The sequence below is a fragment of the Zosterops lateralis genome, assembly GCF_965231275.1.
Source record: "Zosterops lateralis genome assembly, chromosome: 11".
Classification (NCBI taxonomy): Eukaryota; Metazoa; Chordata; class Aves; order Passeriformes; family Zosteropidae; genus Zosterops; species Zosterops lateralis.
The window spans coordinates 2,870,852-2,931,799 of record NC_139771.1 but is presented as its reverse complement, the minus strand read 5'-3'; the positions used below and the strand labels follow the sequence as shown (position 1 = coordinate 2,931,799).

The 60,948-nt window shown below is 44.1% G+C and overlaps 3 protein-coding genes across 5 annotated transcripts; 1 reads left to right on the top strand and 2 right to left on the bottom strand.

The window, feature by feature from the left end:
- Positions 1–843: 843 nt before the first annotated feature.
- Positions 844–29,883, bottom strand: NISCH (nischarin). Of its 3 annotated transcripts, XM_083869557.1 has the most exons (21): positions 29,782–29,883; positions 24,199–24,282; positions 23,283–23,465; positions 19,948–19,996; positions 18,158–18,321; positions 16,698–16,793; positions 14,975–15,070; positions 14,503–14,661; positions 13,181–13,249; positions 12,532–12,717; positions 12,206–12,334; positions 11,669–11,782; positions 10,712–10,820; positions 8,013–8,134; positions 7,121–7,176; positions 5,314–6,630; positions 4,738–4,912; positions 3,368–3,521; positions 2,716–2,844; positions 2,184–2,345; positions 844–1,709 (listed from the first exon to the last, which is right to left on the bottom strand). In XM_083869557.1, the coding sequence occupies exons 1-21, from the start codon at positions 29,866–29,868 to the stop codon at positions 1,081–1,083; spliced, it is 4,269 nt and encodes a 1,422-aa protein (XP_083725683.1). In that variant the 5' UTR covers positions 29,869–29,883; the 3' UTR covers positions 844–1,080. The 3 variants fall into 3 exon arrangements, 2 of the variants coding, with proteins under 2 accessions (XP_083725683.1, XP_083725684.1); XR_014590910.1 differs by lacking the exons at positions 844–1,709; positions 2,184–2,345; positions 2,716–2,844; positions 3,368–3,521; positions 4,738–4,912 and adding an exon at positions 7,294–7,391 and having other exon boundaries at positions 6,560–6,630; XM_083869558.1 differs by lacking the exons at positions 844–1,709; positions 2,184–2,345; positions 2,716–2,844; ... (2 more) ...; positions 5,314–6,630; positions 7,121–7,176 and having other exon boundaries at positions 8,019–8,134; positions 10,704–10,820.
- A 4,814-nt stretch (positions 29,884–34,697) lies between these two features.
- Positions 34,698–41,023, top strand: TNNC1 (troponin C1, slow skeletal and cardiac type). Its single transcript, XM_083869451.1, has 6 exons — positions 34,698–34,770; positions 38,203–38,233; positions 38,552–38,698; positions 39,881–39,995; positions 40,103–40,239; positions 40,849–41,023. The coding sequence occupies exons 1-6, from the start codon at positions 34,747–34,749 to the stop codon at positions 40,878–40,880; spliced, it is 486 nt and encodes a 161-aa protein (XP_083725577.1). The 5' UTR covers positions 34,698–34,746; the 3' UTR covers positions 40,881–41,023.
- Positions 41,024–46,798: 5,775 nt separating this feature from the next.
- On the bottom strand, positions 46,799–49,656 carry RPL29 (ribosomal protein L29). Its single transcript, XM_083869136.1, has 4 exons — positions 49,581–49,656; positions 49,288–49,332; positions 47,960–48,024; positions 46,799–46,959 (listed from the first exon to the last, which is right to left on the bottom strand). The coding sequence occupies exons 2-4, from the start codon at positions 49,322–49,324 to the stop codon at positions 46,834–46,836; spliced, it is 228 nt and encodes a 75-aa protein (XP_083725262.1). The 5' UTR covers positions 49,325–49,332; positions 49,581–49,656; the 3' UTR covers positions 46,799–46,833.
- Between the last annotated feature and the right edge of the window lie 11,292 nt (positions 49,657–60,948).

Here is a 60,948-nt window from a genome sequence, read left to right as displayed (position 1 = left end):
TAACTATCAGGTCAAGCATGACATCTTAGAAAGAAAATCCCTAATATCTAATAGATATGCAAAAGTACTTGAAATAAATCCTCAAGTTGTGTTTAGAGGCTGAAGATCCTCACTTTCCATGACTCAGCTGTATTTCTGGACTAACAATCTTGTTATAGTAGAATGAACTATTTTCTTCATTTATTTTGCTGCACATTTTATACTTTACAATGCACTCTGGGAACAAAATGTGTGCTGCTGAACTGCCATATGGTATTCTGGAAACACAAGATATAAACTTGAATAAAGACAAGGCCAAAAGAAAACTGTCAAATTACACTTTATTTGTATTGACAAGATAGGCAAAAGAAAGACTTTGTGTTCAGAGATACAAATCCATTATTTGCTGACAAAATGCTGATATACCCACATTGGGTATTTGCAGTTTCAAGACAATACTGAGAGGATCTTTACCAAGCAATTCTTTTATCCTTGGATAAGGAAAATTAATGCCTGTGAAAATAGTCTCATATGAAAATTTGTTACCTGCTTGTGCCTCAAACTTTACTGTTAAGTTCATGATTGGCAGCAAATAATTACACTTGGCCTCAAAGAAAAACTTATGTAAAACTGTAAGATCATTAAATAATAAGCATTAGCAGCATACCCAAAATACTTCTTGTACAAAGAACATTGCATTTGAACATACACAAGCATTTACCCTTATTTACACACTAGAATTTGTATAGAACAGCAAGACTGATATATACAGAAAAATAGTGGAAACCTTAACAGCCCCAGACGACAGAATATCTAGTGTTGACTCCTTCAATTTTCCATACAGTTTCCCAGGATGTCTCATGGTTTATTTTTTTTTTTTTTTCACTATATACTATTGCATAAAAATAGACTGTACAAGAAGGTCAGTCCCCAGTTAACATTTCAGAACATTTCTATGTACTATTACATGTTCACTGCACCAGGGAGCAAGAGAGTCCAGGTCAGCTCCTCATGAAAACAAGGAGAACTTGGCAGGTCCTATCTACTTAAACACTGTGGTTTACCTTGTAATACAACTGAAATCACTTGGCTGTGCAGTAACTACCCAGTGAGTTCCAAAGGCAATTCCCTACCACACAGGATCTCCCACTGTCTTGCAAGCAATGAAATTAATTTCTCCCTGCTTTCTGCACTCGGGATAAAAATGTACCACTGGATCTCTCTGCTCCTGCTGCCCTCTTGTTTGGAATTCCCCTTTGGGACACTATCAGCTTCTCCAAAGTGATCCAGTGTTAAATTCTGCATCAGGTCCTGATTTTGAACATCATCAAACACAAATGTAAGGGCCTGTGGATATGTCTGATACCCCATGAGTACTCTGTCTAAATCCCGGATTCGTCTTCCATCTGCAAGCTGATACTTGTCTCTCTTTGGTGGCTCCTTAGCAAATTCAGGTAGTGGGTAACTGATATAATCTTCATCAAAGAGGAACAAATCAGAGCTGGTCAATATCATTGTTTTAGGTTGAAGTGAACTAGTGTTCTGAGCAGATCCTTCAAAGTGATTTACTTGAAATGCCAACACATACAGAAGGATGTTGAGGGATGGAAGATTGGTCAAACCATCCATCTTCTCTGCCACTAGAAAAGCAAGGTCCCCAATTTCCTCTTCATTTGGATAAATAAATTTTACTCTGCTAGAGTGAATCAGTTCATAATTCTCCATTTTTCCTGAAAGAAACATACATTATTATATCTCTATTTAGTGCCATACAATACTTTCTTAATGTACTAAAATAAACAACAACCCTTGACAGTTGGCTGCAGCTGGAAGAATTTAAGTTTTGTATCCATTGATACATGCTTTTGCTTATAAACAATACAGTAATAATTTTGTTCAGACTGTAGGTCTCTGTTGGAGTCTTTCTTGCATTACCAACACACTTTTCTGCAAATTTCTAACCATGTAAGTCCAGGGTGAGTGCTAGAAGCCATCACTAACTTCGCTTGTGCAAGACTCTTATGTACATTTAACAATTTTACTCACAGAAGGCACATCTAAGATAATTAAAGTCAGGGAGTTTAGTTAAAGTATCAAATAGGAAATGACTGATGCATAAATGTCTCTCAAAAGAGAGTACAGTTTAGGTGAAGCCTTAAGTATGATGTCTAAATATGTTATGACATGTAGAAAAGACCACTCACCTGTGTTTTTACTCCCAAACTCAGAGTAGAAGTCCTTATCTACTGGTTCAGGGGAAGGAGTGCGTGCCAGCAGTGACAGGACTGCCATAAGCTGCTGTATGAAGGTGTGAGTGTTGTAACTGTCTCTGGTCAGGCAGGTGACAATGTGATCTGCAGAATGTCCTGAGGAGAACATAGAAAATAATTCATTCACTGATCTGTATGTGGCATTACCATTTCTTGAACCAAGCTGCAACTGTCATCAGAAAAGATTGTTTAAAGGATTATTTTCCTTGAAAACATCCATCATTATTAAGAAATCTTTCAAATTCTTGTAAACAGCAATGGAATCCTTACAAATACCTCAAAAGTACATAATTTCTCTTCATTTAAAATACAATGTATACTTATTATTCAAATATGCTCTAGGGATTCAAGGAAAAGAAGCAACAGAGAACCTCTCTTCCATCTCCCTAATAAAGACAGGGACCCATCTAAAAAAGACTAGAAGAAAATATAACAGGAAAAACTTAAAAGCACAAGATGTACTCACCAGTAATTCGGAAGTATTGGTCAAACAGGCCAACATTTACTGACTGCAGGTCATTAAGTTTCAGCACAAAGCAGCAAGAGAGGTGGAAAGAACTGTTTTCACAGTCTGAGTTTTCTTTGTTCCAAAAATCTGTTGAAGGATATATGATAAAAAAGGTCAAAAGAAAAAAGACTGTTGTGTCCATAAGCATTATTTCTATATTACAATCTAATACTTACCTAACACTTGAAGAAAGAAATTAAGAAAAAACTGGGTATAGTGGCTAAAAATGTCTCGAGCAAAATCCAAGCAAATTTTATTAGCAGCATTTTTTAAACATTCATCACACACCAGATTTAAATCAGCCCATGCATTAATAACACACTTTAACCAAATGTCCACCGTGAGGTTCACTACCCTTCACTTTCCATTTTCATTATGAAAGGGACTAGAAAATGACATCAGAGAAAAGCATGGATGCAATGGCAGCTAAAAGGGTCTGAGACATTACTCAACACCCCGTTTTTTGAACATAAAAGCCTTATGCAAATACTGACCCCTTCAACTAGGAGCTCTAACTAAGAGCACTGACCAAAATTGGTACTTAGACTGAGGACAAACAAACAGAGATTAAGTTGGTAATGTGATTAAAAGATCAAAGTAACTATTTTACCTGACTGGTGCTCATCTGCATGAATGAAAGAATCATCCAACAGAAAGTAAATAGCTTTTGTTGAGAGAAGCACACAAGCCATCACTTCCACGTTAGGAGTCTTGTAAAACAGAACTGAAGACCACATCAGGTGTCTCAACTCTTCATTTTCCACCTAAGATGTAAATTTTATTTCATTAACACATAAACTTTGATATTTGAGATAGTTTTTCATCACCTTAGAGGCAACTTTAAAGCCCCAGAGAAACAACTTCAAAATCTTAAGCATCTGAACATGCTCTGGACAAAGAGAGGTAGTTCACTTCAAAGCTGCTAAACGAGGCCACAGGGCAGCCACTGAAAATATCTTGTGCTGATATAAGAAAATTATTTTTCTCTTATAAACAAACTATTCCTTGTTTTCTGACCAAAATTAGAAAAAGCCATAAAAACATCTCATTTAGAAGAAAGACTTTTTAGGGCAGATACTGCAGACAAAACTTTAATCACCAGCTGAGCAGAGCAACCTCCCAAGCTTCAAGTCTACTGAGCCTTCAGGTGCTCCTGAGGGTTGGATTCAAAGACCCTGGAGAGAGGACAGGAGCACAGCCTGTCACTGCAGCTGCTGTTCCAACTCAGCATCTTCCCAGCTTCTAACTTGATGGGCTTATTGTGAACCCAAAATGAGTCACCCCCTTTTCTTATCAGTTTCTTCTTATATAAAAAGAGAACCACACCTTGTAACTGTGCTTACTTAAAACATTTGGAAGAGAGGTAAAGGAATACGAAAAATTTATCTATTTTCATTTCAGCTTTTCAACTGACATTTGTACTCAGATCACAGTGATTTATCACTCAAAAAGCCCCATCGTAAATGTTGGGTAATATTAGTACTTTTTGATTTGATGTTCCCCAGACAGACTTCAATGTTTTTCAGGAACCAAGTTTATCTGTTGATGTTTCTGGAGTACCTGCAGACAGGCACACATGTTGTAGTCAGGTACAGTACTACAAAATTGAGTCAGAACACTTATTTATTGATTTAGCTAAGAGCCATCCCAAAATAATTTCATTCTTGTTATTTTCTTTTCTTTTGCCGCTTTAAAGAAAAAAGAAGAACATTCTTGGAGGAATCACATCTTCAAGACATACACCAGTGTACTCTCCTGCTCAGCACCTCAGATCCTGAAGGCAAAATATGCCTTGCAGGATCCCAATTGCTGTAGCAGGGAACACAAAATGGAATAACACAAATTCTTGATCAAAATGCTTCCAGGTTTCCCAGAGCCTAATTCTTGTGGTTAAATTTGATCAGGAAAAAATTTATAGATATTGTGTAGTACAGAAAGGTCACACAGCATTTTTTTGTACACTTGGTATAGACATGATACCTCTGCAATGTTGCTATGGAAAAATTCAACCAGTGCTCTTCCCTTCAGCCCAGCTACATACTGCAGAGACACAGAAACGTGAAGGTGAACAGGAATCTGGTTGTCTTCTGTTATCTTCTGCATGAGAAACTCAGATGGGTATAAGGATGACAGTGTCAGATGAGGCTTGCATAAACTAGAAAAGACCCAGAACATAAATTACCAAAATGTTAAGACCTACACAGCTTTCCCCCTACAAGAATATTTGTATTTCATTCAAAAATTATAATGAAGTAACTTCCATTTTTAATAATTTAAATCATTTATCTGGAGCACAGCTGTCAATCTGCCATGACCTCAGCCGGCAGGCACATGAAATAGGAAGTTTCCTTCCATCAGAAATTACATTTTACATTGCAGCAACAAAACAGGGAAAAAAAGGTAGACTGCTACAAGGTAAGCATTCACACTTACTCCAGACCAGCACAATACAGAAGTACTTCATCAATCCTACAGTCCAATCACAATGACAGCAGCAAACACAGGGGTCAGGCCACATCAAGCACTGTGCACGAGACCTTTCACAGAAATCATTACCTGGCTGCCTGACTGTGTCTGTTTGCCTCCACTACATGATTTCTTACAGCATCCGACTTGCTTGAAGCTTTGAAAATAATAATAGTCTTAACATCCTGCAGGAGTGTCCTTAGAAGGCTGTAGATTCTTAGGAAGTGGAATTTCTCATGAGGTAGAACAAACACTGCTGTAACAAATCTGTATCCAACAAGCAACTCCAGCACGTGTCCATCCGAAAACGAACCCTTCTGCTGGCTGGCACAATGAGTTGGATGCAGCACAAGTGATGCTAGCGGAATTCTATTCAGCTTAAATACACTTCCCAACTCTTCTGTGCCTACCCATTTATCTGACAGTAAACTGAAATCCACCTTTACTATGTACAAATGCTGGGGTGTTAGAAATATCCAACACGGATGGACCACACAGGGACTCTGGTCAGAAGATTTATATACTGAAGAATAAAGTGCAGAACACAAAGCATTCTTTGACCATTCCCTGTTATTGCCAGCTGACTCTGGTTGATTCAAGACTTTCTGAACATTGGTTTTATTCCCATAAACAAGATATGTTGGGAAACAACCTTTTATTTCAACATCTTCTGCTGAAATGCAATTCAATTCTATAAGCTGACAGAGAAATTCTTGGAGCTTTGCTTTTCTACAGTACCATGTGGAGCTTGGTAACATTGATGTGTAGTGTTGAGAGTAACATGTTTGTAAACAGGAATAAAAGTCTTGAAGATTCTGAGAGTCTGAAACAATAAACAAGCAGTGGTCATTGTTTTTCAGCTTCAGAGTTAAACAGATTTCTGGCAGGAGAAAGCCAAATTCTATTAGATCAGTGTAGGGAAAACACAGCGTTAATTTCAAGGCAGAAGGGATGTGCTGGCAATTTCCTCTCAATTCCTGATGAGGAATCTCAAACACAGCTAGCATCTCATCAGTCAAAACCAAACAGGAAGCAAACTGTCTGAGTCCTTTATGAATGTGAACTGAAAAGCTCCAGAGAATTTTGACTATGTCAACATTCTCCACTGCTACGTTGTCAGATGATTGAGTATCCGAAGTAGTCCTGAACTCAAAAGTCTGATCTCCTTCATGAAGTCCCATTTCAAAATACCCATCTTCTTTGTCTGTGGCTGTGGGATCACCCACAGGGCTTCCTTTATTCTCTGTGAGGGAGGGGGCAGATTTCTGCACAGCCTGCACTATCAAGGCAGAAAGGTGCTGGATAAAGTCTTGGTTGGTGGCAGTGTAGGACATACAATTAAAAGGCAAGATGATGGTGTTATCGGGGTCAGGCACTGCACAGTGTTCCTCCTCCGAACTCTCCAAACTTCAAAAGATAGAAGAAGCCACAGTAAGTACAAAACAGTTACGGCTACCTACAATTCATGGTGCTGCTTCTCAGAACTTTGATATGTGCTCTTGTTAATACAGTTAAATCAGTGTAATTTTGCAGAACATCTTTGTACTGTGCAGCCATTGATTTTAAAGGCTGGTAGTGTGTAATTCTACAATTAGAAATTATAATAAGAAAATAAAATCTAAAACATTTAACTCCTCTTTCCTTTCCCATCCCCAGTAAGCACAATCTCATGAGCTAAAGGACTAGACAATAGAACTATTGCTGGTTTTGAAACCACCAACTGCATTCCAGGGGTCAAAGGTTAAAAACACTATACACCATATTTTGATTCAAAAAACCAGAGGCAGAATACAATAGAAGAGACTGTTTTGCCTTAAAGGCTGGGTTTAAGAAAACAGTATCCACTGTTATTACCCAAAAGCTAACAAGGATTCAAACCAGAATTTATGTAGCTTACCACACACGATGACCACCACTATACTCTTTGCATGAAGCCGATAAAGAGGCAGGTGCCTAAGGAGAAGAAAGTAACATCAGGAAGCTGTAAACTACCTGAGTTCAGCACACATGAGAAGCAAAGTTAATGCTGGCTCATGCTTTTTAAAGCTGGCCAAGTCCTGCTGTACTCACAGGCAGCTTAACAGCCATCCTTTGAGGCCCCACAAATACTGTTTTCTTTAGGGTGGGCATTCAACTAAGGCAGAAGAAGAATGAACTCTGCTGCTGACCTGAGAACAGATCCAACCTGTGATTCAGACATTTCAACACTCTACAAACTTTTACTGAATTAGTGTAATGTGAAGCAAAACAGTAAAGGATCCTGACAAAGACCAGCTACAGTGGTAGCAAAGGAAGATACACCCTCAAGTCTTGCTGTCTTATTCCTGAAGCCATGCATATATGAAGTGTGCTTCCAACACCACAAATGAAATCACAAACCAGAAGTTATGAGACAGGAAGAGATTGAAGAAGATAAATTAGGCCATTGCCTATTGACAGGGAGAAGGTTCTTCCACTCTAGCAGCAAGAGAATTGCCCTTCAAAAACTGATACTGTAATATGATAAGACACACTTCTTACACTCAGCACTTAAATGGCTATTAAATGATGCTGTACTAGTACTGGGTAAACATCTCAAAGCCATAGTGGCAACAGTTCTCTGCAACTCTGGTAAATCTGGATCAAACCTCCTTGAATCAAACTTGGGGCTGCCTCCTTTTCCATTAAAATAGCTCTGAGAACAAAAAAAACCCCTTGCTATGGATTACTATGATAATCTAAGTTTAGCATCAGAACCTTTGCAAAAGCTTTTAAAAATACTATAATAAAAACAGAAGTGTGGCAATTACCTGAATTTTATCTCTGGAGTCTGGTATTTCAAAGCATCTCTGGGGAACTGTATGGTCTGTAGGAGTCGAACCACTGGATTGCAAAAAACTGCTGGCTAGGACTGTTTCTTCACAAATTATTTCTAGAACAAATACAAGCAGCTCTTTAAATCACTCAAGCAAAACAAAAATAAAAGTCTAATAGCATCTGCCAATCAAGTGGAATTAAAACTGTATAATCAAGATCTAATCATAAATCATTAAAGCTAAAGGATATCTTCACACAAGAGCCAAGACAAAAAAGCAACCAGAATTTTAGTTTAATTAAAGTAGCAACTGAAATTCACATTAAAGACTGCTACAGCTTCTTTCTCAAATTAACAATCAATTTGAATCTCAAATTCTGGTGTAAGAAATCTTCAGACAATTCAGTTTTAACAGAACTAGACAGTTGCTAGGCTGGCAGAGCATTCTTCATGAACTTTGTAGCATACTCCCAAATTTCTGCAAGCTTCAAGTGAACAATATCTGTAATATATCTGTAATATCTGTATACAAACTTCAACCAGACTGAGAAGCTCTGGTTTCTCAAATGCCATTTAAGATATTATCTCACCTTATTTGGAACCTTTTTGGTTCAAAGCTGAATCATCAGTAAGAACTTAACATGAGTGAATACAAGGCAAAATTCTCAAGGACATTTGACTTTTTGCCAGTTTGATATTCACAGCATAGAACTGACACAACAGAGCAAATCAATTTTCAGTATTGCCACTGAGCCAGCCAGACCAAGTATTTAAATATGCAAATAATCAACAAAATTACAGTGTGGATATGTTTCTGGCTTGAGCACAAAAACTCCTGTATGTATCTTTCTAGATTGATGGTAAAGTTCAGCAGATTGCACCAAGACATCTCATGGTCAGAGGAAACACAAGAGGTATTTATTACTTGAACAAAATACTGTGTTAGCAAGAAGGAAACTCAAATTGACAGGAAAACCAGAACATGACAGCATTATTTTTGATTTTCTGTTTCCTATATAAATATTTAATCTTTTTCCATAAGCCATTTCCCAATGACATTTAGTATGAATAATATGTCACGGAAACAGATGGTGTCTAGAAAATGCAGAGAAAACAATTCATAGAAATAGCATATCAGGAAATTAATTCCATTATTCATGACTTAAGGTCTAACAGTGAAACTTATTGCTTAGCATATTTCCATTTTTTAAAAATAGATTTCTCAAAACTGGTATTTTGAAAACAACCCTTAATAGTTAGATATATAGTAAATAAGCAATTTTTAATGTTGAGGCTGAGAAACAGCCTGAACAGTCCTCATTTTCCATTATTTATAAAAGCCTTCCCCAAAATTCTACTGAAGGAATCTTATGGAAAAGGACTACAGTAAATAAACCTTGAATCTTATACCACTCTATAGAACTCCTAAATCCGTTAGAAAGATTTCTTTTCTCCCAAGATTCTTTTGCTCCTAAACATTTACTGTAGTAGAAAAAAATGCATTGATAACTAATTTAAACAGTCCCAGGGGTTGCTGACATGCATTTTTACAGCAAGTCCTGCATAAAACTGCAGGTTGTTATATACTTACAGGACTGAGACAAGTTTGTCAAGTGCTTAATATCTTAAAGCAAGCATTGACTTGATTTTGGGAAAACTGGCATTTTTTTCTGCAGATGAAAAACTATCTAGAAGGGCTACAAAGGCAAAGTACATAAACAGCAACTACATCTGTATCAAGGTATCTGGCCCTTAACCAAATGCTGTCAGAATAGTTTCATTTTTCTGGAGTGAACTAAGAAACCTCTGCTGAATCTGCAGAAGTCACAGCAATGAACTTTTTCCAAAGATCAAGCTCCTCAAGGATGTTTCTCTCTCTTATCCACACCAATCCACCGATTAATGGTAAGAGGAAGCTGTGCCACTCCAAGAAATTGAGAAGATAATTCCTGCTCCTTTAAATGGGTACGAAGCCTTTTCTCACTATGCATTTTCTACTGCACCTTTCAATCAGACAAAAGCCAAAACCAGAAAGTATTTTTATCTTTCTCAGCCATAAGTGAATATTCACGTAAGTCAGTCCTTTGAGCTAAAGAGGAAAGTTAAGTCATTCTTCCAAGTTCCTAATGCAACAGGCACATTCATTTGAAACATACAGTAAAAAAAAACTTGAGGTGAGATCAGCAGGTACTGTAGAGCACAAGATGTGCTGAAATCACCAACTCAGCCAGAACACTAATCCCACAGGTGTCTTTTTCTCATCTCCTTTCTCCATCTTCCCCCTGGCGTGACAGAAATGCAGCTCTTGCAAAAAGCACTAATGGAACATATGCTTCTTGAGCTCACATTTTGCAGACCAAGAAGGGGTAGAGAAGCAATTTTAAAATATATCTCTGTATGCCACAGTTTTCATTAAGGCATGACTCTAAACCTGGAAACAGCATCTAGTCCTCTGCAGGATGATGCAGTAAAAAAAGTCCTGTATCCAAACTCTCACTCCAGGTATGGGAACTACAGGTCAGTTTTGCTGAGTCACGTTCCATACAACTTTCACTTTCAAAGCCAATTCTACCAGGTCTTTGTGTTTGTCTTTAAAGCCCTAAATCCATGCACATAATATTCATGTATATCAATGCAGCTTCAAAAAGCAGAACCAAGAGGCTCAGCCCAGCAGCACGATACATACATGATTACCTTGGCTGGAGCTGACAGGACGAGGCAGAGAGGGAGAGGAAGGACGAACAGTAAGAGAAGAACAGTTTGATTTGGAGCTGGCAGCAGTGAGCCTGGAGTCCTCACTGATCTAATAAAGAAAGTATGCAGCAATTAAAGAAAAAACCTAAATACACAGGACACATGAGATGCCGAATTAAAATAACTCTACACAAGCTTTTTCAATTTTAGTAAAAGGAAAGTTAGTGCCAGCTTTTTTCCTTTTTTAAATTTTTTTTTGGTGGCGGGGTGGTGGGGGTGGTCTCTATTCTGGCTCTCTAAGTCTCAATTTTCACACTAGGTGGAATTCCACTAAGAATTCTTTTAGAGAAGTCATTCTGATCACTGACTCATCATTGTACTGACAAAATTGGCAGTTTCACAAGTCAAAAGAATGAAAAGAGGATTTATACATTGTAAGGACAGAACCTCTTCTGTCCCTAAGTTGATTTCCAAACCAAGACTAACCAACTACACAGCACACAGCCAGGTATGAGGGAAGGTGAGGAGAACTCAGATTTCTGATTCTCCCACTGCTGATTACCCACAGGAAGAAAGTTTAGGGAAGTAATTTCAATACTCGGCAATGCAAGAAATAAAATCACAGCTCTGCAATACTTGTATAAGATACAAAATATGGCTGTTAAGGTTGACTGTGAATTCACTGTGTACACCATTAAGTAATTTTATCTTTTCCTCCCACTTCCTCTCTCCCAAGCCAGCCCAAAAAAGAAAGGTCAGGTAACTACCAATACTGCATTGAAAAATAAATAGGAAAAAGAGGCAACATTAAAAGTACGTACCACATTAAAATACAAAGCATAAAAATTTTAATGCTATGGAAAATCTAGTGCATTTTGTTTACACCTAACTTGTAGAAGTAATTTTGCAAGCTTTTGCATGCTGCACATGCTGCTTCTCTCAAAGGATCAGACTCACCTTTTTATCAGAGTTGCTGAGTTTGTATTTGACCTCCTTTGCTTTTTGGATAGCTTTTAACACTTCCACTGTGTCTAGTTCCTTTTCAGTGGTAACAATGTTATCCAAACAAACCTAAAAAAAAAAGTTAAACATCTAAAAGTATTGAAAACAAAGCATTCTGCAATTTTTATTAATGGAATAATCAAAAATTACCATAGCTCAATGCAAACCATGTGCATCTTTGTAACCATTTCACAGAAAAAATTACCACATTATACCTGGAGCTAACTCAATTTAAGGCAAACTCAGGGCGGTTTGGCCAGTTTAACACCTTTCCAGCACAACAGTGTTTCAATATTAACAGACTGTTACCCAACAAAGGCAGGGTCAAATGTCATTTAGATGCAGGAGCACACCTGGATAACATTAACAAGGTTTCATTCTCCAAACACCTTCTCCAATGCACTCTAAAAACTCATCAGGTTTTCAGAACATTTGCACCACTCTCCTCAGCAGGCTGAAAAGAGGATTAAAAGAGCAGCACTGGGGGCTCACCTCTGAGGCTCTGTCTCCAAACTGAGCGAGTACTTTGGTCCTGTAGTCAGGGATGATGCTCAGTGGGTTGCTGGACAACATCACCTTTTCCAAGCACGGGAGGTTGCCTATATTTTTTACTTCATCAATCTGAAAGTATTTGAATAAAAGCATGAATACAGGCTGGCAAAATGAAAATGAGCATGCAGACTGAGCATTTCTTGCATAGATTTCATACATACAACAACCAGGAAAAACCACTACAAGCGACTTTTATGCAGTTTCATCCACTAAAAGAAATGGCTCATGATCTAACACACATTTTGACACCAAAAGTCAGCAATTACCTGTTCTATTTTGTTGTTGCTCAGATCCAAGTTGACTAATGAGTACAGTTTGTTAAGACCACACAGCTTTTCCAGTTGATTTCCTGCTAAATTCAGAGTCTTGATGTTTCCCAGTTTTGTATGAACACCTTCTAGTGATGTAAGTTTGTTGTAGGATAAGTCCAGGTGAACAAGGTTGTACAGATGCTACAACAGCACAGAAAATTCATGTCATACACCAAGTAAAACTGAACAAAGATGCTATATTATGGCTGGCTCATTTTATTGTATAACAGTGTTTTTCATGCTGGACACTACATAGCATGAAACTGTTCATTGCAAAGGTTAAAAATTGTAGAAATGGAATTTCCCACACTAAATTTTTACCAACCCACACACATAGCTAGCAGAGAATGAATTTAGTTAAGAACTAAATGTTGTATGTCAATATTGGCAAAGAAATTAAAATATCCAGGAGCAACTAAGAAATACACCATTAAAAGAGTACATTGAGTACAAGAGTACTGATGTTACAGGAGTATTGGTGTTACAAAGAAGAAGCTATTTGGGCTAAACTATTTTCCATAACAAAATTCTGAAGCATGAAAATCTGTGTTCTAAGGTCTTGAGCAATTGGGTAAAAAATATCACCTTCAAATGCATCACTCACCTGTAGATTTTCTACCAGAGACACCCCATTGTGACTTAAATCCAGGAACTCAATCTTTGGAATTAATTTCTAGAAGGGAAAAAAACCCACATGTCTTAAATGCACTTTAGTTTTAAGTCAGGTCACGCTTCCTTCAGTATCTGATGACCAACAAAAGCAATGGAAAGGTGTCATCCAAAGCAGTCTCTCCTCCCAGCTTTTGGCATTAGAAAAACATTCTGTGTGACTTGGTGCAAGAAAGATCTGACTCCTGCTCTTAAGAAAACCAGGTTACTCTGAGAGGCACCATTAAGTTTTAACCTGAAATCTGGTTTCTTACTGAAGACAAATAATTTATCCTAGTTTGTCCCCACTAACTATAGATCAAACTCACTAATGCTGCTTTGGTCTTACCAAACAGATAAACCAGGGGATTTATGCTACACACAAACCTGGATAGAGGCAGCAGTACCAAAACCCAGAGTAAGTTGATTACTGATTATACCAGCCAAGAACTACAAGGCCACACAAACTTGTAGAAAATGTATTTCAACTCAGAAATCCTTTTATTTTTTGAGGTTTCGAAGCCTGAACTTGATGCTAAAATCTGACGTAAGTGTTTTGCATCTGCTTTATTTTGGTTGTAATTTCAGCATTGACTTTCCTTATAGTTAAGACCTGGACACAGATCTGAAGCATCTTAAATCTACATCACAAAAAATCATGAACAAGATAATTATGCTCCAAGGCCATAATGTCTGGTTGAGCTACATGGGTAACGATTTCCTGCTTCACAAGAGTAGTTCAAGCAAAAAACTATGTTCATATTTTACCATGTTCTTGTGATGAATGTGATTTTTTTTCTTAATATCTGATTTACAAAACAAAATTCTAAAGTATTGGCAAAACATTCCAAGTTTTCATGCTCTTCATATTATTTTGATGTCAAGAAAGCTGCCAGCAAGTCACAGGTTTTTAAAAATGCAGGATGCTTCAGCCTTGATAGCAACTCCAAAGTTGAGTCATGAGGTGTTTTTTCTTTAAAAAAAAATTTCTAATTGGCCCCTATGGCCAAGGCAAAAAGTAAAAGCATGTTTCAAAAAGAGAGAACTCATGGAAATGTTGCCTAAAGAACACAAAATGACAAAACTATTCTTCTTTAGCAAAGGAAATAAAGTTCTTATAGAACAAATCTCCTAAGCATTAACTTGGGTAGATAACCAACATGAAGTGCAACTGAAAATTCTCCAGGAAAAGCAGTAGAGCAGATCCAAAATCCTTGCTGTGTATAATGTGTCACAGATAAGTCATACCTTTTTGCACAAATTAAAAATATTTCTTACCACTGAATCATCAATTTCAGAGATGCTATTGTGACTCATATCCAAAGTTGTTAAAGTTCTCCAGGTTGGGATAATTGCTGTCACTGGACAATTTGAATTGTCCAGTGCATCCTCTGGCTCCCACTGATCAAACTCAGAGGCCTCAGGTACCAGGATTTCCTATTTACGAGAAGGACATCAATATTTAGCTTACATCTTCAGGGAAAGCCAATGGTTTTGGAAACTATCCCAACAATCTCCTGTAAGCAAACATCAAAAATGTCCCTGTGAAGGGACACAGCCAAACACTTCCTTCACTGAAACTTCAGATTCTGTAATGTTAGGAAACTCTTGGAGTTCCATGGTTCTAAAAACAGAACCTGCAATAGGCAGTACAGAAAACTCCATGGACTCCAAATGGATATTTCCCCATTATGCATGTTGGTTTTGCACATGCTTTAAACACTCACCAGTAGTAGGAACTTGCCCTTACCTTCATTGATGTTGCTGAAAATCGAACACTCAGGGTGGCCAGAGCATGTTTTGATGAAGTCAACCCTTTGATAAGCTTTCCCCCACAATGACTGATCTATTTAAAAAAAAAAAAATCACATTACAAAGTCATAAATGTTAGATCAGACAAATGAGTCACAAAAGAGGCAGCTAAAAGCTTCAACAGCAGATTCTACAGCAATCTGCAAAGTAGTTACAGCACTCCTTTAAAATCTCCTGAGATTATCAGGTCAGAAACACTGACACTTGGCAAAGCTAAAGCAAGAAATTAGAGACATAACTACAGAAAAGTGAAGTTCAAACATATATTTAAACAAAGCTTCTCCACTGACTTTCTACCGGCCCCACATATTCAAGGTGAAACTACCCAGCTGATTTAACAGGTCACAGCATTTTATTGTAACCAAAAGGAGAGGTATCTCAAGCTACGACTCTACCTGCAGATACATTCATCTGGGTGCCAGATTATCCTTTTTATCATAAGAAAAAAGAAATGCCTAGAAAGTGAGGATACTAATCTAACAATTTAACGCTACAGTCAGAGGATTACACAGACTGAGTTTAAGATTAAAAAGTCTCTTTTTCTGTAGCTCAATTTGAAACAACATTACTGAAAATCTGCTACAGTATCTGCTCACATCCTTCTCTGTATACAGTCACACACGTTGTGCAACCACAAGAGCTGGCACCTTTGCCGGTGTAGCAGGGAAACCACACTGAATTGACAGAGCTCCTCCCATTCTTGAAAAAATTCTTCCCAGATTACCACTGATGATTTTTGGACAGTGTTTACTTTGGAATTAAAGTGTTTATCTAGTGCCAGTCAATACAAAACTTTTTATGAACACACCATTTCAAAAGTCTTCAAGATCTAAAATCTTTTTCCCCCCACATTCATGCTCACAGAAAAGGGGAAATTTGACACAATTCTGCAATATCCTCTCTGCTGTGTTAGACTCTCTCACTCTACAGCCCATTGTAGTTTCTTTTCCACATGAGAATGACCATAAATCATTGACTTCAGAAATACATTTCAGCTCTCAACCAACAACTGTCTCATCTCAATGAGACAATAGCATCCATGTACTAGAAAAAGTACAGCAACCACCAAAAGTGCACAGAGTGCAGACTGTGCGACAACATTGAATATTCTCTCTCTCTGGAAAGACTTGAAGTGGTCAAGAGGGTATTTCAAAAAATACCCATTGAAAACTGCTAGAAACTCTGGTATCTACATTGCAAGCAGAGCATTGAAAAAAATCTGCAAATTTTCAAGCAAGCAGCACTACACCCAAAAGTGCACTTTCACAAACAAATTTAATGTCAGGACATTTTCACAAATACTTTAAATACTCTTTTTTTTTCCTGAAATAAAAAGCACATTGTAATAAGACATCCTACTAACCACTTGTTAGTTCTTTAAGGCAGTGGAAAAGTACTCAAGTATAGGTTTTGTGTGAAAACTGGAAATGTTTTTTTTTTTTTTGAAACACAGTGCAAGCTTCTTTTAATTTAAACATTGTGTCCTTATTTCCAAAACTTGTGAAAAAATATTATTTCACAAATGAAACAGTCCTCCTAAACTCTGCATTCCCCAGTTCCAACAGCAAATCAAAGCAGAGAATCACCAATTCTGAGACATATGCAGCAGGCCTGGTATTTGCAGAGCACTTATGAATTTATGAGCAGTGTCTCAGCCTTACCTCTATTTGATGAAGTGATTTGAAAATTGACAGATCAAAAGGCAAGTGATGCTCCTGAATGTTACTGGTTCCAAAAAGTCCCCCTGTTCCAGTGACCTGGCATTTAAGACATTAAAGAACTGAGTTAGTGCACACAATCCAACTTGTTCACGTTCCAGTCTTACACAGGCAATGGCCCAAGGGCAGTGGCTTGGAAAGACATACAAAGTTCCAACCAATTTTTCAAATATGGAATGATTCATGACGTTTGCAGGTTAACTCTTCAGGAAAACCAAATACTAGTTGCTCCAGCTAAGTGCACTGAACTACAAGTGCCACCTTGTGCTTGCATTCTGTAGCACATGGGGCATGCAAAGAGCAGTACCATAAGCAAGCCTGACCAAGGCTACATTCTCAGCTGAAAATCCGAGTTATATTCACTGAAAACTTCCTTGAAACCTGTGAACCCTCCAAGTCAGCAGTGTCTTTAATTCCACCACAAGGGATGAAGCTCAAGGCATTGACAAGTTGGGTTTGAAGAAAACAAGGATTACACTGATACACATCAATAAAAATGCATCTGGTATTTCCATATGGCCATAGGATTTGGGCCTCAGAGCATGTCAGCAGCATAAAAAGCAGGTGTTTTCATTTATGTTTGCTATGAATAGAATTTTGAGAGAAAATTCTAAGGCTTTTCTTTGGTTTTATGTATCTTACAAGCTCTGAATGTGCCCACTCACAAGCATTCAGAAGGGCTAGAAATTCTTCAGATGGCAATTTTTTCTAAACAATAAACTCTTCTCCAGCCAGAAAATCCTCCCCTCAGAGGATTCTATACAGACAAAGGATGACAAAGGCAACTGAGGAGCCCCAGGAACATTGGCACAGCTGTGGTTTTGCTTTCCCTGATCCACCATTTGCTTTCAGCTTTGAACATATAATACAGTTAAAAGGCAGCTCCTCAAAATAGCAATAAAGGGGCTAAAATGAGTTTTTGAGTCATAGCAAGCAGTGTTTAAAAAACTGCTCAGGTAAAGTCTAATTCACTTATTTGGTAGAAAAAAACCTCAAATTGTCTCCTGACAAAAACTATCTGTTCTGATACCATTCTACATTTATTCGTAATGGCATTTTTTAAGCTAGAAATTCAGGGCCATCTATGAAACTGAGGTGCTTTTTAGGGTTTTAACTTCCAGATGCAGTCAGACAGTGAGAAAGGGGGCAAGATTTACATAGATGCACATATGCACCTGTACTCATAAACACTGGCTCACTCACAGTGCCTGCAAAGGAAACAAGGTTGAAGAGGTCATTATTTATTTATTTACTCATCCCTACTGGCAGCCAGCAAGATTCTGTGGCTGCACCTATACAGAGGGCACTGCTGAAAAGACCACATCACACAGCAAACACCTTGGCTAGAGGACAATGTGGATTGCAGGTTGGCAGCATAAACACCCATTTAACACTGAGCTCACCTTTAAATACTTGAGTCTACAAGTGAAATCCAGAATATGCCCTAGATCTGTTTTGGCATCTCCATTAGCACAGGTAGGTTTGCCCTGCAGCAGCTGCTGAGTGACAGCATACAACTGCAAGGGCCTGATGGTGAAGACTTCTCCAGCCATTAAGAGCTGCTCTCCTGAAAAACAGAGTAGCTGAGGATGAAACACAACTGCAAGGGTTACACAGGATAAATGGTACATGGAAAATGAAATGATACATGTTTGTCATTTTTACTCTAAAATTAAAATTGAGGTAGTAAAATATATATATTTTTAAAGCCAAAATAATTCAAGTGGGCATTCATCATACAGACCCAAAGTTCCTAATGCAACTAATGGCAAATTTCCCTCAGTCTTAACCGGACAATTCCTTTACATAATGTAAGAGTTATGAAACTTTTTCTGAGATATCTCTAAGTTTATAGCAGCTGAGTTTTTTTCTGTTCAGAAAACACAGCATCTGCTATCTAAAATACAGGCCCCAGATATTTTGCTGTGCTGCCTAAATGCAGATGCAATGCACTAAATGTGTTTTTTGGAAAATATAGGGATTTTCTGCACATTAGTACCAAAGCAAATGCCCAGAACAGAAAACGTCTTATCTAATTATAATTTTACAATCCAATTTAGCAGCAGGAACAGCAGGAAGCCGCATACAAAAGCCTCTCTGAAGGCACCATAAGCTTTATGTAGGCTACAGCAGCTGGAACACACATGGAACAAATATCTTTCCTTTCTTCCCTTTAGGGACACCACCTTGACTTCATGAACAAGAAAGCATCAGCTTCTGTGATAAGCAGAGTTCTCAGAAATGCTCTGAGGAGTAAAATTCCCTTCAGCTTCAGTGGGAGCAAGTCCAAGAGTCCAGCTGCACATACATTACTGGAAAGTTACACTAATACAGAGCAGTCAGTGACACATCAACAATTCTCATATCAGAGAGACTGGAGGCACTAGAAAGCCAGCAAAGATTTCTTCAAAAGCTTCCTTAAGATATTCCAAAATCGGCTGAATGGACTCTCCGAGGTGGCTTCACCTAAAGGTAACTTTCTGCCAGAAGAATCTGAAATGGCATTGCTGAAACATGCTTCACCTATCATGCCTACCATGCTTCAGCCAACTAGGATTATACAGTAGCATCTTGCATGTCCTTCAAAACAAAAATAGCAGGGATTAATCCTTTCACATGCCTCCTGCTGTTAATGGAGCAGCTGGAGCTGTTGTAGGTACAGTAAGAGCTTTTAATTTTCATCTGCCAGCCTCAGAAAAGCACAACCTTAAATTAACTGACCAGAAGGTCTCCCATTTCCTGAATTCTGGAAGAATAATATTTAGATATGTAAAGTGACCTCTTGCATTTAATACCCTATCAGGACTCACTAGAGACTACACAGACTGTCAGGACTCACTGACACAAACCAAGCTTCCTTACAGATTACACTGAAAACACACTGAAACAAAAGCTCCTGATCACCACTGCCACATCCCTTAAGGATACAGACTAGGAGGCCCTTTACAAAATATAAATCCTCCAATTTCTTGTTTCCAACAGTGGCTGCAAGACTGTTGCAGCTCCTCACAAAATGCAGCTTGAATTAAAGCACAAGCAGCAAGAAAAAGACGAAAAGAAAGAAGGGGGAGAAAAAGTATCAGTCGGATATGGAAGATCAGACCTCTCGTTGCCTGGAGGTAAAACATGAAAGGAATGTGAAGGTATGAACATAGAGAAAAACATTCCTGGATAAATACTGCAAGTCCCTTACCTTTGTGAAAGAGCTCTTCAGCCAATGCAGCAGTGATCCCATTGATCTCCTGCAAACAACAAACCATTGCAATCAAGTATTATTTACACACTTATAGTTCCAATTTTTAAAATCTTAACCTTTAGTGAAGCATCCTTTTTTTGCTGTGGTAGAGGACTGATTTTTTAAAAAAAACCCTGAAATCAGAGTGATTGTTTTACAGATTTCTCTGTAACTTGAAAATGCTTTATAAAAAATTACTTGAAAATGTTTTATTTCATATGATTTTCACTTCCAAGATGAAAGACAGCGAACTACTTTTAAATAATCCCACTCTGCACACATTAGAAAGGGGCAGCAGCAACTAGAGCAAGTTACTATTAGCCATCATTAGCCCAACTTGGAAGACAGCTTTTTTGAAGAAAATATTACAAGTGTAGTGTTCTTCAAATTTTTATATTAAGACTATTCTAATGCATCAAGCACTCAACATTTCCTCAGAATATCACTAACACAGAAAAAGCTTTAGATTAACAGGTCTATAGAAAAAAAGAGATATGAAAAGTAAGTAGTCTTATGGACTTCAACTCTACTACGTTTGCTGCAAAGTAATGCAAACCCCTCCTTTCCTCATCATTCCACTTCCTCCTCCTGGACCCACCCAGGTGCTCAACCTCCATTCCTGGCACTGACAGATCCAGCATAAAAGGCTGAAAACTCTCAGTGCAGGGATTTGTACTTTCTAAATCTGCAGGTGCACAAAGATCAGTGCAAGTATTTCCCACCTGGGCACACCTCTCTCCACAAAAAGCAAATGCTCTGTGCAAGTCCAGAAATAATTCTGAGCACTTCCAACAGCTCCCTTTCAAACGCCCACAAAAAGAACAAAATAAAACTCTTTGTGAGGGCGAAGCCTCCCCTAGACAAACATCTCATTTTAAGGTAGCTGCAAAGTATAAACAGATATTATGGATCATCACCACATGAATATTTCATGAGCTTACTTTGCTGACAAATACCTCATGATTCATAACAAGGGAATACATCCACAGGACATCTGCAGCAGACAGCTTAGCTCATTTGATGAAGCAAGGATTTTAGAACATCACATTCCTAGTGCAACTGAAACCCCATTCACTGAGGATGAACAAAGCCTCCATGCCATAGTTTTGAGAACAACAAGCTCAAAGCTGTATTCCAAACAAAAATAAACAATTCTGATTCGCATTTGAATAAGCCAATTACACTCATCTGGCAAGCACAGACTTAATTGAAAACTCTGCTCTGTATCTCTTTTGTCATCTGGGAAACAGCCAAAATTTTTTTTTACATTTATAATTGGAACAAGATTATGACTTAGACTGTTCAGTGACTAGCAGGCAAAAAAAAAAAAAAAAGAACTCTATTCCTCTGTCAGATCTACAAGAGACCTCTGTCTTAGCTGTAATTACTGAAATGCATCACACCCACAGAAGTCCATTGTTTGCAGGTGTCTGACAGCAGTTTGTGGGTACTCAATGCTTTTCCTGTGAAACCTTCTATATGTAACTTAAACAAACTCAATCTTTTAAGATGACAAAGACCATGCAACAAAATAAGCATCCCCACTGCAGAAATCACTGCAGAAATGCTTTTCAATGTCCAAGCAACCATGAAGTTCTACATTGCTGTCACATGCAACTGTTTCTCTTTGTTAGGCTGTACCTGTGAACAACTAAAGGCCTCAAAGAGAGTTTAATGTATCTATGGCTGGTATTTCTACTCCATTTAGTTCAATAAAATTAAATAATTCTTACTGGAAATACTACAAAAAAGAATAGACAAAAATATTGGAGCCTTTCTACATACATTAATGATGCAATATCAGGGATTATAATGGTACAGTATGTACATGGGTTGTCTGGTAATGAAGATATTTTAAAAGACCAAAGTTCTGCAGAAAGGTAATTTTTTCCAGTAGAATTACCGTAGTAAATATTTAGCTTTTCTACTGAATAATTAACACCTTTTTGTAAATATTTAAAAGTATTCTAAAGTTCCAAGCAAAAGCCAAATGAGTTTACAGTTAAGTCAGATCCCCCCAAAGCAAAGAAATGCAGATTAAGCAAAAACTTTGCTCTTAATATCCCAGAGCAGCTCAGAAACAGGGAAGTATTCATATCCAAATACTGCTAGCTCTTTGGAAAAGCAGAAAAAGATTACATTACAAGAGGAAAAAAAAATAGTCTTTCTGAGAAATAAGTCAGGGGCTAGGAAGAACTTCTGCCTGCACAAAAACCATGTGGAAGTTACAACACTGAAACTTTAATGAAACAGACATCATTTACAAAACAGAACAGGCAGAAAACAAAAATTATGCAATTTGCTGGTGATTGCAGGAATTTTGGTCTATTTGAACAGAATTATCCCTACATTGTCAGACATTTTTAATAAGTTTATAACCTCAAATCCATTTTAGAGGGCTTGATAGCTACAGATCTGTGCTTCTTTCTCAAGCCTGCAAGGCAATAGCAACACTGTGGAATAAACCTTCTACTGTTTTTATCTAAGAGACTCTAAAGTCTCACCAGGATAATTATGTTCATGCAATAAATATAACCTTTATTGCTAAAACTTAATTAACACCTAATGGATCACTTGTGACTAATTTCTGAAGCTTTTCTATGAAACCATGAAGAGGCTTCTCAAAACATCCCACCCCAAAGCAGTTACTGCTCCTTCTTTCCATTCAGTTCTCCAGTGCTTTTTCCTCTTTATGAAATTCATTACAACATGATGCCATATTGCAAAAACAAGCCTAATTATACACAGGAGATGAACAAATTGCAATGTGAACATGAAATCAAATAATTGCTTCTTGCTTCAAGTATCCTTTACAGTAACATTCTGTCTGCTGGAGCTATTTCCCCAAAGGCCACTCCATCATTGTGCTTCCACAGAGAAGCATCATTTTTCTTCATCTGGGCTACTGGAAACTGTTTCATTGTGAACCTCGGCTCCAACCATTAGCCATGAAGTAGAGGGGTGTGGATCCATTATGCAATGTTCATTTGAGAGCCAGCACTTTTGACTTCAGCCTAACCAATTCAGACTCACATTTATTTACAGCTTCCAACTCCCCTGCCAGCATTTATTTTCTCTTCTCAGAGTCCCTGCCCACACTACTTCCCAGCACAGTGTCTACTGCAATAAAAACTGATGTCAAAAATCTTAAAAATAAGCTTTGTTATATTGTGCAAAATGTTGAAAAAGAATAATTTCAGCAAATTCATGAAGATTTCACAGAATTCTCTCCAAGTCAGAGAACTAGAGGAACACACTCAGGCCTCTATTCAGATACTAAAAATATAACTTACGTATAAATGGAAGTGTAGGAAGTGTGACAAAACTTTCGGTGCAGTAACAGGGAACTTGAGCAGCAGAGTTTGCAGGTAGATCTCCAGTTCCTTTTGTCTTTTCTCCACGAGGCTTTTGGAATTTTTTCCAATCATCTTCTTTGGAGGTAACAGATTTTTATCTATTTTCTTCTCTGAAACAAGCTGAAAGACAAAGATCAGAGTTAATACCTGACATGCCATCTGAACTTGCACAAAAGATGCAATGGAACACATTAAGTGCATGTTGCCTGATCCTGAGAAGATCCAAAAATAAACTTACTTCAGTAAATTTAGCTACTGCCTTCAAAGTATTAGGTATTTTTCGAAAGAACTTTTTGTCGTGGAATGATCAGAGTTTAATAACAGTGTCTGCTTAAAGAATCAATCACAGTACCAGGACAGAATGTAACAAATGTGATAAAACAACAAAATAACCAGTGCATTTCTGAGAAAGCAGAACACTTGAATAAAGTAGACTTTTCCTCATTTTTATTTGTTTTTCAGAAGCACTGGTTTGTAACTATCCCATGCTACTTTAAGGACATTTTTATCATCCACCCCAATCAGACTTTGAGACTTTGGTCACCAAATCAGCTGATCATAAACATCTTTCTTAGCAAAAAGTTCAATGACTACAGCCTGAACTCTCCTCTCTGACACAGCTTCTATCCAAGGCTAAAGCTGTCCAGGTCAACATTCCCCAATTCAAGAGGGGAGTGTAACAGGGGCAAGTAATAATGTTCTCAATAAAAGGATTTAGCCTGCAGTTCAGATAGCATGCAGCAGATACTCTCTTTATTGAAGAAAGAAATTATGTAAACCATTCTGTAAAACAGAACAACAAGAACTGTACAAAGTTTTGTAAGAGACAAGGTGACAGTTTTAACATTCTTACCTTTTCATGCAGGTCGTGGAAATCACTGTAACGATGTTTGACTGTCCACTGATGATTGCCAACACTAACCTGAATAATGTACACCTGAAAGGATAAAATTCAAGTAAGGACACTGCAAAACATTTGCCTTAAAGAGCAGCTGACTGCGAGATTTGCTGGTTGATGGAGCACTGTAAGGTGGGTCTATATTTAAGGAAACACTAACCCCAGCTCTGAGGTGACTTTGCTGATGTGGGATGACTGATCTCACTCATGAAGGTGCCCCACAAGAACACGCTGATGCCTCAGGGTAAAGCAGTGGCTTTCATTTTTGCAACCCAAAGGCTAAAATAGCCAAGGACTCTAAGGTACTTATTTTTCTGAAAGTTTCTCCTAACTGAAGTTGGCATTCATAGCTACCCACAAGCCTGAGATGGGAGCGTCCCTTCTTCCATCTACCAAGTTCCACAATGGGCAGAGGAACTTTGCAAACATCTTTCTGTCACTTCAGTTAAGCAGAAATCTGGAGCTTAACCCCTGAGAAAACTGAACAAATAATTTGGTTGGGTGGATGCTATTTTATTCCTTTTAGAGTGAAGCACACAAGACATCTACCTGAAGAGTTACAGTGCCCAAAGAATCACTACAATTATCTAAAGCAACCCAACATCTCCTAATACAAAATAAGTATTTTTAGCCATACATGTACCAAACAAAGATTTTCCTTCTAGGTGATTTTCTGGATTGAACAGTACTGGTTTTGCAGGAAACTCAGCCTGCCTTTAGATATTCCAGAAACAAGCCATCCCAAAGACATTTTAAAGGTACAGATAAAACACAAACAGAAAACAAACAAGGCTCTACAAAACCCGTTCCACAACTACTTGAATACAACAAATTAAATAAACTACATAATCCAATCCAACTATACTCTTTGGGGAAAACACCAACTTGTAATAAAATCTTGAAAGCATTTAATAGAGTTGAGAACTTGCTTACTACCACAGATCACCCAAAGCTGACTCATAGCTGCTATGAGGATGATATACATCTAGTTGTTAAACCCACTTGAGAAAGCAAAAAGCATCAACAGTTTCAATCTGTTACATAAAAGACCAATCTTCACTTACTGCAAGTACAGAGCAGCACAATGTCAAACATTAAATAGAATACCACCTGCATTTTAGAAGGTAACTATAGTTCATGCCAGTTTTATTTTTGTGAACATCTGACAGTGGCTCAGTGAACAAAACCCAAGCCCTACAGAGAACCACAGCAAGATGTCTGACTGGTGCACCCAGTGAGTGACACATCAGCGCTGGGATGAGCACTGAGAACACAGAAGGATGTCCACAAAGAATTATGGACTCGGTTAAGGCCTGTGCCTGCTTTCCTGTCATGTTGTATTGGGAAACAATCAGATCAGGATTAATCACTGTGCACTGGTGACAAACCAGAACAGGAATAACATCAGCATTCAAAAACACCTCAAAACCCTGAGGAAAGCAAGGAGAGACTCAAAGAAATTAAACTTGGAAGTAAAGAAGTACTAAATTTATAAGCCATAATAAAAATACCAGTTCATTTGAAAAGCTGACTGTGTTAAACTATGGCAAAGCAGGCAACACACCTAAATGCAATGCACATTGAGTACACAAGGCATGAAACCTTGGATTAGACACTGGAAACTCAGTAATTTCACATGTTCCATCTGACAACTCACCAGGTGAGCAAGGAAACCCCTCCTCTCTGTACAAAACACAGAGTAAATTTGTAATAAAGGTTTAATATCCTTTTTCTGAAATGACAAGCACTGACCACTTCTAAAAACACAGCACTTATTGAAATGGACAGTCTGTTTGGGAAATACCTGTTAAAGTGTTTGCGTGCACTGATACAATTCCTTAGGTTAAGTCTTTAAAAAGCTGTAGCATTTCCCATCTAGAAGGCAGCCAGAGCAGGCAATACATATTCGCCCCCCAAACAGCATCAGTACGAAGAGAGAGCAAGTGATTTCACATCAATCCACAAGCTGCCATTATCTTGAAGAACAAATATATAAATGCAATATGCTGATGTGTGTATTAAGACTTGTCTTAACATAGAAACAAATAATTTTAAAGCAAAAAATCCCCTTAGATATCTCACTCTTTTAGGAGCTTAAATTCATCATCAGCTAATTTTGAGTGCACTAATAGGACAAGGCTGACAGCTTAAGGTCCACCAAGGGCTGCCTGTCACGCCAAGTGCTAAAGGAATACACAGATAGATGATGACATCCTCACACTGCACTTTCTTGCAGACATAAAGAAATACACCATGTGAAATCCCCACCCATCCTTATACCGCAAACTGCACACTTCTGTTGAACTAAGACACAACACCCTTTACCTTCACAGGACTTCCTTCTCCACCTGTCTCTACCAAAAATACTTTATACTTTTTCTGTTTAAAAAGTTTTGTCCCTCTTTCTATAAGAAGGACAAAAATGTTGGTTATATTCTACTTTGTAAAGTGTTTGGCATATTTGCAGTGCTGTGTATTTTCTTTATTTTCCAGCAAGCCACTACAAGTTCTTTGCAGTTGAGAGTGACCACATCACCAAACAGCATCCTTTCATCTCCCTGATTACTGAGTAGTGAAAGACCTACTAAACATTATTAAATGAACAGCAGCGATTCCAGACTGCTTTTTGTTCTCTTCCTATGCACAGTACACAAACCTGCCCACCTCGCTTTACATGGAGAACTTGTATTTCTACAGAGTGTCTCATCCCACTGCACCCACTTCAGTACTGTAAAAAACTCAACAACCACCCAACACTTAAATGACAGAGCTCTACAGGAAGCCTGGGACACAGGTGTGACTACAGCCAGTAGGTCCCAAATTCCAGAGCAGTGATGCAGCCACATCTCCTCCTCCCTGCCTCATCAAGTAGTCAGACAGTTTACACCCATTCAAGGAAGCAACAGTATTTTCCTTAAATATAGAAGATAGTATTTATGTTAAAAACAGCTGCAAAAAAAACAGGAAAAGCGGGAAGGCAATTTTAGGCCAAACAAATGCATAGCAGGAAACAAACAAAGCACTGACAGCCTTGAGGCCTTCTGCTCAAAACCAGTCATCAGTCAGCATCAGCTGGACCAGACACCCAGGAAAAACATCCTCCAGAAATGCTCATACCTCACTAACCCAACAGAAAACACAGCAACCAGCGCAGGATTTTTTCCTGCTGGATTTACCCACACCTTGCCTTTCATGCTAAAAACTCCAACAAGAATCACGTTTTTGAAAGTACCTTCAGCAAGGAGAGTCTCAAAAAAATTACACAGAACTGTGGCCTCCCTGATACATTCTACAGGATCTAATATCACAACTGTCAAATGGATGTCATTACAGCCCCCTCCTATGGAGGCTGAGCTCTGAAATAGAGTGTAACAGGAAGCTCCTATGCCACAAGAAAAACAATTCACTCTTTTAAAACAAGGATGTAAATAGGATCACTGCCACCTGACCACATGGTAATGGATGAAGATATGCAGGTTGGTACAGCTGTATTTCCTTTCTTACCTTAACCAAATTTGACTGACTTTTACACCATTTAACAATCTCTGTCCTAGTGCAGGTCTTCGTCATGTCCTTAAGCACCACTCAACTAATTATGAACACTAAACACATGCTATTTTTTCCCCCCAAACTTTTCACCCTGTGATCAATTCTGTAAAACTTCTGCTTTCATTTAAAGATCTATTCCCACATTTCCTATGGCTTGGGCCTGTCCCATAAAAGCTGACAGCAGCCTTGGAGTCCTGCTAACACCTTCAGGAGGTTTACACACATGCAAACTTAGTGCCAACATGCTTTCAAAAATGCAGCAAGAGAATCAAAGTAGGACCAAATACTGGCAAATCTTGTCTTTCCTACACTATACTTTTAAAGCTCCCAAGAAAAATGGCATTAAAGTAGCACAGTATTTCCACAACCACTAAAGAAAGAAATCTGGTCTTGAAAAAATAAGCCTCCTTGGGCTTAGCTGCAGCAGCTTAAAATGTTATCCTCAACTATTAGTTGATCAGATGAACACTACCTGCAGAGTTACACACCTGAACTCCAGCTCAATCTAGAACATTAATTGTATCACCAAAGGGTGGCCCTACCACAGCACTTGTTTGCAGGCTGAACCAGCAAAGGAGCTCCCGTTTAACCTCCAGAGGGATAAGGGGGCAGATGACATCGACACTTTCTCAACTGAATGCACTTGATTTTCTCATTCACTGCTATTGCATAATATTGATGGAAATTCTCAACACCAGCACTGAGTGTTGGTTCACACCTGACATGGAAGTTTCCAGTCCCCAAACCAAGGGTCTCACTGTGGCTCTCTCAGCTGACTGAGGGATGAACCACATCCTAACACACCTCCAGTAACACCTCAACAGCAGTGCTACCATTTCTGAGAATACACACCACACAACTAAGAGAACGAGCTCAGGCACTTGTCAAAAATTCATTTCAAGCTTGTAGCCAACTCCTTCACCGAAAGCTCCTGTAAATATGGCAACTCACCACCTGAAAGTCATTCCCACAATCGTGTTCCAAGGGTCATCACCAGGGTCGGAGTTCGGCTCCTCATGTCCCACAGCTGTATAAAGCTCTGTCCCATTAACAACTCACAAACCACTCTCCTGTTGCTCTGTTTTCCCTGAATATCTTTACAGAGGCAGGAGCATGAAATACTATTTGTATCCATCACACAACTTTCCAAATACTGCCTTTCTAAACCCTTTCCCACAGCAGAAAGCCTGATGTAATCCATGTGCATTCTACCGAAAAAAAGGTCTTTCAAATCACACTAAGGCAGAAGGAGAAAACATTTTTTAGTTATATAACTGAAGGGTGGTGTGCACGAGACGTTTTCTATCTGCAGTTATATTGAGGTTTGTTTAAGGATGAGCTTCTTCCTGAAAAACAAACCATTAACCAATTTTGTCTGGTAGAATGCGACCAGACCAAAAAAAAAAAAAAAAAAGTTCTATATCAAAAGCTCCATTCCCTCTCCACATGAAAACACTGCTGGTAATTTCTTTTTTTTTTTTTTTTTTTTTTTTTTTTTTTTTGGTGGGGATCTATGTCTTTCCTAAATCATCTGATTTCCTCTGGAAATAAGATCAGAGGGTTTTTTAATGATACTTCCACGTGAAGAAAAGATTTCCTGCTTGGTTTAGTCCAGCTTTGAGAGCTATGTTTACTCGACAGCAACCTTCCATAAACATACGCACACACACATAGATATATACGGGCAAGAACATGACATTTGCTCCCGGAGCCTCCGCCTCTCCCACAGGACCAAGACAACCCGGAGCTCGAGGCCGCTTTTCCCGGCTGAACCCGCTCCCACGCAGCTCCTTCCCCCGAACCCCCTCAGAAACTTGTGCCAAATATCTCACTCCGTCCTCAGCGTGGGCACAGCCCCGGGCCGGGCGCTGCTGCCGGAGACAGCCCGGCCCCGAGCGCGGCCTCCCCCGCTGCCCCGGCCCGGCTGAGGCGGCGGAGCTGCCCCATCCCCGGCCGCCGCCCGTCCCGCACGGCCTCCCCGCTCCGCACCGTGTACGTCTCCACCAGCTCGGAGCCCAGCACTCGGGCCTCCCGCGGGGGCTCCTCGCCGTCCTCGCCTCCCGCCGCCGCCTCCATGTCGCCGGGAGAAGCGCCGGGGCGCGGCCGCTCAGGCGGTCACGGCTCCCCCGCGCCCGCCGCCGCCGCCCGCCCCCGCCGCCCGCCCGGCCCGCACTGCCGCCGCCGCCATCTTGGCTGAGCGCCCTCAGGGCGCGGCGCGCCCCGCCCGCACCGCTTTATGGACACCTGGAGGCGGGGCTCCGCGCGGGGGGCGGGGCTTGATGGAGGGTGGGCTCGGTGAGGGCCGGGGTGGGGCTATGCCCACGGGGGCGGGGCCTTAGCCCGCCTGGACGCGCATGCGCGCTCGCTGGGCGCGGGGGTGCTGTGCGCAGTACCGTGCGGGGCGCTCCGATGGGATTTAGTGGGCTATAGTCCGGTCCTGTGAATCCGGTGGGCTAGAGCCCAGTCCAGTGCAATCCAATGGAATCCAACGGAATAGAATCCAATCCAGTGCAATCCAATGGAATCCGATGGAACACAATCCAATCTAGTGTAATCCAATGCAATCCAACAGAAGAGAATCCAGTCCAATGCAATCCAGTGGAATCCTATGAAATAGAATCCAGTCCAGTTCAATACAGTGCAATGCAATCCAATGAACCCAAGTGAGCCCCATCCAGTGCAATCCAGTGGGATGCAATCCCTGCAGTGTGGAGCTGCCGAGGGCTGAGCCCCCTCCCAGCACTGTGGCTGTGACACTGCCCCAGCTGCCAGCAGCTCCTGGAGCACATCTGGAGCCTTGGGCAGTGTCATGCTGGGCTGAGGTGCCACTGCAGTGGTGACTGAACTGCCTGGTGCCACCCTAAAACCAGCTGAGGAGCTGGGCTTATGGGCCAGACATCAGGAAAGAGCTCAGAGTGAACTTGAGGTGTTGTTTGGGGTATTTTTTGACAGCATGGACTCTACTTTCACTGTCCCAACTGAGCATGGGGAAGTGTTTCAAGCCTTTGCACACTAAAGGATCTTACCAGGAATTTGTAAAAGAGGTGGAGAATCTAAAAAATGGCAAGCAAACCCTCCTCAGCCTTTTCCCCTGAGCTGAACCTGAGTTGCCCTGAGGGGGAGTCATACTATGGCAGCCTTTCTAACAGGCTCAGTGTGCACTCCAGGAACAGAAAATTGCAGGAGAGAGGATATAATTAGTTTCTTTAGGAGTATGTGAGTGTATTAAAATTGAGAGGTTATCTAGAAAGTTTATGTTTTGGCAGAGGGCTGCATCAAGCATCCATCAAGGCTTTGAAATATACTCTGCTACATTACACACAGAGAGGTTACAGTTTTGGATTGTAAAGTCAAGGAGATTTTGTTAAAAAGTACCTTCCAGCAAAATGAAAGTAATATCTATCTGCCCTTCCTTATGCTACCTAAGAGAGGATGCAATTAACTCAGCGTGCTGCCACTACTTCCAACAGAAGTGTAAATGCCCTGGCTGGATGTTTGGAGCTGTAGGGGCAATGCTGGTATCTCACAGATGCCACTAGGACTGTGGTGGCAAACGAGCAAACACACCTCTGCAAACAGAACTAGAAAACCTCATTTTGGTGTTTTTTTTTTTTTTTTTTTTTTGTTTTTTTTTTTTTTTTTTTTTTTTTTTTTTTTGTTTTTTTGTTTTTTTGTTTTTTTGTTTTTTTTTTTTTTTTTTTTACTGAAAAATATTTCCCCTTGGTCAGAATGTAGCCAAAGGATGATGTGTACAAGAACAAAACATAGAAAGTACAGGCAGCCCAACAGGGATTTTCTAATGCTGTCCCAGCATCAGGAACTGCTGCTGAGCTCAGCCTCTTCATGAGATAATAAGTGGGTTTGGAGAGCAACTTTAATTAAGCTTCTTCTGAATGTCCTGTCTCCTTAATTAAATAAAAATTTGCAGCCCTGGCGCAGCTGTCGGGTTTGATCAGTGCCAGTCTCCTGTCTCCTCCTCCTAAAGCAGCTCCTGCCTGCAGGCAGTGCTGCCTCATGATGTGACAGCCCTGTCCTGGCTCACAGAGAAGAGGAAATGACAGGAGCAATGTGGCTGGGGAAGGGGGAAAATAGGTCCTCCCTTAGCTACAACATTCTGAGTGGGGTTTAGGAAGCAATAAATTAAAGAATTTTGCTGTTGCTGGGTCTGGACTCTCAGGGCCAGGTGCCCAAGGCAGGGAAGGGGGATGCTGGAGCATTTTGCTGCAGTTTGGAGCCATGACACAGCCCAAGGAGCCCTACAAACGTCCCTGATCTCAAATAAATTTGCAATTTAATTGGGCTTCTGCCTTTTATTTCCTTATATTTGACCTCAAGAGTTCCTCTGCTAGTTTTGCAATGGGTTATGACTGCTTGGAAATGAGAACCTGAAACAAAGTTTTGGAGGAAAAAAAGCTCAGTAAAGCTTCCCACTTGCCGTGGTAGCTTGAAGTGACTAACAAGTGGGACAGCATGTCAAGGTGCAGCTGGAGCCAACAGGCTGTACCTGACCTCAGTGACAGCAGCTGTGTCGCCCAGCCAGCCATGCCCAGATTAAGCTGGCAGCCCTCCTCAGACTATAAATAGCCACACTCCCTCTGCCATGGGGCTCCTGTGAGGAGGCAAAGGAGGCAGCCTTGGGGTGAGGAGAGGGTGGCTTTCCCTCAGAGCACCCCATCCCTGCAGTAGCCACGCCCAGTGCTTGGCATGGCAGAGGCTTTGGGTTTCCCTACAAAAGACCCCCAATTCCCAATTCTTTCGTAAGCAAACAACTGAGGAGAGGCAGGGGGTGCTGGAGGCTTTGTCTCCAGGCAGGTGGTGGGGAGGGAGGGGTTGGCACGATGCCACTCGCCTGCGTCTCTTCCCCGGGAGGAACAGAGGAACATCACCTCCTGCTGCCAGATGGGATTTCATCCTTTCCTCTAGGCTCAGCTCTGTTCTGTAAGTTTCTGCTCGCGTCAGATGTTCACAGAACTGCAGCTTTCCCATGCCAGTGTGTGGGGTGGCAGTGGCCCAGATTCCCCCTCTCTAAGCACACAGAGACCCTTCCTCCACATCCCAACCTGAATTTCATCCTATCTCTCTCCAGCAGACCTTTTAAAGGCAATGTCAGAGCTTCCCTCCTGTGCCATATTTACCTTAAATATATTCTGATGCATCCCAGGGGCTGTTTTCAGGGTGACTCAGAGCCATCACTTCCTAGGATGGAGGGATAGGGCCAGGTGTGACTGCTCAGCCCCTGCCCTGGTGCCTGGTAGTGCCCAGAGCTGGCACCTGCCACCCCACCGTCTCTGCACTGAATCCCAAGGGGGAGAAGCAGCCAGGGGCTGGGGCTTGCCTTGGGGCAGCACTTCCTTGGGAAGGTCTCTCAGGAAGTTTTGGGTGATGGTTTGGTTCTGGGGGACAGCAGGTCTCCCATACCAGCCTGTGCCCTCACCTAAGAACAGGCTCCAATGCCCTTTAACAAAATTGTTACTTCCCTCCGCCTCTTTTTCTGACTTTTGTGTGTTAAAGACAACTAAAATATTAAATACATTCAAATTAGGAAGACTAACTGCTTCAAAAATCAATGCCTTAAATGAAACATTTTACCTTTTTATTCCATCTGCTACCCCTATGCTGAGCAGAGGCAGGGCTGGGCTGAAGCCTGGGCAAATCGAGGCCAGTGGGTGCCCACAGGAGCACAGCTCCTCTCGGGCTCTGCAGTGAGTTAATCTTCCAGGACTCAAAACCTGGGAGGATGTGATGTGGGGATGGCTTTGTGCTCACCTGCATCCCTACTTTGCGCTGACACCACCTGGCTCTCTGGTTAATGCTGCTTTGGCTTGGACATTCCATAGGGACTGCAGCATGATTCCTCTTAAGGGGGGGATTTTTAGAAAAAATGAAAACTAACAGTTGTATTAATTGCATTTTCAGTTTTCCAAATTAATTCTTAAATAAAGCAGCTGGAGGTGAGACTGTGCCACCGTGAGGTGTCAGAGCCCTCTGGACACAAGAGGGAGTCCTGAATCATTAAAAAGAGATTTGTCTTTAGTTGCTGTGGATTAAAACAGTCATCACTGCACTGAGAAAACTGCTCATCACCTGGGGAGGCCTTCGGTGTGTTTTGTTCTCCACCATGGCAGGGTAAATCTATGGTAAATCCGCAGCAAACCCAGGAGTGTGGATTTTAGCCATTTGCAATGGGGACAGGTCAGCTTGCTGGCTGGCTGAAGTGAGTCATGATTCCCTAAAGGGCTGGCAATTATCCCTGCAATCAGAGTCGATACCCCCATTTAGGTAGCTGATCCCCACATTTTGCAGCCCCAGCTGAGAACAGGAGGCTGGGGCAAAGCACCATCTGCCTCCACACTTCTCCCCGTGTGCGGCACCGGGACCGCACATTCCCCTGCTCCGGGTCCGTCCGCACGGGCATCGGCCCCAATTCCCCGGGGATTTGGGGACACCCAGCAGAGGGGCCCTCACAGCCCGTGTTCCCACCGCCCCGGAGGACATTTGCTGCTGGACAGGGATATTTTGGGACACGCGCCTTTCCCGTAATTCCCAAATCCACTGGGTGCGGTATAATCTTTCTACCGCAGCTTCCAGGGGGGGAACGCTGTGGAGGTGGAGGTGACACGGTGGCACGGGGCCAGCCCGGACAGCCACGGAGCGCAGCAGACCCGCGGTTCCGGCAGGTCCCGCTGAGAAGCGGTGGCTCGGTCCCACAGCGCGGTCACGAGGAGCGCTCCAGCTGCCCCCAGCGGGGCCGGGGCCGGGGCCGGACGTGCCAGCGCCAGGCTCGGCACTGTCCCCATCCCAAGGCACGCAGGGCAGGCATTCCTGGGGGGCCGGGCATGCGGGGCTGCCGTGGGCTGGTCCCGGCCCCCGGGGCCCGCACCCCCCTATATCAGCCCTGCCCGCGGGGCAGCGCCGGCACAGGGACCGCGACAGCCCCCGGGCCCCGCTCCAGCCATGGATGACATTTATAAGGCAGCGGTGAGTGTCCCCCCGTTGAAGATGGGGGTTGGGGAAGGGGGTCTGAAATGTGACAGCGATAATTCAGTGGATGAATGGAAAAGGGAAATAATTATTGGGCAGTAACTTTTAGTCAACATCCTCATCATCCAGGACGCAGAGCCTTCCCTCCCATGGCTCTGGAAGTTTCACACTCCTCTTACGAGTGTGAAACTCTCAACCTGCTGTTAAATTATTTACAATGACCCCCTGGCTCCTAGATGAAGTTATAAATCTCAATAAAACTTGCATGACATAAGAGGTGACTCTTGGTTTTAGCCCAGACAAAGCAGAGGAGGATAACCCAGGAAATAAACATTATTTGTATGGGTTAAAACTCACCCTCTCCTTTCTGGTACTTTACAACTCTACCATTGTTATGTTTCCCCGCTCTTTAGCTGAATATTTTTCAGGGAGATTAAAAAAAAAAACCTTGGTTTTTTCTCAGTTATTTCCAAACCTCCTCCTCTGCTTTGCTGCTCCTGCTCTGTGCTGTGCAGAATACAGAATGTGAGCTATGCCCTGGGGAACGTGGAGCATCCTTAGGCTATTTTAACTTCCACAGCTGCACACTGTGCTCACTGTGTAAACCCAAAGTATTTGGTCTGTAATAAGAACACTTCATTATTCTGTAACGTAGACAGAGAGAGATATGTGAGTGGAATAAGCATGAAAATAGATTCTGGCTTGTGTGGATTGCTATTGCATCTGTAACTGGATTTACAGTAAGAGCTTTTGGTGCTTCTTCCCCCCCTCCCCCCCCCCCTTAAATATACAGCTGATCAAATTTGATTTTAAGCAAGAGCACAAAAAAGGCATCATACAAGTTTTATTATTATTCCAAGGTTTTTAGAGGGAAGCAATATTGTCCTTGGTAGGTAATTGAAGAAAACCCCCCCAATGCTCACACATCCCCTGTCCCTTGTCAGCCTTGAACCTTATGAAATGGAACCCCTGTAGTGATCCTGATAGTGTGAAAAGGTTCAGGAAAGGCTGAGTCCCCCAACCAACACTTTCAAAAGGGAGAAAAATGGAACCTGAAATATCAAAGAAAATCCAGGCCTTTCTAATTAAGGTTTTTAATTAAATATGTTCTCTATGACTCAAGGCACAGGCTCTTTCCTCATTGTAGAGGGACCACATGCCCATTAATTATGTAAATGTAGGATTCGAGTCCTGGACATTAACTCCCAACATCCTTACAGAGGCAAAACAAGTCCAAGCCAGGCACAGCTGAGACAAACAGCTCTTTTGTGGATCTATTTCCCACAATTTAGACTGTAAGAAAACAATTTACCTGTGAAAAAAAAATGAAGAACTTCAGTTTCACCTGTCTGACTTCAAAGGGAACCATGGGATGGAGAGAAGAGCTGATAAAAGCAAATACAGCAGATTTGGCATTACCACAGCTGCTGCAGTGCTGTGAGCTTAGAGCTTGCCTTCCCACACTGCAGTCAGAAAAACGTGTTCCTGGAATGCTGTGGAGGGAAAAGAGGAATAAGGCAGCAAACAACACCCATGTCCAGAGTGAACTAAGAACAGCTCAAGAGACATCTCTGTGACAAAAGTGTCACTCTATAGCAACAAGGCATTTAATTTATAAACACCACATCTATCACTTCAGTACTCAAGGAGGCTTCAGAAGTGAATAGTTGTGTATTTTCTGCATGCTGGCAGCATATATTAATATTACATTTATGCCAAATCCCCTATGTGCAGCCAGAGAACCCAATGGATTTCCATCTTACCCACTCATGCCTAGATAAGGGTGTGCAAACACAAAGCTATTTTGGGAATATTTTTAGGCTCTGTTAAGCGGTGCCTAGAACAGTGCCAGGGACAAGTGTCCAGATAAAGGGCTGCAAGGATAAATACCAAAGCCTGGGAACAATTGGGCAGCTCATCTTTATCTCCAGCACCTCTCTCAGCCAGGCTTATAAATAGCGACTGCGACAGGAGTGTTACAGAGCAGAACATGCCTGTGGCCATTGGGGTGGTGGCTGCCCTTGTTCTGCCCAGACAACGTCTACAGAGGGCCAGCAGCTGCCTGCCTGCCTTCAGCTGCACCAGAAAGGCACTGGGCTTGGGTTTCCTCCAGCAGTGGAGAAAAATTCTGCCACCGTCCTTAGTGCTTTCTGACAAGTCCTCACCTCCTGGAGCAAAGGGAGTGGGATAAAATGCTCTGCCTGCTTCCCCCAGGCTCTGTCCCACTAAGGAAAAGTACTTTCTCTGATTCTTGCTGCAAGCAGGAAGAACCAGCTGGCTTTTGCAAATCCATTGCCCTTTGGGGCAAAAGAATCAGCTTTTGCTCAAAGACAGTGCCACAACCCTGGGTTATGGGGTTCTGCCCCAAACAAAACATGGCAGGGATGGCTGTTGGGGGCCACTTGCATGGGGGTGGCAGCAAGGAGACTTTAGTGGGGTCAGACAGGGCAGGCATGGGGTCCTACCTGGCTGGATCTAGCAGCCTACCTGGCTGTTGACCAGCATAGGAAGGAAAAGTTGATGTTTTCATGGATGCTGCCAAAGGGGCAGTGGGACATGGTGGTGAGGGCAGCAAGTTCAGCTCAGCAGTATGTGGAATGAAGCCAGAGAGAAATGCACTTAAACAGGTATGGCACAGAGCTGATTGATTCCCCTTTGCTCTCCTTATTGATTATTTTCATTAATTCATGCTATCTAATTAGCTCCCACTGATGGTCTGTGGGGATTGAGTTAGGGCAGAGTTTGGGAACAGTCTGCCAGCCCATGTCAGCTATTGCCTGTTGGCTCTACAGGCCATTTCTTCAGAAAGATTCCTAGCACAGGCTAAAGGGAATAGCAGCTCCCTTCAGAGCCAGACACCTTTGTAATAACACTGTCTCAGATGGAAGCAGAGCAGTTAAGCTCTGGATAGGGCAGGAGGGTCTCTTTTCCTGAATCTTTGGCTGAAAAACAACTACCAGGGATAGTCTTATCTACCTCTCCCTCCCCAGGGAACTCTCAAGCACGTCTCATCCCTGATCTGGCATTGGCCTACATGCAACCAGCCCTCAGCAGTACAGCCATCCTGCAATGAAACCTGCCAGCAACAAGAAATTATCCCCAAATGGTTGACAGAGGCATATTCTTTTCCCAGTGGGCTTTCGCTGCTTGTACAAAGGCTATTTCTGCCATGTATTAGCATCTATTACTCTAGAGAAGTTATGTTTGCTTCAAAGGGGATGTGAATAATTTTTTTAAGGGGAAGAATATCAGAGTACAAAACCTTGTGGTGTCAAAACCCCTCTGGCTGTACATTCCCTGGTCCATGAGGTTGCCTCTTGTGAGGTTTGGTTGACTCTGGTGAAGGCTGTTGAACAAATAATGTGTCCTTTTAGCAATTAGTGATGCTGACAAAATTAAAATGACTTGGTGTCTGTGTTTTCCTTACAGGTTGAGCAGCTGACAGAAGAGCAAAAAAATGGTAAGTGCATCTTCAACCTGACACCACAGCCTAAAGTCGAAGTCCCCAGCCAGCAGCCCTGCCTGCCTCAGCAATAACACTCTGGAAAATGCTTTGGCCAGACTGGCCAAGGCAGGGCATGACCCAGGGATTTTGATCCACCAGCATTTCCAGCAAGGTAGTTCCTGTGGTGTGCCTGGGTGTCCTGCAAGGCCATGCCTGGGCACTCCTGGGGTGCACACAAGGTCAGGGGAGGCTGTGCCTGGGATGAGCTCCTTGCCTGCAGGATGGAGGTGCAGGGCAGGACCCCTTCACATCTCCTCTCTCCTCTCTCTCCAGAGTTCAAGGCTGCCTTTGACATCTTCGTGCTGGGGGCAGAGGATGGATGCATCAGCACCAAGGAGCTGGGGAAGGTGATGAGGATGCTGGGGCAGAACCCCACCCCTGAGGAGCTGCAGGAGATGATAGATGAGGTGGATGAAGATGGTGAGAAGTTTGGGTTTCGTCCATTCCACCATCCCCACATCTGGGTGTGTGGGGGCCACCTGTGCAGTGCTGGCAGGATCCATGCTGGGGACAGTCACAGCTGTGGGGTGCAATCTGTTATGAATTCAAAGGACATTAAACACCCACCAAACCTCAGCATTGTTCCTTGAGGGAATTTCCAGGCAAAGGGAGACTATAGAAAATTTTATTCCTACAATGATCAGACTGCTTGAACTGATTTTGGGGAGTACTGTGAAATTGTATAGATCCTTTTTAAAAAACCAAAATGTAGGCTGAATGAAGAAACTTCCATTTCAGAAATGCCATTTAGAAGATTCTATCAGCAGGAGAGTCTCTCACTGCTCAAGTGCGCACACCCCCACATAACTAACTGTCAATACCAGTTAAATCGGTGTACTGATTTAATACTGATGATCACACATAACAAAATCCACTGTGGGCATTTGGGCAGAAATACCACACTAAATATCTGGAAAATAAAAAATCAGGCAAAAAAAGGAAAGCATTTGAGTCTTTGAAAACAACACTACTGTACTGCAAGTATAAAACCACAGTGCATGAATAGCTGCCTTCTGGAACTTCCAACATTAATACCTAAATGAGATGAATAGGTATCTTCATGGCAGGAATTTTCATTCTTTGGTGCTTCCAGAAGGACTTTTGCAAGGCAAAATCACTGTGAAAGGTAAAAATTCACTTACAAGGTCAGAGAAGGGCCTCAGTCACTTATTCCAGCATCCTGACAACTGCAGGGCTTTAGCTGCAGGCCTACTCTCCTGAGTTTTGGCCCTTGGTTGCTGAAGGGAACTGTGATCCATCACTGACATTGCCCATCCACCCCTTGTAGCTCCAGCTGATGGCTCCAGCTGGGTTCTCCTTTCCTGCATTCCTCAAGCCCAGTATGAGAAGAGACTGAGGCATCATACCTTGTATATTCTTCCAGTTTGACTTGTACAGACACTGTCTGATGGCAGTCTTAGTTTTTAACTTTAACAATAATGTCTTTAACACCACCACTTAAGGTTCTGGGGTTCTTAATTCCTGTGGCTGTGCAGGGAAGCTGGGTGGGCCAGTGTGGTGGAGCTGCTCATGGAGAGGTGTGGAGCTCAGTCAGGGTCCTGGTGCTCACCAGCTGGCCTAGACAGTCCATTCTTCCCACAGGCAGCGGGACTGTGGACTTTGATGAGTTCCTGGTTATGATGGTCCGGTGTATGAAAGATGACAGCAAAGGAAAAACTGAGGAGGAACTCTCAGACCTCTTCAGGATGTTTGATAAGTAAGAGCCACGAGCAGAGCGTGGTGGGGTGGTGGGAGGGTACAACCAGCCTGGCTCCCCCTCCCCAGCAGCTCTGTCTGGCCCTGAGCTCTTGTGTCCTGGCACAGAAACGCTGATGGCTACATCGACCTCGAGGAGCTGAAGATCATGCTGCAGGCCACAGGAGAGACCATCACCGAGGATGACATAGAAGAACTGATGAAAGACGGGGATAAAAACAACGATGGCAGGATTGACTATGATGGTAGGAGTCTTTCTTACATGTGGTTTGGTCACAAGCTCTTGGCCATCCCCCTGGGCAGCTCCCATGGTCTTGATTGCCTTCTCAGATGAGCATGAGCTCATCCACACAGTGCTGGGCAATACATCTGACATGTGTGCACTGGGATGGGGAGGTTCTTACACTTGTGAAATGGGAGCAAGGACCTGGGGCTGCCCTAACTGTCCCCTTGCTGCACTGAAATAGTGCCACTTTTCACCAGCCCCCTCCTGCCCCCTTAACACAAGCACCATTTCTGAGGGGCTCTGTCTTTGAATGTGATGCTGATAAAATGATCCCCAGGCCATTTCTGAACTGAGTCAGAGACCGTGTCCCCCCCTGGCACTCACCTCCAGTGTTTTGGTGGCAGCTGAGGGTGGTGCTGGGCTCCAGTGACATTTCCAGCAGGAGTCACGAGGAGTCCTCCCCACAGTCAGAGGAACAGTGGCCATCCCCCCCCCTTGGCCTCTTGCATATCGTGAGGGTGGAAGAGGAGACAGGGCTGGGAAAAGCTGCCAAGAGCACACTTGGCAGCTGTGAGGGCATTTCAGTCTCACCTCACACCTCTTGTCTCCAATGTCTTCCCCTTGGCAGAGTTCCTGGAGTTTATGAAGGGGGTTGAATAAATCTGAGGCCAGATGGACAGCTTGAATCTCCTAAACCCTCCAGCACTGCATCTCATCTCCTTGACTAAATCCCCTGGCTACTGGCATGAAGACTGAGTGCTGAGAAGGGTGGCCAGGGGGAAATAAAACCTGTTAATACCCAGTGCCTCAGCTGGTCATTCCTTGGAGGTTCAGTGACAGCTTCACCCCTGTTGTGTACTCATGATTAATGAAACCACTGCTGGGGGCTACTTCTGGCAAGGTGACATCACAGCTGGAGCTTTAGGCCTACAAGGAAGTATTTTGCTGCCAGCCCAGTGACAAAGTCCATCCAACAGGGCCATGGGTGCTCAGTGGGGAGCTGCCATGTTCCATCTCCTCACCCTGCCATGGTGAGCAGGCTCGGGAGCTGGCACTGGTGCCTGCTGGTTTAACTGGAGCATTGGCAGCGTTTTAGCAATGAAATACGAATTAAAACCCACTTCAGCCACCACTGAAATCCATGTTCCAGGCACAGTCCCTCTCCTCCCTACTTTCACACTGACTATCCCGAGAGAACCACCCCTTCCTCCTCCTCACCAGCCTGATTGGCACCCTGTGATCCCAAAAGATTTGCTTTGGAAATATGAATAAAAGCCATTCCTAAGCTGGACTGGATGCTCCTTCCTGTCTCTCCCAGCCTGGTGGGAGGCAGGTGCTGGCCCCTCATAGTCCTTCTGCAGCCCTGGAGGCCTCACTACAAACAAATGAGACACTCAACTTTCCCTGACAAATCACATCGATTTGGGCCACTGAGAGATGCACAAGGCCAGTGTGAGTCTGAGCTCCCAGGCACAGGGTGACAGCAGGGCCAAGGAGCTGAGCTGTCCCCAGGGGCCCTGAGCACTGTCTCCTCTCATCCCAAGGAAGTGCAGCATTCCTGTGGCATTAGCAGCTCTCCCTGCACATAGCTGCCTCCTCCCATCGAATTACAGCCCCAGCACAACTCACACATTGCAGTCGTGTTGCTAAAGTCAATCGTTTACCCAAGCAAAACAAACATTGGCAGGGCAAGGCACGGGGCTTGTTGGTGCAGTGCAAGGCAAGTGTTGGTGCAGCCCTGGCCATGCTGCCCCCAGCACTGCTGAGCCAGTGCCCCAGCTCTGCTGCCTTGTCCATCTGCCTTTCCTCCCCAAACCAGAGGTTTTTCCCCCCACTTCTGTGGAAATAACACCCCAAAGCAGCTGTGACACAATCTCATTCATAACAATAACGAAATATTGCAATCTGTCTTATGGCAATAATAAAATACTGCAGTTTAGGGCAAACAGGGATGAGAGAGGTGGTTGATTGTTTGGAAGGACACGGCTGTGTCTTTCCTTTAGACAAGCAGCACTAAATATTTTGCTCAACCAAGGCTTATAACCACAGAAAAACGAATAAAATGAATGAACCTGTCAGCTGGAAACCTAGGGTATTTTGGAAACAGCTCTAACACAAACATCTGTTTGACCCACTCAAAGAGGTCTCCCCAAGGGTTCCAAGCCCTTGATGCCATGGCTACCGCAGATCAGGAGGACTACAGGTGCACCAGATGGCAATGGAAACATGGCTCTAAGAACCCTGTGACAGGAAATGCTCCCAGGTGTTAACAGATTCTGCTTCCTACTAATCTGTAGCCTCGAAGTAAAAAAGAAACATTTTCTGCCTCCGCAGTGTAGCAGCAGCAGTTGTTTCCCACTGAAACCTGTAAGGACACAGCATGTCCTCATGTTTTACCCCAGGCCTGGGAACCTCCAGAGTTGCCAAAAGCTGGGTTTCAGCCAGGAGCTGAGGTGATGCCAGCTGTCCCCACACTCACAGCCACCCAGCCCATGGGCAACCCACCCCTGCACTCACATCCCATCAGGCATCACTGACAACCCCCTTATCCTCCTCTGTCCTGGCCAAATCCCAGCACCCAAAAGGGACTTCTTCAAGATATTCTCCACTGCTTACTGATAGGCTTTGGCTCCCTGGAGGGTGAAGAAGAGAAAAAATAAGGTTAACCCCTTCCCTTCAGTCAGCTAGGTGGCTTGGACTGTCCTGTGTCCCAGGGAAAAGGAGGGCTGGGAAAAGCCACCTGGCCTTGTGTCTTGGCTCTTCTCCCTTGGCTCAATGGCACTGGCAGCAGAAAGGCACAGCCTCATTGGCTGCCCATCCTTCTCCAAGAGTAAAGCAGGAAAAGTGGTGGCTGAAGAGAGAAGACAAAGGTCTTGTAGCAGCCAAAACCTGTCATTAGAAGAGCAGATACACTGGGACTATTTAGGCTTTTCCCATCCTTAGGACAGGAGGGTTGGGAAGCCAGGAAAGCTGCTGCCAGGCTGGACTGCCTTAACACACTGCCTGTCCTCCCAGTCAGACAGCAAATGCTGCAGGGTGAGGAGCTGTGGGTGGATTTCACTGTTGGCTAAAACACAGGAACAACTGCACAAGGAATGTAACATGACATGAGAGGCCAGCGAGTGGGTGAGCAGGCTGAAAAAACAGTCACCCCTGGAGGATCAGCCTGGCTTAGTCCCCACACAGGGGATGTGCCAACAATGAATGAAAATCACCCTGAGGAATTCATGTATTTGTGCAACTCCAAAGCAGTTTGCAGTTTTCAATGCACATGCAGTGAACCTGTGGTGCCCAAAATCATTTAAGGAATGTGACACAAGTCCACACTGTCTGGGGAAGAAGAAGCAATTAACTTTTTTTTTTTTTTTTTTTTTTTTTTTTTTTTTAGGCCAAAAGTAATTTGCCAGTCCTTAGATCTGTGTGCTTTTACCTCCCCAGCAGAGACAGGAGCTGTGCAGGCAGGTGACAGCAGCCCATACCACCAGACACTGCCACAGTTCTCAGGTCATTTATCTGCTTGCCTCTGCTGTAGATTTAAACTCTTGCCCTGGTTTGCAGCTTTATCAGTGTATTTGGGGCTTCTCCTCAGCCCTCAATAAAACTTGGCTGTGTGGAGCAAGTGACTGCAGGAAGCCCTGATGGAATTTTGTAGACACTGCATAAATCTGCCAGCAGGGCAGTGTAACCTGAGCTAAGGTACATCAGGTAAACACTTCACCAAGCCAAAGCCCCTGAGCTGTAGAAACACCTGCAGCAGCCTTGAAACCCGGGCAAAGCAGAACTCACCTTCTGCTGCTTCTTTTTGACCACACTATTGAAAGGCAGTAAGGAGGGACAGAGCAACACGTGTCCAGCCTATCTTTATCACCATTGTGAACATCAATGTCCTCAGTGAATGCCCCACCAGAGCATTTTGCAGGACTTTGATTTCCCCACGCCAGTTCTGTGCTCTTGGCTTTCAGAGCAATGGCTCACCTTTGCCAAATGAGATTATTTGGTATTTGGTTACACGCCCTTTGCTCTTTTTCTTTTTTAAATCAAAGCAGAGAGAGGAGCCAAACTGGAACTTGATACTGAGTCCTCTTAATTGCAAAAGGGAGAAATAATCTGCAGCAAGTATGACGTACAGCAGCAGCAAGCACAAGATGTATAAGCTGATGTACAACAGTTGTTAAGCATTGGGATGCTTCTGAGCTCTTTGTCTTCTGTAGGATACCAATCATGAGAGTTTTGAAGTTTTTAAATATCAAAGATGACAGAGCTCTGCCTAAGAGGAATAGTTTCAAGTGGGCCACAGCTGCCAGTTCACCCTCCTGGGCTCTGCATACATCATGCCCCCAAAAAGGACCTCCAACCTCACTTCACCAACAGAACTAAAATCATTTCACAAGGCAGGAGAACGAGGATAGAGATCCACCCAGAGGCAGAGTCAGCACAAACTCCCCTCCACAGCTTTCCCTTCTGGGCTGGGACAACTGTACCAACAGGAAAGCTGTCAACAGAGGTGTCACAGGGCTAGCAAATGCAATAGGTGGTCACTAATGTCCAGGCAGTGTCCTGCAGAATCACCTTGTGTGCAGGGAGCACCCAACAACAAACCTGACACCAACCTGCTGTGGAAGCTCACAAAATTCCTGTCTCTTGTCACACAATGATGCCTGGATTAAGGTTACGTTCCTCTGTGCTGCATTTTGTCACGCAGCTGCTATTTTGGTCAGAAAGTCAGCAAGGCCTTATTTGGGAAGCTGTCCCACTGAAGGGCAGCATGAAGGGCAGTGAGATGAAAAGGCTGCTTCTCAAGGCAGGCCTGGGGCAGCTGCCTGGAGCCACAGGAAGCCCAAATCTTGCCCTCTGCTTCTTGTTGACATTCCAATATCCTTTTCTCAGCCTGACCCTTGCCTCTCTTCCCTCACACAGCATCTTGTGGGTGAGCTACTCCCACAACACAAGCACTCCAGGGAAGACATCACAGGGGTTGAGATGAAATCTCCCTTCTTATATGGAAAAGTTTTAGTGCTAGAGATTTAAAATGCAGAACTTAAACTGGGTAGAAAATCTGCAGACACACAGGTAAAGGTGTAGACTGACAAACACCAAGTGCTCTGTTCAGAGGTTTTTTCCTTTTGCTCTTGTAACACACATTTACACCAGGCTGATCATACTGACCCTCAATGGACCAGCCACTCCCATCTCCTTCAATACCAGCAACGACTCCACTCTGTGTGCCTTCACCATGGGGCAAGCAGCAGAGTGAACCTTACCACTGAAGTTTGTCATGTTGCCCCTTGATATTAAATCTGGTTTTTACTGATACCTTTGCTGGTGATCCTTTAGGTTCCTAAAATACTTGTTTGTAACAAGCTGACAAACCTCAACCTCCACAGAAGCCCAAGAGATACACACAGTAGGAATCAGACAGCTGAGGGCTAGACATCCCTGACTTCACAACCCCCTTGACCTGAGAGTTTCAAATTAGCAAATCTCTTTATATTACTTCGCTTAGGGGTGGATGGGTTTTCCTGATCAGTCAAAAACAATTAAAAAGTGGGAACTGGGTAAAGACTTTTGAATTTAAGCCAAAAAGAATTCAAACTAACACACATAACTTTGGTAATTGGATAAAATGTTCAAAAAACAAACTACATGAATTGGAAGTTATAGTCAAAATTATGGTTTTCATAATAACATAATAACACAATAACACTTTCAGCAAGTGTTTCGCTGCTCTGCTGCAGTCAGAAGGCACCTGCAAACTTCCAGCCCCGGTGAGGGTCCACGGATTTGCCCCACCGCGTGGAGAAGCGCCGGAACTGCAATTCCAGAACAGCTGATTGCATTCCAATGCCCCACGTGGAAAATGCGAAGCACAGCCCTTTTCCAGAGCTCAAAGCTCGGAGTCAGCCTTGAGGGGGGCCTGGAGAGTGAAGCCCTTTCCTGATGTACAAAATAGCAAGAGCACAACCCGGGCTCAGCACCTCCCGGGATTTTGTGTGTTACTCCCATCTCCCCAAGGCAGCACATTTCATCACAGTACTTTTGTTACTGGAGTGAAACACATTCCCCCAAATCAGTCACTGTTAAAAAATGTGTACTTCGTATATTCCTAACCCCTTACATGATCCCTTAGCTCCATTAATGTTTCAGTATCTGTGAGCATTCCAGGATACAACACACAGCAACTCTAACACCAACCCCTGTGGTCTCCCACACCACAGCCAGCACTCCTCACCCTCCAGTTTCCCGGGATTCCCACAGCTGTAGGGAACCACACAGCAAAGCAGCAGACTGGTAACAGCCCTTGGAAGTTTCACCTTGCTGTAACAACACCAGGAATTATCACTAAAGTCATGGTACCAGAGAAAGGAAATGTCACCCCAGTTTTTAAAAGCACAAGGAGGATCCAGGGAATTAATTACAAGCCAGTCAGGCTGCCCTGGATCACTACTCACAGGCTTGATGCACAGCTGGCAGCTAAAATACAACTCAGACAAGGCTTCTGGAAAGCTCTTCCTCAAATTCAGGTGGTGAAGGCTTTGTTACATACAATTTTATTTAAAAAACCTGCTGTAACACACATGCCAGTAAGAAAACTGGGTGTTTTTATTAAAGCAGATCAGTCCTTTTTCTGCTGAGCAGCCTGCTGAGCTGCCTGCTTGGCATTGTTGGCCTGCATCTTCTTCAGCCCCTTTTTGTTGTGTTTCTTTGCAAACCTCATGTTCCTCAGAAACTTGGGATCAACCTATAAAAATAAAGGAAAAATAAGCCACATTGCAGAAGAGACACATATAAAAACATTAATAGCTCCATATTGTTCCAACTATTCCCAAATGCAAGCAGTGAGTAGTTCAGACTTTTTTTCTGATTTTTCAACAAAAATATTTTAGTTATCTATAAAGCAAGCAGGCTTTAACAGCTATTTTCCTTAACTGCCATAAACAAACAAAAAAATCCCAAACCTCAGCAATAAAACATAAAGAAACAATAGGACGGGCAAAGCTGCAGGAGAGGCAGGACTGAACCCTCACTGAGCTTTGCAGAAGACAAATTTTTACAACACTTCTAAAAAACTTTGTAGATTTTGATATCTACAAAACAAAATAAATCACAACCCTTTCTCTAACACGAAATTCACTGTTTGTACTTTCAAGTGTGGAAAAAGACCCTGTTGTACCATTTGGATAATCTCAGAAAAAGCAATGTACTGCCACTTTCATGTGTTTTGCCCAGAAATGCCAATTCCTCTTATTTTGTAAGTGAAATTATCTGGATTTGTAGAGAAGTATTGAATTATATAGTAGAGTATTGTATTGAATGAGAGAGAAGGAGAAGAGGAGGAGAAGAGAGGAAGGAGAGAAGAGAGGGGGGGAAAAAGAGAGGGGGGCGGAAAAGAGAGGGAGACACAGCAGGACTCAAAAGGGAAAGGAACTATTTAACTGGCAGGTGTTTGTTTTACTGGAAACAGCACTCAGTAACAGCCACCAGAACGGGGCAGGGACAAAACTGGCCACTAAAATGCAGTTTTATAGGCTTACAAGGGCAGATTTCATGTGGGTTAGAAATATCCCACCTGCATGTCAGGGAAGTAAAAGAACTGAACCCCACAGTGGTTCTGACCACCTGGAACAAAGGCCTCTTGTCTGCAAAAAATGTGTCAGTCAAAATGATACAAATTCTGGATTTTTTTCCACAGTTAAGCCTCAGTGACCCAACAGCCTGGGAACATCAGTAGAAATACTCACCCCTTTGAGAGACTCGTATCTGTGGGTTTTGGGCTTCTTGATGCCATTTCTGTGCCACTTACGGGCTATGTGGAAAACGAGACAATTACTTAAATTACAGCTCCTGCCAGTATTTAGTATCTGCATTAGTTTCTTTTTAAGTGTACCTGACTATCAGAATGATGTGGAATAGACAATTTTCAGACCCTATCCAAACTAAATTTGTATTAAAACCACATCTTTGTGGTAACCCCTCTGCACGGGCTTCCAATCCAAAGATTTCTAATCCAAATATATCCAAATATTTCATTAACCAATGACACACTGACAGCACCACCAGCACAATAAGAGGCCTCATCCATGAATAAATTCAAGCATTTGTGGTCAGTGTCAGAGGGCACTGTCACTCTCTGTGCAGGACCAAGCAGAACCAACGTGTGACCTCTGCTAAGTCACAGCACTGATGGGAAGACCCCAAACATGAACTATTTCCTCATTGTGGCTCTCTCTGGACTGCACAGGATCCCAGAGATGAAGCATTTCGGGAACATCAGAGAATGACAGGATGGTTTGGAATAGAAATAACTTTAAAGACCATCCTGTTCCACCCCCCTGCCAAGGTAAGGACATCTCTCACCAGACCAGGTTGCTCCAAGCCCTGTCCAAGCTGGCTCTGGACACTTCCAGGGATGGGGCAGCCACAGCTTCTCTGGGCAGCCTGTGCCAGGATCTCACTACCCTCACAGGGAAGCATTTCTTCCTAATATCCAACCCAAGCCTCCTCTCTATCAGTGTGAAGCCATTAATTTCCCTGTGTCCTGTCACTGCCTGCTCTTGTAACAGGTCCCTCTGCCTGGCTGGTTGGTGATGATCACCACAGAATCACTCAGGCTGGAAAAGGCCTCTGAGATCTTTGAGTCCAACCTATGACCCGACACCACCCAGACCACGGCACATTCCTCAAACACCTGCAGGGACGGTGACACCCCACCTCTGTCACCAGCACCTCCCCGGGCAGCCCGTGCCAATAGCTAAACCTATTCCTGTGAAAAACTCCTTCCTGATGTCCCACCTAAACCTCCCCTGACACAGTTTAAGTCTGTGTCCTGTCGTCCTGTTGCCGGTTACCTGCGAGAAGAGGCCGACTCCACGTCTTCTAAAGTAAAAGTTCTTATTTTTCTGCTCACAAATTAATTCCACGTGGAGCCCAAACAAGTCCCGACTCTCACCACAATTCTTTAACCCCCGCAATCCGATCTCTGCGCAGCGCCACCTTTATCTCCCCACACACCCCGGGCAGACCGTGCTGCCATCACCGGTTAAACCCCCCCGGAGCCCGCCCCGCTCACACTGGTTGTGCGTGGTGTGGTTCTTGGACTTGGCCATGGTCGCACCTGCGGGAGAAACACACAAAACACACACGGCTCAGCCGGGCCAGGCCGGGGAGGGGCAGCTCCTGCACCGAGCCCCGAGCCCCGGCTACCGCCCCGCTCCGACAGCCCCGACCCGACCCGACCCGACCCGGCCCGGCCCGGCCCCTCAGCCCGGCCCAGTCCAGTCCAGTCCAGCCCGGCCCGGCCCGGCCCGGCCCGGCCCGCCGATGGGCCCGGATGGTGCCGGATGGTGCCGGGGCCGCCCTCACCGGAGCCGCGCTCGCCGCCGCCGCCGGACCGGAAGAGAGGGAGCACCGCGGGGGCTGCCGGGAATTGGGGCCGGGCCGGAACCCCGCGTCCTGTAGTTCCGCCCGGTATTTCCCTGTTGCCTCCCCGCATCGCCCCGGTTCCCGCTGCTGCAGCTCCCCGCGGCCGCCGCTCCCGCTTCGTAAAGGACCTGAGGCCACCGCTGCCGCCCCGGGAAGGTCCCGCTGCGGCAGGGCCCGCAACACCCAGTGACGCGGCGGACCCGGTTCCTCGCCGACGCTGTTCCCCTCACCAACACGGTCCCCACCAACACGGTCCCCCCCTAAAGTGTCCCCCCGGCCATGGCCTCTCCCGGCCGGGGCGGCGGAGCCGAGAGCCGAGGCCGGTCTGCGCGGGGCCCGCCCGACCGCCCTGGGAGCCTGAGGGCCTCGGCCCCATCGGAATCCGGGCACGGCTTTTCTGCGTGTTGCACCGCGCTCGGGCAGTACAGTCAGGCACAGGCAATGCTCCTCAGGGCGAGTCCATTCAATTCTGTTCATCTTTATTTGTTTGAAGCACCAGAGGCTCGAGCAGCTCTGTGTGCTTGCGGACGATTGGCAGCATTAGCCAAACCCCCCCAGGCCCAGCAAAGACGTGGCACAGTGCAGGGGTTTGTGCCTGGCCACGCTCCGAGGTTAAATTTCACTCCTGCAAAAGATACGGACTGAGACTAAGGTATTTTAGTATGTGAAAGACACTGAAATGATGACTATGATGGGCAAATTTCCTCATGGAAAGGAAGCCCATTGCAATGGTTTGCCCAGTGTGGTGGTGGAGCCGCTGTCCCTGGAGGTGTTCGAGGAAAGATTGGGCTTGTCGTCATGGATTGGGGCACCTCCCACAGTGACACGTTACAGGAATAAGGGAACCAAAGGCCAAGCTTCCCCGGGCCCCTCGGGTTTTATCTGTTAACCAACTGCAGCATTTCTGGCCGAGGCTGCTGTGATTTCAAACAGGAACCTCTGAAGTATGAGCAGAAAAGGCCCAGGCTCTTCTGTGTTGTGGGAACATAGTGCCACCTTTTACGGCATTGCCTTTATTTTACTATGAGGGGCACGAGTGAATTGCTTAAAGTAACCCAGACTGAAAAAACCAGCCCAGAGATCAAAAGTCCCATGTGAGAAACAACAGTCACTTTTTGAAATTTCAAAGGTTTATTAAGCCTTAACAAAATACAACAAAGGACTAATTAAGGAGAAAGAGCAGTGCTGGGAGACTCCGTGACAAGCAGCCACATACTTGTGTGCAGAAAAAGAAAAAAAAAAAAAAAAAAAAAAGATGTCCTGCTTTTTATACCCTTTGTCCCTCCCAAAGTCTTAATCAACCCCTTTTTTGCCATACACTGGTGGAGATCACTTTCTGACATTTTGGTTATAGGTCAGGTGTTGCCACAGTAACAGCTGGCCTGCCCCAAATGTCCCGAATGGCCCAAAGGCCATCCCATGGCAACAATATAAGAGGGAGGGGAAAGGGGACTGTGGGAGGATATATTACAGTAACATAACTATACATCTACAAAACTTCTTCTAACATACACATAATATTTATCCCTCAATTGTGAGAGCCAACCATCTTATCACTCATCTATAACACCCATGTTACAAATACATGTTATAATACTGCCTTTTTGCAAATATTAAAATGTATGCTATATGTATAATGTTAAACTAACTTTGCTATAAAGATATAGTCTTTATTTCTGCTATTAACTAAACTTAGCCATAGTAGTGGAATAGCTGATATAGTTATGCTTGTAATTGAACTGCCTGTTTGGTTGGGATAACATCCAATGAAGGTATGATGAAAACTCCTGGTACTGACAAGCCAACTATCAGCACCTGCCATCGGAAGAAAGCATGGACCAAAACCCAAGCTGGAAGTGATTATAAGAATGGACTAAAATCACAATCAAGAAATGCACATGCTCTAAAAAGATGGACCCAAGGAGGAGCCATGCTAAACAGTTCTTGGAACATGTCAACTGGTTTGGGGAAAAGTTTAAATGTGCATAATTGTTTAGGAATATACAATAGGGAGATGCAAGAGAAAAGGTGTGTAAAGGGTGTTTCTGAAATAGCAGTTGTGCTCGGCTGAATGCCAAGCACCTGGCTGTTAAAAACTTTCCTTTCATGTCTTTGTCTCCTATTGTCCTTTATTAAATTTCTGAATTTTACCAGGAGAGTGAACCTCATTTTTCACACCCATGACCAGTACAGAGAGTGAACTGGACATTTTTTCAATGGTTGATAGCTTGCAGAGCAATTGCTACTCTGCCTCAAATTCAGATACCTATAAACAAGCTCTTCCTATTATAAAAACAGGGAAAAATAGATTATCCTTGGTAGTTGGGCAACACTGATGAGAGTGAAATGAAAATAAGCAGGAAAGAGAAAGCTAATGCAATTTATTTTCAGTATTTCTCTTATTTTGAGCAAGACCTAAGATGCAAAATGTATTTGGCTTCATTTCCCATCCCCACCCCTATTCTAGGCAGCTGTGTAAAAATAGATGAAAATAGCAATATTCTTTTACTGGCATTTTGCACCTGGAATATGAAGGTCTGCTCAAAATCCTCCTTGATATGCAAACATCTGGCTTTTTAAACTGTTGTTTTTTGAAATTCCTTCCACTGTAGTGAGCTGCAGTCTTAAAATATTTGTACATCACTGTGGCCAGCTAATTGCAGCCAACAGTAGAGAGAAACCCTGACTTTCCTGGTAACACAAAGAGCCAAGCTAAGTGGAAGACAGAACTAAATCCCAAAGGTGTGTTTGCATCTCTTGCATTGCAAAAGGCAGAAAGGCTGCCAGTGCCCTTAGCCTTGCCCATTAGATTATGAAAACTCAATCTTTTTAGCTAATTTCCAAGTCTTCCTCCATAGGAAGAAACAGAAGGTTTTGCTTTGGGGTTCTGTCTACCTTTTCCAAGTCTTTCCAGGCTCTTGCTGCAAATATTGCCGTTGGAGCTCCCTGAGAGTCTTTCCCAGCTGCTGCTGGGGCCCCTCAGATGAGCAGTCAGACAGGCAGGGATTAGAGAAGCTGTGCTTAATGCCCAGGTGATTACAAGATCCATAACCCAAATTATTAAAATAAAACCATGGAAGAACATTCAGTTTGTGGAGCTGAGTGTAACATATTCAGGGTAGTTTATGAATCACTGCAAACCAGTGCAGAGTGTGAGGTGAAAAGGATGATCCAAGGCAGGATCAGGGCCTCTGTACAGCACTGGGTGAAATTCAAGCCCCCTTGAATTTCTCCCATGCCCTGATGAGCTGCTGTGCCTCTAATTATGGTGTTACTGAGAACGATTGGCCAGTTTAAAACCTTTACTCATGCTTCTAATGATTATATACTTAATTAGTTCATGTTAGCCTAAGTGTCCTCTATTAAAGGAGCTGTGCTCATTAAATAGGATGTTAATTACTCCAGCTGCAAAACAATTATGAAAAAATCATAACATAAAAATCTCACAGTGCCTTTGATAACTGTATCTCAGTCACTGTCCTTGCAACATGCACACTTATGCTGATTGGTCTCTGTCAGGTTTGTCATGGTTTTCATGCTGACACCCATTTCAGCAGCCTCCCCTAACTTGCCTCCTCCCTCCCTGTGAGGTGACTTTGACTTGGGTTAAAGAATTACTGTGGTTGCCCCCATTCAGTAATGCCAGGGACTGTCCCTTGTCCAGCATGGGGCCAAGTGCCAGAGCTGAGCCAGGCTGAGTTTTACAAGCCTTAAACAGAGGCTGGGTCTGGTCATTTCCCAAAACATAAAGAAATTTCCTCCCCATTTCCACAGGAAGATGACAAGGAAAAGCCATGTTCATGTAGGATGCTGGACACAGTGTGACAACACAGCTTCTCAGTGTCCTGAACACAAACCTAGTGATAAGCACTTTCAGGTGTTGATTAGGAGCCCACCTGACTTTGCTGGGTGAAGGGAGATGGGTTCCAGAATCAAGAGATGACTCAATGTGAGTTATGCATCTTGTTCTATCCAATTCTGTGGTAATTGGTTGAGTGCTGATATACACCAGAGATACGCCTCCAACTCCATCTACACCAGAGTCACTGGGTCTCACTGGCCACTGCCAAGGCCACACTTCACTGGACACAATGGTAATATCAGCCCCTGTGTCTAGCAGAGCTTTAAATTGAATAGCATTGTGGCCATTTGTGATTGAGACTTGTTTTTCAGGTCTCTTTTTCATGTCTAGTGTCAGGCAGACAACTTCTGTTGATCCAAAGCCAGCATCTCCTCGTTGTGGCCTGCCTGTGTTAGGGGTTCTGCAAACTTGTGCTGTGAGATTTTCCAATGGAACAAGTTGGGCAATTTGGCTTCCTTTTGGGATGTGCAGTGGTGGGTGCAAGGTGTAGGCTACAACTTGGATGTTGCCAGTGAAGTCCACATCAATAAGACTGGGGATAACTAGTATCCCTTTTAGTCCAGATGACAAGTGTTCCATTAGTAACGCTCCAAAGTGTTGTTGTGAGGGATGGATTGGTCCGTGAGCAGTAGGAGGTGTATAGACTGGTTTATCATCAATTAGGGTGACGTCTACAGTGGTTGCCAGGTCGATCCCCAGACTCCCTCTTGTCTCGGGTTGTTGGAATGAAGAGCTTGGGTGGTCACCGTTGCCTGCGGGCGGCCGCCCTTCGCCCTCTTCCCCCCTTTCCTGAACGACGACAGGCGAGAGTGGAGTGGGTCCCTGATTGGCACTGGTCACACCACACTGAGGTGGAACAAGTTCTGCGCAAATGACCAGTCTGTCCACAGCGATAGCAAGCTCCCTTATTGCTGTTAGATCTTGGCCACCCCTCCCTCGCCAAGAGTCTCAAAGCAGAGGCTAAAACTTGGGTTTGTGCTGAAATGGCACTCTTGATTGCCTCTGTAACAAAAGCAGTTTGCTGCTGCAGCGTGCTGTTGGCTAGTAGCTCGACCATTTCCTCAATAGTAGCAGTTATTGGCAAGGTTGACAGTATCCTTTTAGTTTTTCCATTTGCATTTTCAAATGCAAAAGCACGCAGCATATGTCGCCGCAATTCCTCGGGAAGGTCTTCAGCCTGATCAAGTGACTGCATGAGCCTACTTACAAAACTTTCAAAAGGTTCCTGCATTCCTTGTTTGATTGATGTATACGAGGGGGGTCGGCGTTCAGAAGGCACCAAAAAGAGCGCTTGCTTAGCTGCCTCAGCAGCTGCATTATGGATCTGGACAGGGAATGTGAGTTGCTGAGTAGGGCTAGCATAAGCCCCACGTCCCAGTAACATTTCCAAAGTCACTGCATAAAGGGGGTCTCCGACAGCTCGGGGAGTCTCTACTGTCCACTGAGCTTGTCTTTCCCACTCATGTTCCCATAGCAAATATTGAACCGGTGTCAGCAAGAACTTGGCAACTAACTTGCAATCGTTTGGAGTCATCACATTGAAGTCAAACAGGTAATTGATAAAATGCTTAGAGGGCTCTGAATGTAACCCGTACTCACATACTGTACTTCGCAGTTTCTTCATGAGTTTCCAGTCAAAGGGGTGCCATTCGCCACCCATTTGACCATTCCCCAGATTAACTGTCCGTACGGAGCAGATGAGGGCAGATACTGCTTGCCATTCCCCCTCCAAGAGAGCATCACGGATTACACCCGACCATCGGCTTTGCAGAGCAGTTGGTCTAACGATGACACCCTCAGCTGTAATTACTTGCCTATCTCCTACTGCAACAGACTTCTGAGTTTTCTTGCTTCCTGTTTTCAAGTTAGCCATTTGTTGAGTAACGGAATCCAAGAGATGATCTGATGGCTTATTAACCGTACGTGTCCTGGATGTTACCACCGGTGGGTGCTCGGTATCAGAATCTGAGTCACTCCCTGATTGCGACCCGGATTCATCTGTCTCAGGAGCGGCTGGTTTCCGTGGTTTAGGTCGGCAAGCCAGCCTGCCCTGTCGCTCAGCCGCATTATTGGACATGGAGGGGACAGTCTTGGACACGGAGGGGACAGTCTGTGATGACCCCGTTTTATCTTCCACCTCAGTAGCAACCTCCAAGGCACTAGGTTTAATAGCAGCAACAATCTCCTTAGCAGTCTGCCGGCACTCATTGTCAAAGATACGAGTGGATTCAGGGACAGGCACGTCTCCCCCCAGCATTTCAGCAGCAGCAAGAGCCATCTTTTTCTCTGCTTTATACTGTTTCAAGTTGTTGATAACCTCTCACCAGGTGCCTCCCAAGTCTTTAGCGGCCTTGTTGCCATCCAGCGTGGCTTCCCACAATGTATCTCAAATCTCCCTCCATTCTACCACACTAAATATCAAATCTGGGTTTTTAAGGTGTTTTTTTTTCTTAGCCTACCAGCAGAGCTCATGGACCTTCTTCGTACTCACACTGGCTTCTCACTTAGCAAGAAATTTAGTTAGCAGTGAGAGTGCTGCTTCTCTATCCATTTTTTCCTGAAAAGGTGGTCTTACCGTGGCGGTTGATGACTGTAGCTAACAGCCAGTTCCAGCTGTTCCCAGAGGGACGCTGCTCGCCCTGTTGTCCTTTTCTCCTGTGCTCTCTACTCAGGGTGCAAAACCTAAGGCTTGGAGTCTTCCGTGTTGAGGAGAATTGTCGGATCCCTGTTTGGCCGCCAGATGAAGGGGGATGGGTTCCGGAATCAAGAGATGACTCAATGAGAGTTACGCATCTTGTTCCCTTTATTTGGGTTCAGTCAAGCAATATATATCCATGAGCAGCTGTCCACGTGCCCTCTGGCTGCAGCTTATTGGCTAAAGGTTATTGTCCACACGTCTTCTGCCATCATCTTATTGGTTGCTACTAGTAAACCATGTCTATGCTAACGTTAGCAATGTTCCTTGCCTTGTGGTTACAGATATCCGGATAGCACATCCTGTTATTGAGGCACACTCCACCAACTTCCTCTTATCGTCAGGTCAGGGATATGTCAAGGACTATGTATTGTAGTGGTGCGTTTTGGGGGTTTACCTGTTTCCTATATGCATCTCCTTGTTTTATACTATTTCCCAATGTTTTTTCCTATGTACTCCATGTTTTACCCCATTATGGTTTACCCCAGTTACTGTTATTAATCAATCATCATTTTTATGACACCCAGGTCCTATCTGTCACTTCAAGGCCTCACCCTGAAGTCCAGAAAATTCTGGTGAGGAATTCCAATGATTGGCAGGGTCCCAGTTCTCCTTCCCCCTTTGTTCCTTGATTTGTTCTACGGGTTGTCACTTTAGTTCGAGGCCACTCCCTTCCCATTCTGGATTGGTTCCAAGCTGTAACCTCCGTACTCCCCACCCTCATATTTAAGTTGAAACCCCACAGGTTCAGCAGGCTTTTGGCAGGCTGACTCCTGGGTGACAAGAGATATAATAAAACCCAGTTGAAGTCCCCCACCAGAGTCTCATCCCTTTATTTCTCACATTGTTCACACTGCTGCTGAGACAAGAACCCGTAGGATGAGAACTGTATTCCAAAATACAGAACTGTACCTGCTTGCGGTGCTGGTGCCAGAGCCAGCCAGGAAGTGTGGGCAACAGCCCAGAGAGAAGCACCTCACCACTGCAAATCTATGAGTTCCAGGCCTGGGTTGTGCAGCCCTTTTAGAGATGCATGTCCTTTAGATGTTAGCCATGCCTCTACAGCTGGGCACAGACTGTGGGGCACCCCTACAGACTGCCCCCTCATGAGGAGGTATCAGGCAGTGGGGACACTGCAGGGATGCTTTTGGCTATCCCTGATGGCTCACACGGAAGATTCCCACCCTGGGCTGCTCCCAGGGTGGCTCAGGCACTTCACCCATCCCCAGCCATTCCCACCTCGCTCTGCAGAACCTCCGAAGTGCAGCTGCAGCGTGCAGGGCTGTGCCTTGTCAGGGAGAGCACCCTGTGGGGTATGGCCACCTTTATCACCCTCCTTTACCCCAGCAAGCAGAGCCAGGACGGGGCTGTCTGGCGGGCCTCAAGAGGCCCCTGCCCTGGCAGGTGCTGGTGGCTTTGAGGCGGTTTTAGGGCTGTTCCCAGCAAACAGGGCCTGTGAGCAAACAGGGCCTGTGCTGTAAAACAGAGCAGTGCTGGAGGGGAGAGGGGGAGATGGATGGACAGTCCCCGGGGATAAATGGCCGATTCACCTCCAGAGAAGGCAGGAACAACGGGGCATGGAGGCACTAGAGGGAGCCTGAGCATAACAAATCTCGCTCTGGCTCAGAGTGGGAGAATTAGTCCCACTCAGGGAGAAGGGGCATCACCAGCAAGTAACAGCGAGTTTCACGCAGCAGTTTTGCCCTTGACCTGGCATCCTACCCGGCTGTGCCTTTTTTTCCCTGACAGCTTTTATTATTTCCTTGAAGGCATAAATAAATAGTTTCATCGATGGCAAGTGCCAGTCTACCAGCTGGCTCTGAGCACTTGGGATAGGAGGTGAGAAAAATCACTGGCAACTGGTGGCAATTGTCAGATGGGAGGGTTCAGGAGAAAAGGAATTCTTTGCAAGGCAGTGGAGAGCAGAAGTGCCGATCCACAGCTGCAGATATCCCTATGGGAAGGGGAGCTGTCACGGCACAGCCTTGCAAGTGCTCCTGTGCTGATGGCAGGGACATGGGAACAGCAGCTGAAGTTTGTCCTCTACTGGTGCATTCCAGTTAGCACCAGATAGGAGTGCTGAGGCACCAGAAGAGGCTGGTGACCTGCAATCTTTTATTTTATTTTTGGATGTGTCTGTTCCTAGTACATCTGAAAAGTGCATCTTCTTTTACAATGTTTGCAAGGGGCCAAAATTTGTTTTTAACTGGGTATTCAGATTCACCTCAGTAGAAATCAGAGGAGATGAGTGAGCAGGGACCAGAAACAAATCTTCCATCAGCCCTGGCTGCTGTTGGAGGCTTTCATTCTCCCCTCGGATCAGCCCAGACCCTCCAAATACATTACACAAGTGTGTTCCTGTAAGCAGCTTCCTGCCATGAAGGCAGGAGGAAAAATCAGGCAGCAGCCTGCAATACAGCCCTGACCTTTCTCTCCAGGACTGCCACCTCCTCCCACTCTCCCTGGAGCTGGCACTACTAAGAGCTGGTTTCCTCTTGTTATTTTTCCACCTCCACTCCTTCCTCCAGAGGGGAGGCCATGCTGGTGGCCCACGTAGTTGTGACTCACAGGCTGGGACCTGCGAGGAGCCAGCTGAGCCTGGCCAAACTTAGAAACATCTCATTTTCCATTCCCTACACCCTGGATGCTGCTCCTGGCTGGGTTCATCGCTGGAGACCTTCTCCAGCTACCTGTGGGGTTTGGGAGGACCAGCAGGAGCTGGCAGAGATGGAGCAGCCCTTGATGCAGATAAATTCCATTTTGGTCAGTGGTTATCCAGCTTGCTTATAGCTGAAACCCACGAGATGTTCTGGACATCAAAGAAGGCTTTTCATGCTTGGGAAACATGTAAATAAAGACATATTTATTGCACGGTCGTTCCACTTTTCTGGAAGCATTTGAATGATTTGAGGGGAGCTTAGGGGTTTAAAAGCTGATTCTCCATCTGTGTCAATCAGCCTGGTCCATCTGGCTGGATGTCCTCAAATCAACAGATGACAACTGCAATCATATAATTGAGCCTGGGGCACCTGCAAGGAGGGGAACGATCGCCTGCAAAGGTGGAGGTGCCGCTGTGGTTGGAAGCTGGGAATGGGAACTAGCTGGGTGATGACCAGGCTGGCAGCAGCGGAGCAGGGAGATGCAGCTCCTGGGCACTCCACCCCGCGGAGCAGGACCCTGCAGCTCCGTGCAGGGCTGCGAGCGGGGACAGCGCCGGGAAGGGAGCAGCCATGTGCGCGCAGCCCACGCTCAGTGCTTTAATGGGATTTTCCAGAACACTTTTTTTTTGCCCCAGTAACGGAAAAGGAAGCTCGCCTGCCGCTTCCGAAGGCTGGGGTGAACGTGTGCAGGCGACGTGACACCTGCTCAGCCCGCACTTCCCGAGAGCCCGGCTGTTCCCAAGGAGGGAGCGGCCCCGCAGGCACAGCAGCTGATCACTGCGGGGAGGAGGCACACGGAGGCGGCGGGGAGAAACCGAGAGGCCTGACCTAAATAGATGCTCAGCTAATTTATTCATTTCTCTGCTTTATTATTTAACACAACTTCGAAACGGCTCAGGACCTCTGGTTCCTCTCAGCTCTGCTGCTGACGTTAGGATGGGGTTATTTTTTACCTGATGTTGCTGGCTTGCTCAGCACCCCTCTCTCCCAGCAGGCAGGCCAGGCACACCATGGGAAAGCTCCAAAACAACCACTTTCTAGCTCAGAGCACAGAAAGGACTTACTTTAAGTTATTTTGAGCTTTTGCTTCACCTCCTGCCTAAGAAGCTGTTCGAATTTTGGCCTGCTTTATGCATTGCTAATAGGGAGATTGATAGCCAACTCTAGCTGGCTGAGGAGGGGATCGGTGGGTTCCTACAGCACGAGGCAGCCTCCAGCCTCCAGGCAGGCTGCCAAAGGCAGCCCCAGGCTTTGCAGCACAGGGGCTTTCAAGGATAAACCTGGAGCCTGTCTCTCTTCCAGCCAGCCTCCTCACTCCTCAAATCCTAGCAATCCCCTGAAATACTGTCCAGGAGGAATTTATTACTAGAAGGACATGGAGCCCCAGCTGCTGGCAGAGCTATCCAGGTTGTGGTTCACCCCATGGGCTGCACGTGTCCTCTGTGAGCCCACGTCACGTTTTAGCACTGCTGACCTTCAACAGCCAAAAGCGGGGGGAAAACAATTGATGCCTGTGCAGGTTGTCTGAACTCCTGCACCATTTCTGTGCAGACATGAGGGACACGGGCAGAGCTGCTCTATGTGAAGTGACTGCTTCCAGGGATTCAAATCATACAGTGCTCAACTTGTGCCAAGCAGGGCTCTTTAATTTTGCATTACAGTTCGTCACTTGATGGATGAATTTAGGCCAGTGTTGTATACAGTTACCCAGCCCCTCTGTTATGATTTTTAAACTGGATTATTCATCGACCTGCTTGATTCCTTGCAGATTTCTGAGCAGTAAAACAGGCCCTGATGCTGTAGGGGCAGCAGGGGCATCTCAGCTCACCCGCCTTCACACTGCTGGAGAGTTTGATGATGTTTCTGGGAGTGGGATAGTGCAAAATAGCAGAAATGAAGCAGTTAATGAGGCTGCAAGCTGAAGTCTTCCAAACCAGCAGGCACTGAAGGGAAACAGTTGGGTGTGGGGCTGGGAAAGGAGGTACTGCTTCCCTGCCACAGTCAGCTCCTTCTCCTACCTTCACTGGTTAAACTGTGGCAGTGTGAATCCTGGGCAGGATCCTGTGCTGGCAACCCACAAGGTGTGCAGCC

Excerpts from the sequence above, each read along its gene's own strand:
- NISCH (XM_083869557.1), bottom strand. The coding sequence starts at position 29,868 with ATGGAGGCGGCGGCGGGAGGCGAGGACGGCGAGGAGCCCCCGCGGGAG. Across the intron at positions 10,821-11,668 it reads TCAGCAACTCTGATAAAAAG|ATCAGTGAGGACTCCAGGCT; the intron begins GTGAGTCTGATC and ends TTTCTTTATTAG. Across the intron at positions 6,631-7,120 it reads AGTGGTGGTCATCGTGTGTG|TTTGGAGAGTTCGGAGGAGG; the intron begins GTAAGCTACATA and ends TATCTTTTGAAG.
- TNNC1 (XM_083869451.1), top strand. The coding sequence starts at position 34,747 with ATGGATGACATTTATAAGGCAGCG. Across the intron at positions 38,234-38,551 it reads GACAGAAGAGCAAAAAAATG|AGTTCAAGGCTGCCTTTGAC; the intron begins GTAAGTGCATCT and ends CTCTCTCTCCAG. Across the intron at positions 39,996-40,102 it reads CTCTTCAGGATGTTTGATAA|AAACGCTGATGGCTACATCG; the intron begins GTAAGAGCCACG and ends GTCCTGGCACAG.
- RPL29 (XM_083869136.1), bottom strand. The coding sequence starts at position 49,324 with ATGGCCAAGTCCAAGAACCACACCACGCACAACCAGT. Across the intron at positions 48,025-49,287 it reads CCACACCACGCACAACCAGT|CCCGTAAGTGGCACAGAAAT; the intron begins GTGAGCGGGGCG and ends TTTTCCACATAG. Across the intron at positions 46,960-47,959 it reads GATACGAGTCTCTCAAAGGG|GTTGATCCCAAGTTTCTGAG; the intron begins GTGAGTATTTCT and ends TTATTTTTATAG.